Below are 72,089 nucleotides of genomic sequence, written 5' to 3'. Positions count from 1 at the left end.
CAAATACCCCAGTTTTAGCTCATCCTAATTATCAGAAACATTTTGTTATTCATTTCTATGCTAGTGAGCATATCATGTTTGCCATTCTATTGCAGAATGACACAAAAGATGTTGAAGTCCCAATTTCTTTTATGAGTGTGTTGTTAAAGAAGCATGAGTTGAAGTATTCTCTCATGGAGAAACAAGCCTTTTTAGTAGTAAAAGTAGTGAAGCACTTTTGATATTACATATTGCATTCTCATTCTACAGTCTTTGTTCTAAATATAGTTGTGAAAAGTATCCTTACTCAGCTGTGAACAATAGAGCAACTTGGGTGTCAAAGGTTCAAGAGTTTGATTTGGAGATCAGATCAACAAAGCTAGTGAAAGGACAAGGCTTGTGTAAACTAATGGTGGAGAATAAAGAAGTTGTTGAAACATAATCATTGGCACTACTAGTGGGTCTGAAGGACAACTGATTTTCACATATCACCTATTACCTTACGTATGAAGAGTGCCCTCAATATCTCACTAGTAAAGCATGAAGGAAGTTAAAGTTAAAATCAGCCAAATATGTGATCGCTGATGATGTTCTATAACAGAGGTTTGGATGACATGTTTCTAAGGTTTATAAATAAGGATCAACAAGAAAAAATCCTCCACTTTTTTTTCACGATAAGGCCTGTGGTGGGCACTTTTCATCTACAGTCACAACTTTTAAAATATTGAGAAATGGGTATTCTTGGCCTGGCATGTTATTAGATGGTTATAAGTGGGTTGGTAGGATTGAAAAGTGCACGTTATTTTTTGGTAAACCTAAGTTAGTAACTCTTCCATTAAGGCCTGTAATTGTTAAAGAACCTTTCAAACAATGGGGCCTAGACTTCATAGGACCCCTCAACCCAACCTCTAGTGTGGGTCATACCCACATCTTGGCCGCCACTGACTATTTTACTAAATGGGTTGAAGTGACACCTGTAAAGAAAACTAGTTCTGAGGTGGTAAGCAAGCTTTTGATGGACAATATCTTAGTTAGGTTCGGGGTACCAAAAAAGATGATAACAGATAATGCTCAGAGTTTTTCTTCAAGAGAATTGCAACTTTTCTGTTATGACAATGGAATCTGTCTCTCCCATTCGTCCAATAACTTTCCACAAGGAAATGGTCAAGGTGAGTCTTCAAATAAGAATTTGGTCTCTATTATGAAAAAGCTGGTGAGTGAAAATGCAAAGGACTGGTTCAAAAGGCTTTTTGAAGCATTATGGGTAGACCGAACAACTCCTAAAAGGGTAATTGAAATGAGTCCTTTTGAGCAAGTGTATGGCATCAAGTCTCAGTTATCCATTCCTCTTGAACTAGCAGCTACCAAATTCCAAAAATTTATTGAGGATGGAGTTTGCCAAAATGCTTTACAAAAGCATATTTGTTACCTGATGAAGATAGAAGAGGAAAGAGAAAGGGCAGTAGATCAAATAACCACTTACAAAGCATGAGTTTAGATGATCTTTGATGGTAAGGGGAGACCTTGAAAGTTCATGGAAGATGATAAGGTGTTATTATGGAACAAAAGGAGAGAACCTAAAGGAGCACACGGGAACTTCAAATCACTCTGGAAGGGCCCTTTTGAGATCAGCAAAGTGCTTGGAGCTAATTCTTTCAAACTAAGGTATTTGGATGGAACCGAAAGACTTGTCTTACAATGGATAGGATTTGAAGCTTTATCAATTATGATTGTTTTCCAAGTTGGGTTTTGTTGTGTCTTAGCTTAGTCTTTTCCTTTTTGTTTTTTCTCAGCTCATTTTTTAGTCTAGTCTGTTAACTACATTTAGCCAAATGATACGATTAGGTTTGAAAATATGGCCTGATATACAACTCTGATGATTAAAATAAACCTCAATGAGTGGAGCTAAAATTGTGAATGCAGGCTGGGATCAAGCTATCTCCTTGAGTCTAACGCCTGTGATCAAATTTGAATTGTTAAGAAGTGGCCCCTCTAATTTGAAATTGAGGTCTTTAGAAAAGGTTGATATCAGACCTGCAATCAGATTTAATTTACTGGTGAAGGCCTCACTGTAATCTAAAATCAGAATTTGACAATGGTGTTAGTCTGAAGTCAAAGCCTATTTAATTTTAATTGATTTGGGATATAATCTTCTTGACAGTACCAGCTTGAGGATGGATTATCATGATTGATATAGGCACCAGAATAGTCTTAATTTGCAAACGTAGGTCATAATGATGGATCAGACCTCTACTACTCTCAATAGTCTCAGTAAAATGAAACAACTTTATTCAAATCTGCCTCTGAAAGTTTGAAATTTTTGCCCTTGTCTTGCAATTGCAATCAAGAGATCTTCAAAATAGAGCCCTGCTGCCCTGCCTTCATAGAAAATGTCTTGGTATATGGGGCAATTATTAGTGCAACTTAATCTTAAATGCTTGCAAATTTTCATTAAATGAAGATTGCCTTGAGTTCTGAGGGTGAGAGACATGACATTTAATTCACTTCCCTTTGAAATCTAAAATTCAAGATTGTGCATAGGGTAGAACCTGATAAAAGATATTAAATTTAATGCCTCGATTCACAAAGGTTAAGGTAAGACAGTGATAGCAAGGGCTGCCATTGACTTTTGGGCCTAGATCTGCATGTATTTAATTCAATTAATCCTCCATACCCCTACTCGGGTTTTATGTCCAAGATCCAGTTGTTTGGATTGAACTAGGGCCTAAGCGACTTAAATTTAAATCCTTAAGGCCAGATGCTACATCTTTAGGGCCTAATTTAGCCAACTGATGTTACATTCTGGGCATAAGGGTTCATTTCATTGGTCTTTGAGCATAGATTTGGGCTTAATTCACCCTAAATTAGCTATAGGGCAGACCCCATTTCAAATTACAAACACATTTTGATGCTCTCAGCCCATACATTTTATCTAGGATAGGGCTTAGCTGATTGAACTCTCTAATCTAATCATAATTTGGGCCTATATTAGGCCACACATCTTATACATGGGTCTTAATTAAAAGCCTTACATCCACACACCTCAAATAGGGGTAAGTTTCAATTCATTTCAAGTATAACCCCACTGTCTTAGGGCTCGATCCACCTTGAAATTGGGCCTAGATAGGTGAGGCTATTCAATCCAAATGATAGGGCTCCATTGTTTCTTTCTTCTTGGCTAAGCGAGTGACGAGTGGCATGAAAAATGCTCCTAGGGATGAGATGCACTAATGCTAATGGATGCAAAAGGGGGAAGGCTTCTCTATGCAAATAATTTTCTAGGTTAAGGCAAAGCTATATGACAAAATGTAAGGAGGATTGGGTTGGAGATTCTAACTTCAAAGATATGTTGCCAAAGCATGAAAGGTCTGCTTTCCTATGTGCAAGCTTGGTGGTGATTGTGTCAACTTAAGGATAGACTGATGATCCTTTAGGAAGAACATGAGATTGACCACTTATAGATCCCAAACTTTAGCTCAAGGTGATGAGGGATAACAAGTGACAAATCTGGATTACCCTAGACAAACCTTTGTCAAAGGGATAACCTTGGTGAGATTGATGGATTTGGAAGATTTTAGGAGTGGCAAACTTTTGGCAAAAGTGACAACAATTTTGAAGGCTTGGATGTGAGATTTTGATTGCTAGCTAGATGGTTTGATTCTAAATGAGATGGATGAGCTAATAATGCTTAAGGGGATAACCTAAGATGGCTGGCTTTTCTACAAAGATGACTCTAAAGTGAAGCTTATCCAAGAAGATGTGGAGAAACAAGGGTGTCTAATCATAGAAATCATGCCTAGTTGGTAAGGCATAAGTAGGATTAACTTCTGGATGTTGGCTAAATTTGATGTTGCGCTCTAACCAAGCCTCTTGAAGTGCTTCGTTGATAGCTTTGTCCTCTGCTTTGTGGAGTTTGGCAATTCATGGGCTTGGTGTTATTTCTTTTCTCTTGGCTGAAAGTTCTTGGTATGCTAGAGATGGTTTGAGTTTAACTTTGTGGAACTTCTATTTGGGTTTGGGTTGCTCTGACATCAATTCTTGAATCTGCTTGGCTTTGAGAGATCTTGGTTGTTTTGCTTCAACTCGTTCAACTTTTGGAATAGGTAGTGACTATGCTAAGTATGCCCTAAGCTAGGATTGACCAAGTTTGGCAAACATTCATTCAACAAATAAAAGATCAAGCAATAGATAGAAACAACCAGATAGAAGTTTTTGATTCTCAGAAAGTGATACTTGTGCCAAGGAGTGTGTATGTTCTACAAATGTTTCGATCAGTCACCTCAAACACATTAACATCCTAGATGGTTGTCTACAAGGCTGACAGTTGGTTTAGCTAAGGAGTCCTCGATATACCCAAGGTACGTGAGGCCCAAATCCGTAGATGAGACCAAAAAGATGTCACACAGCCGAGAGGAGCGGTAACCCACTTCTCCTCTTTCACTTCTCAAGGGTATAAATTTCCTTGAGGCTTAGCCCGAGTGACAAAATCTTGATCCCAAGAGAGGTGTCTTTCGATTCACCTCCCGATTCTTATACTCCGCCAGAACACTGGAGTTGAGGTTGTCCAAGGGGTGATGAAATCCCCAAGAAGGCCTCCTAAAAAGAAACAAGGTTTTGGATCCTAATCTTATGCACCCAAGATGGCCTCGAAAGACGACAAGGGGAGAGAAGACTTGGATGACCTTGGCCTAAAAAACACACTTGTTCTTTTACCAACTGACTCTTATGTGTGCTAATCTAGACTTTGCAAGCACTCATGTTTAAGAGACAATGTTCAATTCCAACTTGAAGCGCCAATAAAAGTAAATCGATCGAAGAATGCAAACAATAAGAAGAGTTAGGGTCAACAAAAGCAAACTTGCGCACCCAGAGGCCCTCCACGTCAAGTATCGATTAATTTTCTTTAAGGCATTCAAGATTGAGTGTGAGTTTGTTTTAAGCCCAAAACAAAAGTGTGTGAGATTCGATTTCAAGCGCGTGCCCGGAGGCTCTCCACGTCAGTTGTTGTTCAATTTTATTGCCCAAACTTGAAGTGTGATCGATTTAATCTAGAGTTTTGATCATTTAAGAATTTTGATAAAGTTAAAGCACACATTCAAAGACCAAGTGAGTGAGTTAGATTGTGGAACATTTAACACCTTTTTCAAGTAGACCCATCCCCATAAATGGCGCTGAGATTGCAACCAATGGTTAATATTTGATGGGTGATTAGAAAAGAGGTGAGTCCAAGGAACTACTCAAATTGATTTTTTCAAATTTGTATTTTAACTTAACAAAGTTTCTTAAATGTCCAAAAATCAAACTTTACCTAGATTGCATGTCGAAAAGAGATTTGTTTTGTTCAATTTTTAGAAGCTCCAAATGAAGTGTTTGATATTGCAATGGTTAATTCATCCTTGGCATTCAAGATTGGATTTGTTGTTTTAATCATGCATTCAAGGAAAAATTGATTTTAATCCATGGCATTCAAGAGTGATTTTAGCAACATGCATTCAAAGACAAGTGGTTAAACATTCAAGTTTTTTCCTTTGAGCATTCAAGATTGAGATTTTGTGTGTTGTTTTAAGAACTTTGAAGTGCTTTGTTTTAACCTTAGATCATTCAAGATTGTTTTGGACTCAAAAGTGAAAATGACTCTTTGGACTTTGGTTTTCATTCAAGATTTTGTGTTATAGTTTGCATGTTTTAAGCCCCAAAAATGATATTCCTAGATTGTTTTGATGCATGAAAAACCTAAGAAACATTCAAGATTTTGCAACAAGACATTTGTTTGGAACAAATAACAAAGCTTTTTAGGACAATTTTGGAAACCATTTAGGACTCTTAGTTTTCATGAGATTTTTAAAAAAACTTTAAAATATTTGCAAATGAGGTTCATTTTATCCTTGATTGATGCTTTGAGTTTGATTTAGATTTTAGTGTGCACTTAGTGTTGATTTTGAACTTTTTGAAATGGAAACTTGAAGTTCTTTTTAAATTCCCAAAAATGAAGTGTTCCTAACTTTGCATGAATGCATCTAAAACCTTGATGTTGCAAGGATGCAAATGATTGGATTGGTTTAGTTTCACTTCTTAAAAGATTTTTTTTTTTGGCAAATTTTTAGTTTTTAATGGATTTAAGTATGATTTGGGGGTTCATTTTAAGTACTAAAAAGAAGTGTGTATGATTTTGCTTCCTTAAAAATAATGGCCAAGATCTCCCACAAGAAGAAGAAGAAGAAGTAGATGGAATAAGAAGAATATAGACAAGAAGAGCAAGAAGAATTCCAAGTTCTTTGTCCACCTATAAGCTTGAAAAATCTGCAAACACTATGAAATATACTATGAGTTCCTTTGTCTTCTTCATGCTCATGTGGACCTACAAAACCAATCCTACCAATCACAAAAATAAGCAAAATCAGCCAAAATCAGCAAATGACATACAAAACTTGACTAAAAAAGCTAATGAAGATGACCCATGCGGGGTCCCACCGGGCGTGCCAAAATGTATATGAGCAATGTTAGTATGCTAATAGAAACCAAATTTAAATAAAGCTTCTACAAACTAAACAAAATTCATAAACTTCAAGATAGACTAAGATGAGCTCTCAATTGAGAATATGAGCCATTAATGGACTCTCTCAATAAGAAGCTCTCTTGTTGAGTAGCTTTGTCTAAATAGATAGGATGTATGCTCAAGCTTATGCTTCAAAAAGGGCTTCAAATGGAGTTGGAATTTGGGTGTGAGTGTATGGTTTTGATGTAAAATGGCTTCTCAAAATGGAATTATGACTTTACTTCATGGATTGTGTTATTTTGCAAAGGGGAAAGATCCAATTTATAGGCAAGAGGCTTGAGGAATTGAGGGCTAAGATGCAAGGATGGGAAAAAGCTCATGGAGGGCTCAGATTGCATGAGAGGAGAGCACATGGATTGTGCTTTCTTACAGCCAATCAAGGAGTGACACATGTCACATGGTGAGAGGATGAAGGAAAGGGGAAGGATGACTCAACAAAGGAGGCTCAAGGGATAAAATCTTCATAAAGACCCTCATAATGACTTGTAAGAGCAATAAAAGGGCTTGGAAGAGTCATTTATGGCCTAGTGGGCTTCATAAAGTTTTATGGTTGAGATATTTTGAGGGTGATGAGAGCAATTTCGACTTGGACTTGATTAGGAGGGTTTTAAGCTTGCTTAGGCTTGTGCAAACGATTAGAAGATGGATTAGGATGGTTTAGGATTCACTTAGGGATAGGCAAGTGGATGGCATTTAATGAGGGTGGGTGAAGGAGGAGATATTTGTTAACTTTGGCTTGGGTTAGTGATTCTTAACCCATGTTTAGGGAATGTGACAAGGTTAGGAGAGGATTAGGATTAGGTTTAAAGACATCTTCTAGAAGAGTCTAGACTTTGGATGAGGATAAAGACTTTCTAGAATAGTCTAGAATTTTCTAGGATGAGGATGAAGACTTTCTAGAAGAGTCTAGAACTTCTTAGGATGAGGATAAATTAGATTTTTAGGAAATAAATAAAATTTTATTTATTTCAAGGGTTTGGGTTGAGGGGATATTTATTAAAACTTTTTTAATAAACATGAGGATTAATATTTAATTTTAATTAAATATTTTGAGTTGGGATTAGGGGTAGGAAATGATGGGATTAGCCTTTAATTAAAATTAAAGAAGGATTAGAAGATTTTGGAAGAGGTTAGTGGTCTTAAGGAAATTGGCCAAGTTTTGGGCAAAAAATTTTTTATTTATTTATTTTGGGTTTTTTGGTCAATTTATTAATTAAATAATTAATAAATAAGAAAATAATGTTTAAATAAGATTTAAACATTTTTGGGAGGGATTCCTTAATTAAATATTTTTAATTAATATAAAGGGATTTAATGGCATAAAAATTAATTAATTAATTAATTAATTAATTAGTTAATAAATGATGATGTCATCAGGACTTTTTCAAAAAATAAAAATACTTTATTTTCTAAAGGTTTTTAGGTGTCTATAGCAACCACCGTCCTTTAATGGGCAAAATTATGATACATGGGCAAAGAAAATGAAGACCATTATGGTAGCAAAAGATTTGTTGGAGTTTGTAGTTAATAGGTTCAATGATGTGACAGACCCAACTTAGTATGCTACTCTCACAAATGCACAAAAGACTCATTTGAAAGAGTCAAGGAGGAAAGATGCTAAGGCATTAAGTTTGATTAAAGCAGTAATGACAGAGACTATATTCCCTAAGATTGCAGCGACAAATTAAGCAAAGGAAGCATGGGATATCCTTGAGACAAACTTCAAGGGGACTGATAAAGTTTGTACTGTAAAGCTACAGAACATCAGGAGGGAATTTGAGAACCTTAAGATGAAGTAAAATGAATCAGTTGCAGACTTCAGTTCAAGGACCTCCAATGTAATTAATCAATTGAAGTCAAATGGAGAAGACTATCAAGAGAAGAGGATAGTGAAAAAGATATTGAGGAGTTTACCTCATAAATATGACCATTTGATCATGACAATAGAAGAGGCAAAAGACCTCACTGTTTTGACAATGGATGAGTTGATGGGTTCTCTTCAAACCCATAAGCATAGGATCAATAGATCTTCATCTTCTACTTTCCAAGAGAAAGCATTCAAGGCTCAATCAAATCCAAGAAGAAGGGGGCAAGGAAGAAATGGCTCAGGTAGGAACTCCAGAGGTAGAGGCTAAAGAAATGGAGGACAAAGAAATGTTGCAGCAGAAAGCTTAGGAAGAGCAGATGGAGCAAGTAGCTCACAAAATACTTCAAGAGGAGGTAAGAAAAAATACAACTCAAATAAGAGTAATGTAGAATGCTACTACTATCATAAATATGAGCATTATGCAAATGAATGCTGGAAGAAGCAGAATGATCAGTCAAGACAAGCAAATGTGGTTGATGTGAACATGGGAAGTGGACCCAATGTTGCTGCCTTTATCATGTGTAATGTTGGTGAAGAAGGAAGCTCTGAGGTTTGGTACCTCGATAGTGGATGTAGCAACCACATGAGTGGTAATGAAACCTTGTTTTCATTCATTGACAAGAGTTTCAAATCTGAAATTAAAATGGGTAACAATGGAACCCTACCAGTTGTGGGAAAAGGATCTATTATGGTCCGCACCAAGAAAGGTGAGAAAAAGGAAATACAAAATGTGTATTTCACCCCTGGTATGAAGCACAATTTTATGATCATTGGTTAGCTCATTCAAAATGGATACAAAGTGCTGATAGAGAATGGCATGTGTGTCATTCATGAAAAGGATGGGAGCAAGAACTTACTTGCAATAGTTCAAATTAAAAAGAACAAAATGTTTCCCTTGAAGATAGAGACATGTTTCTCATCTCAAGTTTGTGTTGCACCTCACACACAATCAACTCTAAGGAGTGTGATTGAAGACCCCTCATGGCTATGGCACCTCAGGTATGGTCATCTTGACTATGCTAGTTTAAATTTATTGTCAAATAAAAGAATGGTAGAAGGTTTGCCATGTGTAGGAAATTCTTGTGACAAGTGTGAGGCTTGTATTTTGGGTAAGCAACATCGGCTTCCCTTTAATTTTGGAAATTCTAGGAGGGCTAGATATCCATTAGAGTTAGTGCATACCAACCTAGTTGGTCCTATGAAAGTTGCTTCCATTGGGGGGAGTACTTATTTCATGACATTCGTTGATGATTTTAGTCATAGGACATGGGTGTATTTCTTAAAGAATAAATCTGAAGCATTTGATAAATTTGTAGAATTTAAAGCCCAAGTTGAAAGAGAATGTGGACACTATATCAAGGTCCTAAGGTTAGATAGAGGAGGGGAGTATACTTCCAATTCTTTTGTAAACTTTTGCAGGAAACATGGCATAAAGAAAGAGCTCATAGCCAGCTATACACCATAGTAGAATGGAGTGGCTGAAAGAAAGAATAGGACCATTTTTGAAATGGCAAGGAGCATGATGAAAGAGAAAGGTCTCTCAACTGAATTTTGGGGAGAGGCTGTGGCAACAACATATTACTCTATTAATAGGTGTCCTACAAAGACAGTCCGTAACAGAACTCCAATGGAAGCATGTTCACAAAGAAGATGGATAGTTGAACACCTAAGGGTGTTTGGATGTGTTGCATATGCACATGTGCCTAAAGAAAAAATGGAGAAATTGGATGACAAAGGTGTGAAGTGCATCTTCACAAGGTACAGCTCAGAATCAAAGGCATACAGATTGTATGACCCATTGAACAACAAGATGACTCTTTCAAGAGATGTGAAATTTCTTGAAAATCAGTCTTGGTATGGACCGATTGATGAGTCACCAAGAACTTCTAGTAAAGTGCCAATTATGAGTAAAGAGGATGTTGATGAACGTCAAGAAGAAGGAGCAGATAGAAGAAAAGGCAAGCGGATTTAGACATTGCCAAGCTCCTCTAGGCATGATCAAGTGTCAGTGCTGAGTATCAATGAAGACCGAGCTGGTCAGCAAAGCAATAGCAGTGAAGATTCTAATCACACACTCTCCTCCCTATTACCAAGAAAGACCAAGAGTCTTAGGGAGATATACCAAGATGAAAGGTATGAAGATTATGATGAGAGTGTTAACTTTGCATTATTTTTTCATAGTGATCCAATATATTTTGAAGAAGCAATCAAGGAGAAGAAATGGTGTAATGCCATTGATGAGGAAACAGATGCCATAGAAAGGAATGAGACATGGGAGCTAACTGATTTGCCTCTAAAGAAGAAAATGATTGGAGTGAAATGGGTCTATAAGACCAAATGCAATGCTGAAGGCAAGATTGATAGGCATAAGGCAAGGCTAGTAGTCAAGGGCTACAAATAGTAGTATGGTAGAGATTATGATGAGACATATGCCCCGGTTGCAAGAATGGAAACCGTGCGTGCTATCATAAAAATTGTAGCTCAGCACAAATGGAAGGTATATCAAATGGATGTGAAGTTCACCTTCCTAAATGGTGTATTGAAGGAAGAAGTATATGTGGAGCAGCCACCTGATTATGAAGTTGAAGTTGAAGAGAACAAAGTATATAGATTGAAGAGAGCTATTTATGGGCTCAAGCAAGCATAAAGGGCATGGTACAGTAGGATTGACTCATATTTGATGAGTAATGGCTTTAGCAAAAACAATCGTGAGCCCACTCTTTACATCAATTCAATAGATGGTAATGTATTGATTGTTGTCTTGTATGTAGATGATTTGATTTTTACTAGTAATGATAAGGCTCTAATTGGTGAGTTCAAAGAGGTCATGAAAAGTGAATTCGAATTGATAGACCTAGGTCTCTTAAAATACTTTCTAGGCATAGAAGTAAAACAAATGCATGATGGCATCTTCATCTCTCAAGAAAAGTATGCAGGGCAGATCTTGGAGAGATTTAAAATGTAGAACAGTAAGGTAGCCCCCACACCAACAGCAGTAGGTCTGAAGATGATCAAGGAAGACTCTAGCAAGAGAGTAGATCCAACATTATACAAGAGTATGGTTGAAAGATTAATGTATTTGACTGCAACTCGACTAGACCTAATGTATGCAGTAAGTCTGATTTCTAGATTTATGGAAACACCAAAGGATTCCCATTGGCAAGCAGAAAAAAGGATCCTAAGGTATGTGAAAGGTACCAAGGGATTTGAGATTTTGTATACTACAAATGATGATTTTAAGTTGGTTGTTTACACTGATAGTGATTGGGCTAGAATATTAGATGATAGGAAGAGCACTTCCGGATACATGTTTCATATGGGATTGGGTGCAATTTCATGGGCATCCAAGAAGCAACCTATTGTTTCTCAATCTATAGCAGAGGCTAAATACATTGCAGCACATGCAGCAACATGTCAAGCAATTTGGTTAAGGAGGATCTTGAAAGATTTGAATGAAAGACAAGAAGATGGAACCACAATTTATTGTGACAATATCTCATCAATTGCATTGTCCAAGAATACAGTCTTCCATGGGAGAAGCAAGAGCAAGCATATTGAGATCAGATATCACTTCATCAAAGAGTTGGTGGAGAATGGGGATATCAAAATAAATTTTTGCAAGTCTGAGTAGTAGTTAGCAGACATTTTTACAAAGCCATTAGGCATTGGATCTTTTGTACACCTAAGAGAGAGTCTTGGTGTAGTTGATTTGGATCAATTGTGATCCTTGCTTGTTTGGCTCAAGACAAAGGGGGAGTGTTGGAAATTTAAACGTCAAACACCTGCAGGTTGTCCTCAAGCCCCATGCCCATCTACCCTGTCAATTTGCTTCCTACAGGCATCCATGGTTGGAGACATTTATTTTTGGTAGGTAAGTTTTGAAATTTGAACATTGAGAGGGAAAGGAAGGATGTGAAAAAAAAGGAATGTTTCTACATTCATTCAAGAGAGTTTGCAGATCAAGCAAATCAGAGTTTCAATTCAGCAGAGCATAGAAGGAAGAAGGAAAGAAGTTTGTGCTTGCAGTTGCACATGTTTCCCTTGCTCACTCAGTAAGTTTGTTGTTGTTTGGATTTGTCCTATTGAAGCAGTGATTTCTCTAGGCACCATTGTATGCAGCTATTAGAGTTGCAGGTTTAAAAGTTTATTGAAGTTTGATGTATTATCAATTTAGGGTTATTTTAGAGTTTTGTGGTTGAAGCCGAATGCTCCCAGATTTTGTAATAGTTTAAATCTCAGTTGAATAGAAAAGAAAGTAGGCATACTTGAATCTATTGTTCTTCCTCTTCTATTCATTGTATTTGAGAAACTTGGTTGAAAGGTTAAAGCTCGGCTCTCTGGTTCTAATCGTGAAAGCATTCGCGTTAGATTTTTCTAAGTTATAATTTTTTATTAGTTGGAGCTGACCTTACTCGACATCCATTGTCTTCTTTGAGTGTCGAGCTAACTCAGCATCTAGTACTTTTTCCTTCGTGTGCCAAGCTCACTCAGCACCTGTTGCCTGTCACTCGGTACCATCAAGTGTTGAGCAAGTGCCAAGAATACCTAGCACTTGGTACCTTCGTGTGCCAAGCACTTTTTCAAGTGTCGAGTAAAGATTTTAGTTTCAGGGTTGTGAGTATTTGTGTATTAAATTAAATTTTAATTGATATTTCTCACAATAAGACTTTTTGTTTTAGAACTTCAATCATATCGCCATACACACCGTGCTCCTCGTGCTAGTTAAGCCAATAGCGACATAACTGGGTTGTAGCTTCCATGGCTTCCTTATTTAAATATTAGTAGAATGAAACAGAAGTAGTTTTGTAGATTTTTCCAAATCCCAAGAAAGGATTAGGACCAGGTGAATGTTGTTGGTCAAAAGATTCTTCTTTATCAATGTCCTTCCAATTTGATGTGTCACGCAGGGGAGCAGGACTAAAAGTGTAGGCACCTAGAAATCATCGAGTCAGCCTTGAAGAATTGGAGATCGATACAAATCATCATTGTGTAAATGATTTTGCAAAATACCTACGACTGTCTTGAAATGTGGTTGGGAAACCATTGTTGGAGTTTCCTCTATGCTTTTGCATGTTAGGCTAAGAATAACACAGTGTAGGGCAGAAACTCAAGCAACACATTCCTTAGAACTCACTGTTCAACATGTTCCTTGTCGAAGCATTCTGACAATATCTTCAATGTTGAAGAAACTCATGAATCATAACCCACAACCTTGACTAAGTGGATTTTATCTATAGTAATCCCTATAAAATGCCTGAAATATGATGCATCTACATCTCTTTGATAAGGATGAGCATTGTCATGCATTTCACCTTCTCTTTCTAGCTGAGGCACCCATGTAGACCGCCATTTCCTTGCATTGGTTATCTCTTCCAATCGAGAAGGCCCATTACCTTGAGTAGTATTAATCTATCTATCATATTGCATTTGAGGCCACTCAATTTCATTATTATCATCATTGGACATGGCCACTCTTAAACATCAATACTAAGAGAAGAGCTAAGCTTGGCAGCCTCCTAATTGCCCAAAGTTATTCCATTGTTGCCTTTAAAATTTTCATTTCCAGGAGAATTGACACAGTCTTGTGCCAGGTCTGTTGACCTACAATTGTTCCCAATTTCAGTGATTTGTGGCTGCAGCTATTCAATGCAATTTTGTGAATGAATGGTTTTGTCTGATTGTGAAAATTGAGATGAGGTAGTAGACATATCAAGTAGATGGAAGTAGTCATGAGGAAAATACCCTCCATCAATGCCGACCTGATACCATCATCAGTCACAGTTGTGATATGACTGAATTCCATGCTGGTACCCATGTAGTTCATACATTTGCAAGTTCTCTGCAGAATCCTTGTCTACCAGTCCATCATTTTGACTAGAAGTCGATGTCATAAAAGATTGCAACTCTATCACCTTTGATCAGTGTCCTATCTGCATCTTCATCTCCAAGTTGAGCAACATTAACTTTGGCAACATACAAGTCTTTTCTTTCAACCATATCTTCTATCATGTCAGACACATCTTTTTCACCTTCTCCTTTGCATTCAAATTCTTCTTTCCTATGAGACCTTTCATCTTCTTCTACTCAAAACATTACATGCTCTTCAAAGTATTCTAATTGGAGCATCCTATGAGCTCTGAATGTAAATTTAATTGTATTTTGAGGTCGAAACCAGAAATAAGAGAAGTAATTTTATAAAATGACATACTTGTTTGCTTCTACAATTCTTTTATGATGACTTTCTTTTGTGCACTTGTATGTTTAAGAATTGCATTAAGCTCAATTTAAGATATTTTAAATCTTTTAGTTCAGCCTCAAGCTTATATTCCAAGGCATCCCACTAGTGCACACAGCATATTTCAGGCAAATATTGTCTAATATATAATTATATATAAAAATATAATCAAATATAGAAATACATAAAATTGAATCAAAATAACAAAATAAAAATATAAGAATTTTACTAAGACAAAATTTAAAATTACATTTGATAATGGGAAAAAATTACTGAGCCATTCAGAATGGATTGAACATAACCAAATCTTCTACATAATAATAAGATAATATTTACCAATAAAGTATATAAAAAGTTTCAACACAATAAAAGCAGAAATTAAATGTACCAATTTCATCATGACAATGTTCCATCCAATAACTTGCAGATATCTTGAAATGCTTGAAATTCGGTGGCTGCTGATAAATTCTCCAGTAATCATATACGAATGCCAATCTTTATTTTTCCATATGATAAAAAACAACAAGAAATGATTTCAAAAACCAGTCAACGAGTGACTGAAACAGAATGGCCTCGGTCCAAGAGCTTCTTTAGCGCAGAAATAGAATTAGGGAAATGTAGGAATCAACAAATACATAATGTATTTGCACCACTTCATTTAAAGCAGACATTCTGTTTCAGATATACACCTGCACCAACACAAGAGGACCAAAATTGATTTACAGGATATTTGTTTATGGAAATTAAATTCTAATATTGTTATTAGAATTCAATTGTATAATTTTTTTGATTCAAATTCATATATCTATATTTCATTAGTAATATTTTAAAAGAACTAATTTCTTATTGAAAATACTGAAACACTTTGTACTCATTGTATTTAGGTGATATTTACAAGATTCAGAATAGAGACCTACTTTTGGATTACTCAACTCACTAATACTTAACTTAGAGAATGTTTAATAATGGAATTCTCTCCCTGGTTATCTTTACTCTGCTTACAACCTCAGTCATAAAACCTTCAAGAAGTATTGTACCTTCTAAACTATCAGTTAAAAAGCCCCTTAACTCATCAGTCTATAGTAAGTCAAATTGTGATGCGACTCTTATGGTTCAACTGATTGATTTTTTGAAACAAACTCATTGACCCATATTTCTTGAATAGTACCTCAAAATAACCAATCTTTAATGAGAATGAATAGAACACTTAATACTCATTTCATATAGATGATTTTCAGATAGAACACCTGAAATAAATCAGTAGTTACCCATCCTTTTACCACTCCAACTCAAATAAAATTAGTTAAAAACTCTCCCATAAATTAACGATGCTTAAAAATACAAAATTCTCAACTAAGTATGACTCTATTTGATCAGTTAAGTGTTGCACCAAGAAACTTCTAGACGATGCAGGTAGCACACCTGAAATAAATCAGTAATTACCTATCCCTTTACTACTCCAACTAAAACACATTTAATTAAGAAGTCTCCCTCCCATAAGTCGACTATAGTTGACAAACAAAATTCTCAACTATATAAGACTCTACTTTGTCTAATCATCACTGCATTCCAGTCTTACCATCCTTAATACATGTAAGACTTACCAAGTGATATTCACCGCGGTGTTCTAATTTCTTCAAGATGAATCTGTGTTGATCCTCAGGGACTCCCTGGCCAGAGGAGTTAAGCAGAACCGCCTTCTCACCAAACATGGTCTTCAGGTTTAGAGGCCAAATGGAGGCATCAAATGCAATGCTGTTGATGAATATAGTAAATGGAGGAGTATTCTAATTACTATCACCATATTCTACATGCAATGTTTCAAAAGCATAAGGAGTAACATCCTTTAATAAGAGAAATAGTAAGATATCTCTGTTTGTTACCCTATAGTCACATTTCACTCTAGAGATAACTTAACCCTAAAACTTAATCTGAAATAGTGCATACCAGTATGAACTGTAGAGCTGTCATTTGGGATTGCTGCCACTGCTACCAAGGCGTTATGGCAGCGAGCACAATACATTGTATTTATATGTTGGAGTAAAGGCATTGAAGGTGCAGAAACTTCTCCACTGTTGGGCTTGGAATTACATTGAGAATCTTGCTTCTGTTTTCTCCTTTCTCTCGTTCGTCTATTCTGAAACCAATAGAATATACTGGGTTCTTCAACATGTCCATATGCTTGGAGCATTGTGGCTATCCTCCCCATCTCCTCTTTATTTGGACTTTCCACTCCTGATTTGAAAAGTTCTTCCAATATCTCCTTTTTTTCTTCAACGGGATACCATCTTCACTTCACTTGGTTATTTTCTTGCGTTGCTCGAGGAGGCGATGTTCCTAACAAAAATACAAGTGTAAAAATATATTAGGTTAACATGTTGGATAAAACTAGCCATGGGGTCTGAAAAAGAATACTTCTGCGTCCGAGTAGAGTGAGAGAAGGATTCATAACCTTCACCAGCAGATGCCTTTTGGGTAGGTTTTGTTGAAGGTGAAGGATTCACTTTGAATAGACTAGGCCAATTGCTCCTGGAACCCATTTTAATCTCAAATCGTACAAACCGGAAAAACAAAGAAAGTAAGAGATAGAACCTCACGATAAACTGCGCCTTCTTCAAAAAAGAGAAAACACAACACTAGAGAGGCTTTCAAATGGTCAGAGATGAAAGCAGTAGGATCATGATATGCTAAATTACGTTATTATATAAAGATAAATAGAACAGACTAGAAAAAATTAGGGTTAATTCGTTAAAGGAGTGAGTGGGCTTATTGTGAGAAATATATTAAAATTTAATTTAATACTCACAATCCTAAATCTAAAATTTTACTTGGCACTTAAAAATTGCTCGGCACATGAAGGTGTCTAGTGCCAATTTTACTCGACACTTGAAGATGCCGTGTCACAGATAGCTCGGCACTTGATGGTGCTGACTGGCAGGTTGCTCAGCACTTGAAGGTGCTGAGTGACAGGGAACAGATGCCAAGTGAGCTTGGCACATAATAGAAAATGCACAACAATAAATGCTCGGCACCAATGGATGCCGAGTGAGCTCGGCTCACAAAGGAAATGCTCGCCACCCACAACAAAGTGAAGAGGATGCCGAGTGTTCTATTCCAAACTGAAAAATTTATAACTTAGAAAAATTCAACATGAATGCTTTCACCATTAAAACTAGAAAGCCAAAGCTTTAACCTTTCAAACAAACTTGTGAAATGCAATGAATAGAAGAGGAAGATATATTCAAGTATGTTTGCTTGCTTTCCATTCAATCTTTCATTAAACTATTACAAAATCTGGGAGCATTCGGCTTCAACTAGAAAACTCTTAAAAAACTCTAAACTGGTAAAACTTCAAACAACTTTAAAACTTTAAAAACTTTAAGCTTGCAACTCTAATGGCTGCATACAAAGGTGCCTAGAGTAATCACTGCTTCAACAGGACAAAACCAAACAACAATAAACTCACAGAGTGAATAGGGGAAGTACGTGCAACTACAGGCACAAACTTGTATCATTCTTCCTTCTCTGCTCTAGTTTGCAACTACTGATCTACTAAATATGCTTTAACTCTACTGAAAAAATGAAAATGTTTTACATTATTTTTGTCAAATCTTTCCCCCTCAACATCCAAATTCAAAATCTCACCTACCAAAAATAAATGTTTGTCGTTCATGGATGCCTGTCAGGGTAAATGGTTGTGAGGCTCGAGGACAACCTATTGGCTCTTCAACATTTAAGTTTTCCAACACTCCCCCTCTGTCCCGAGCCAAACAAACAAGGATCACTACTGATCCAAATCAACTACACGAAGACTCTCTCTTAAGTATACAAAAGTTCCAATGCCTAATGGCTTAGTGAAAATGTCTGCTAGCTGCTGCTCAGACTTGCAAAATTTTATCTTGATATCCCCATTCTCCACCAACTCTCTGATGAAGTGATATCTGATCTCAATATGCTTGCTTCTCCCATGGAAGACTGTATTCTTGGACAATGCAATTGATGAGATGTTGTCACAATAAATTATGGTTCTATCCTCTTGCCTTTCATTCAAATTTGTCAAGATCCTCCTTAGTGAAATTGTTTGACATGCTACTACATTTGTTGCAATGTATTCAGCCTCTGCTGTAGATTGAGCAACAATAGCTTGCTTCTTGGATGCCCATGAAATTGCACCTAATCCCATATGAAACATGTATCCGAAAGTATTCTTTCTATCATTTGAACTTCTAACCCAATCACTATCAGTGTAACCAACCAACTTGAAATCATCATTTGTAGTATATAAAATCTCAAATCCCTTGGTACCTTTCAGAAACCTTAGGATCCTCTTTCCCGCTTGCCAATGGGAATCTTTTGGTGTTTTCATAAATCTGAAAATTAGACTTACTGCATGCATTAGGTCTGGCCAAGTTGTAGTCAAATACATTAGACTTCCAACCATACTCTTGTATAGTGTTGGATCCACTCTCTTGCTAGAGTCTTCCTTGCTCAACTTTAGACCTATTATTGTTGGTGTGGGGGCTACCTTATTATTCTGCATTTTAAATCTCTCCAAGATCTACCCTGCATACTTTTCTTGAGAGATGAATATGTCATTATGCATATGTTTTACTTCTATGCCTAGAAAGTACTTCAAGAGACCTAAGTCTGTCATTTCAAATTCACTTTTCATGGCCTCTTTAAACTCATCAATTAGAGACTTATCATTACCAGTAAAAATCAAGTCATCTACATACAAGACAACAATCAATACATTACCATTTGCTGCCTTGATGTAAAGAGTGGGCTCACCATTGCTTTTGCTAAAGCCATTGCTCATCAAATATGAGTCAATCCTACTGTTCCATGCCCTTGGAGTTTGTTTGAACCTGTAAAGAGCTCTCTTCAATCTATATACTTTGTTCTCTTCACCTGCAACCTCATAACCAGGTGGGTACTCCACATATACTTCTTCTTTCAATACACCATTAAGGAAGGCGGACTTCACATCCATTTGAGATACTTTCCATTTGAGCTGAGTTGCAATTTCTATAATAGCATGCACGGTTTCCATTCTTGCAACAGGGGCATATGTCTCATCATAGTCTCTTCCATACTACTATTTGTAGCTCTTGACTACCAACCTTTCCTTATGCCTATCAATCTTGCCTTCAGCATTGCATTTGGTCTTGTAGACCCATTTTACTCAAATCACATGCTTCTCGGGAGGAAAATTAGTTAGCTCCCATGTCTCATTCCTTTCTATAGCATCTATATCCTCATCCATGGCTTTACACCATTTCTTCTCTTTGATTGCTTCTTCAAAATAGATTAGATCACTATGAGAAAATAATGCAAAATTAACACTCTCATCATAATCTTCATACCTTTCATCTTGGTATATCTCCCTAAGACTCTTGGTCTTTCTTGGTAATAGGGAGGAGATTGTGGGATCAGAATCTTCACTATTGTTGCTTTGCCGACTAACTCAGTCTTCACTGGTACTCGGCACTAACACTCAGTCATGCCTAGAGGAGCTCGGCAATGTCTAAATCTGCTTGCATTTTCTTCTATTTACTCATACTGCTTGCTGCTCATCAGTGTCTTCTTCACTCATAATTGGCACTTTACTTGAAGTGCTTGGTGACTCATCAGTTTGACCATACCAAGACTTATTTTCAAGAAATTCCACATCTCTTAAAAGAGTCATCTCGCTATTCAATGGGTCATACAATCTGTATGCTTTTGATTCTGAGTTGTACCCTGTGAAGATGCACTTCACACCTTTGTCATCCAATTTTTGCATTTTCTCTTTAGGCACATGTGCATATGCAACACATCCAAACACCCTTAGGTGTTCAACTGTCCATCTTCCTCGTGACCATGCTTCCATTGAAATTTTATCATGAATTATCATTGTAGGACACCTATTAATTAGGTAAACTGTTGTTGCCATAGCCTCTATCCAAAATTCAATTGGGAGACCTTTCTCTTTTATCATGCTCCTTGCCATTTCAATAATGGTCCTATTCTTTCTTTGAGCCACTCCATTCTGCAGTGGTGTATAGCTGGCTTTGAGCTCTTTCTTTATGCCATGTTTCTTGCAAAAGTTTACAAAAGAATTGGAGGTATACTCCCCTCCTCTATCTGATCTTAGGACCTTGATATAGTGTCCACATTCTCTTTCAGCCTAAACTTTAAATTCTAAAAATTTATCAAATGCTTCAGATTTATTTTTTAGGAAATACACCCATGTCCTACGACTGAAATCATCAATGAATGTCATGAAATAAGTAATCCCCCTAATGGAAGTAACTTGCATAGGACCAACTAGGTTAGTATGCACTAATTCTAATGGATATCTAGCCCTCCTAAAATTTTCAGAATTAAAGGGAAGCGCATGTTGCTTACCCAAAATACAAGCCTCACACTTGTCACATGAATTTTCTATACATGGCAAACCATCTACCATTCTTTTATTTGATAACAAATTTAAACTAGCATAGCCAAGATGACCATACCTGAGGTGCCATAGCCGTGAGGGGTCTTCAATCACACTCTTTAGAGCTGATTGTGTGGGAGGTGCAGCACTAACTTGAGATGAAAAACATGTCTCAATCCTCAAGGGAAACATTCTATTCTTTGTCATTTGAATTATTACAAGTAAGTTCTTGCTCCCATCCTTTTCATGAATGACACACGTGTCATTCTCCATTAGCACTTTGTATCCATTTTGAATGAGCTAACCAATGCTCATCAAATTATGCTTTATACCAAGGGCGAAATACACATTTTGTATTTTCTTCTTCTCACCTTTCTTGGTGTGGACCATAATAGATCCTTTTCCCACAACTGGTAGGGTTCAATTGTTACCCATCTTAATTTTTTATTTGAAACTCTTGTCAATGAATGAAAAAAAGGTTTAATTACCACTCATATGGTTGCTACATCCATTGTTGAGGTACCAAACCTTAGGGCTTCCTTCTTCACCAATATTACACATGATGAAGACAGTGTTTTCACTTCCCATATTCACGTTAGCCACATTTTCTTGTCCTGACTGATCTTTCTGCTTCTTCCAACATTCATTTGCATAATGCCCATATTTATGACAATAGTAGCATTCTACATTACTTTTATTTAAGTTGTAATTTTTCTTACGTCCTCTTGAGGTATTTTGTGAGCTACTTGCTCTATTTGCTCTTCCTGAGCTTTCTACTACAACATTTCTTTGTCCTCCATTCCCTCGGCCTCTACCTCTGGAGTTTCTACCTGAGCCATTTCTTCCTCTCCCCCTTCCTCTTGGATTTGACTGAGCTTTGAATGCTTGCTCTTGGGAAGAAGAAGATGTAGTTCTATTGATCCTATGCTCATGGGTTTGAAGAGTACCCATCAACTCAGCCATTGTCAAAACAGTGAGGTCTTTTGCCTCTTCTATGGTCATGACCAAATTGTCATATTTATGATGTAAAATCCTTAATATCTTCTCCACTATCCTCTGCTCTTGATAGTCTTCTCCATTTGACTTCAGTTGATTAATTACATTAGAGGTCCTTGAACTGAAGTCTGCAACTGATTCATTTTCCTTCATCTGAAGGTTCTCAAATTTTCTCCTTATATTCTGTAGCTTTACTGTACAGACTTAGGATATCCCATGCTTCCTTTGCATAATTTGCTGTTACAATCTTTAGAAAAATTGTCTCTGTCATTGCTGCTTCAATAAGACTTAATGCCTTTGCATCTTTCCTCCTCGACTCTTTCAAATGAGTCTTTTGTTCATTTGTGAGGGCAGCATACTGAGTTAAGTTTGTTACATCATTGAACCCATTAAGTACAAACTCCCACAAATCATTTGCAACCATTATGGTCTTCATCTTCTTTGCCCATGTATCATAATTTTGCCCATTAAAGGGTGGTGGTTGCTGCCATATTTTTCCTGCATCTCTTGCCATGTCAAATATCCCAAGAAAAACAAATGCCCTAACTCACTGTGGATGTGGGGCCTCAAAGCTCTGATACCATGTGAGAAATATATTAAAATTTAATTTAATAGTCACAACCCTAAACCTAAAATTTTACTTGGCACTTAAAAACTACTCGGCGCATGAAGGTGTCGAGTGCCAGTTTTACTTAGCGCTTGAAGATGCTGAGTCACAAATTGCTCGGCACTTGATGGTGCCGACTGGTAGGTTACTTAGTACTTGAAGGTGCCGAGTGATAGGCAATAGATGCCAAGTGAGCTCGGCACACAATAGAAAATGCACAGCAACAAATGCCCAACACCAATGGATGCTGAGTGAGCTCGGCTCATAAAGGAAATGCTTGGCACCCACAACAAAGTGAAGAGGATGCCGAGTGTTCTGTTCCAAACTGAAAAATTTATAACTTAGAGAAATTCAACGTGAATGCTTTCACCATTAAAATCAGAAAGCCAAAGCTTTAACCTTTCAAAAAAATTTGTCAAATGCAATGAATAGAAGAGGAAGATAGATTCAAGTATGCTTGCTTGCTTTCCATTCAATCTTTCATTAAACTATTACAAAATTTGGGAGCATTTGGCTTCAACTAGAAAACCCTAAAATAACCCTAAATTGGTAAAACTTCAAAAAACTTTAAAACTTTAAAAACTTTAAGCCTGAAACTCTAATGGCTACATACAAAGGTGCCTAGAGAAATCACTACTTCAACAGGACAAAACCAAACAACAATAAACTCACAGAGTGAACAGGGGAAGTACGTGCAATTGCAGGCACAAACTTGTATCCTTCTTCCTTCTCTCCTCTGCTCTGCAACTACTGATCTGCTGAATATGATTTAACTCTACTAAAAAAATGAAAATGTTTTACATTCCTTTTGTCATATCTTTCCCCCTCAACATACAAATTCAAAATCTCACCTACCAAAAATAAATGTCTATTGTTCATGGATGCCTGCGGTGACTTGACAAGGTAAATGGTTGTGGGGCTCGAGGACAACCTGCTGGCTCTTCAACGTTTAAGTTTTTCAACACTTATCAAGCGCGAGTAGTGAACATATGGTATTCTAATTTCATTGAAAATCAATTTTTTTACCGTCCCAGCTTATTTTGTGGACTAATGGTATGTAGCTATGGATTTTCTGAGTTATATGAATGGAATGTTTAGCAATTTTTTTAATGGTAAAACTTGTAAAGGGTAGTATATAGAAAATAAAATTTGTGACTAGATTGCCACACCTATTTCGTGTGGGTTGTTATCTCTTTTGTCAATTTGTTTGATCTAGTTATTCATGATGGCCGTTAGTAAGTATGAAATTTGAAAGAGGGATGAAGGCGATCTATTAAAAAGTAGTTCAAAAAATCTTTATTTTTATAACCAGTTTTTCTACTAAAATCATGTACACAACATAGTGACAATATTACAAAAGAAATTTTGAAATTTGAAAAAGTGGATAGAAATAATCTAATAGAAATTTATAAAATACATATGCCCTTTCTTATAAATTATTTTTCAAATAAAAGGTCATTGCAAATAGGATAATTATAAAATCAAAAGTTTCAAAGTGCAAAGTTAAAATTGGAGGAGTCCAGAAATACTACACTGCTGGCAAAAGATAGAACTTTGTAATTTCCAACATCTTAAAACCAATGGCTGAAACCAAAACTCAAAAGAAAAACACAAAAAGCACATAAAGACCTTGGACTAAGCTAATTCCTTGAGGAGCTTGGCTCCTATATCTTAGCAACCTTAGGGTCCTCCTCCATATTCTTTCTTGCAACAATCACTTTCGTGTTCAACATTCAACTTGTTCTTTTGCCCTTTTCCTCTCCAATCATGTCCACCTTGAGCTTGAAATACCATCAGGAAGGAATTTTTCTTCATGGACTTTTTCTTGATCAATGATGAATTTCTAAACCGGCCCTTGAATTTTGGAATCACTATCCCCAATTACTTAGGGATACCGTCTTCCAACATTCTCCTGGCTTCAACCTCTTGTTGCAATTCTTTATCTATTTTACCCACCACCTCTTTAATGGATTTAATTTCCTTTATAACCCAACTATCAAAAGAAATGGAAACCTTTGCTTTCTCCTTAACCCTACCTATATTTTTAGGGGCTTCCTGGTTAGGGATGAAAGCAATGTCTTGCTCTTCCTTCACATTATCATCTGTACGATCATCTTCAAAATTTGACAGAAAGTACCCAACGATATTCTAGATAGGAGAATCCATCCTCTCCATACTTTTATCTTTAGCAATGTCCCATTCTCATTGCTCTCATATTTTGAGGTTTTCTTGTCAATGGGAGAAACATAAGCATTTTTAATTCTCTTGGTGAGAGGGTAATCTTCACATTCTTCCCTTGTTTCCATTCCTTCACCTTCTTCACTAAATCATTCTTCAAATACACTATCCTCTTCAGTGTCCATAGACTCATCCTCATCACCCATTTTCTTTGTTGAATCATTGCTCTCCACAATTTTTTCCTTCTTGTTGGTAGAGGATGTGTTTTTACTCCCCGACCCACTTTCAAATTTCATTCTAGGGCTTGTGGCAAGGGTTTTCGCTTTACAATACTTAATTAAAAGAAGAATGCAACCCTCATGAAGGATAGCTGGGGAAGCTTTCTTCTTGTGACTTGCAATGCTCCTGTTCAGGGAATGCATAATGTAATAGGGAAACAAAATTCTATCTCCATACCAAAAATGCCTCACAAACACAAAGATAAAATAATGCACCCACTTTTTCCTACCATCTAGGCTGAAGTAATCCTTCACACAACTCAGCACACATTGCCACAATCATTTGGTTTTAGTGTTAGAAAAGGAACTACCCACCTTAACTAGAGTTTTTTTCTCCATTTTATCCTTTGGGAATTTCCTCAGCACCTCATCTTTTTCTTTTCTTTCATTATAAAATTTATTTCCATCATTTGACAGTCTCATGGTTTTATAGGAAAATTTGATGTTGAGAGCCAAAGACACCCCATACATTGTAATATTGTATTATTCCACCATTTAAAAAAACCCCATAGTTGCCTCTAGCTGAAAGTAATTGACACATTCTAGGTATGGACTCACTCCACCATTTAATAATTGCTCTAAAACTTGTGGGCCATCCCTTTATTTTTCATAGCTACTAAACTCCTTCCTTTTTGGCTAACCACCCATGCTATTATAAGTAGTTGTGAGGCCTTCGCAATCCAAATGACTTTGTCACCTATCATGGATAAGGAAAAGAAAAACCAAAACAACCTAGAAAGTGTGTCTATAATCACTTCATTTACTACTCTATTTGCAACAATAAACTATAATTACTATCATTCAGATTTAACGTATACATCATTCTTGTTTAAATTTTGATGATGCAATTTATGTTGTCCTCATATATCTTTAATTTTAAAATGTAATATTTTATTGGATTATCTTGCCATTATATCTTTATTTAGTCTCTACTCCCAAGTTGCCAATGTGATTTGCGTAATAGCTTCTCTCTATTCATAAGAAATAATTACTTTCATAAATGTATTTAAAATTGATCTAGCCTCTTTAATAATTTCTATAATTGTCCATGTGGGTTGAGTTTTCCCATTGAGATAATTAATTATCTTTTTCGAGTCACCTTGGATCCAAAGATGATGAGATCCCCACTAGCCTCAACCACATGGCTAGTTCGTGTGCAAGTAGACAAGCTAATTGCAATTACCATTTGAGTCCCTTGTTATTCCCACCAACTACCTCCCAACAAATAGGATAATTATTAAACAATATAACAAAGGGTAGTTTGAATTTTGATATAGAGGAAGGAAATAGCCTATTAGAAAGTTGTTAAAAAATAATGTTATATTTAATTTTTAAAAATTAAATATTTTATAGATTTTGTATCTCCATGTGTATATATTTTTAATTATATTAAAATTATTCTTTAATAATATTAGTGGATATAAATTATATACATAATGAGGTACTAGCATCTATCTAAAATAAGAAAAATTCATAAAGCATCCTTGGAGAGATGCACAACTATGCAACTTGTGAAGGAGGAACACTCAAAGTGTCATATACATCATGGGACGAGTGAGAAAAATTATGCTCCATTATAGGAGTAATCTAACAAGAAAATAAGTGAGTATCATAATGAGTTCTAGGAAGAAAAGAGGAATAGGGATCAGTGGAGCCCATGAGTCTAAAGGTTCTCCTAATAGGAATGCTATAGGTTGGACTTCATTTAATTAAGCTTACAAAAGGGGAGATCACAAAAGGAAAATCTATTGAGATTGAACCACTTAAATTAAATAAAGACCATAAAAGAGATATATAGCCACATACAAGATAGTCAAATTAAACTCTAAAGAGAAAAAGGGGTTCACCAAAAAGAAGGAAAACACCTAAAATAATAAAGAAGGATCTAACTCCAAAACTAAAGGGGCACAAATTGGGTTCACCAAAATATTTAGGGGGAAAAGGGAGACAATATAAATAGGGTTATAGGTCTCCACTTATCAAGGCTAGTAAGCCATTCAAATATGTATGTGAGGGAAAGAGGATAATTTCCAAATATTATTCCACTTATAATCCAGATTAGATTAGCTAGAACTCATAGGAAGAAGGGTGCTAATACCAAATTAAAATTATAAATGGCAATGAAATAAAATAAATGTACTATTTTCCCTTTATAGAGTAACGTGTATGTAAAAATAAACCAATTATTTTAAACAATGTAAATCTAAATGATTTGTGTATATAATTAGACTAATTAGGATATCAATATAGGGTAAAGATATGAAAGAAAATAAAATATTAAAGACTTGCCTCAAAATACATACAGGAAGATGTATTTTAGTTCATAAAGCTGAAAATTTTGCATAGTTTTGAATAGCCAAACATGGGTCATGGATTGAAATGATGAAAGGAATAAAACCAAAAAATACTTAGGAAAGAAGTCAAGAAGGACTAGGTCAACCTATTAAAAGGATGTCTTACAAAATAGTGGAAGTAGTCCAAAGAGACTCCAACAAAATTCTCTAGAAATATCTTGTACAGTAGGCTTTAGATGTGAGAACTCCAAACCGATATCCTATTTCTACACACAAGCAAAAAAATGAGTTTTTTATGGTTGGGTTGGATGAGGGCTTTCCTTCATCAAGCCCGATGTTAAGAAATTAACCATAAATGAGAAATTTAAATGTAAATGAATGAAGAACAAGATAAATGTTAGGATTCAACTTGTATGAAACCCTTGTCAATAAGGATTTTGTATGTAATATATTGTAGACCTTTAATTAGGAATGTATGGTATCTCCATAATTCTCAAAGGATCTACCATAATCCCATCATGGTTCCATGGATGCAAGTGTACATAAATGAAGAAGATAATGAATTCTTCAATGTGGATCTCCTCCCTTGATGACAAAAAAATAAGCTAGATTTTGAAGAGAAAATTTTCACAAAGGATCCTTTAATGCTTGATAGAAATCTCCTTTCTAGAATGACTTGAAAATTCTTGATTTTCTTGAAATACTTGAGCTCCTTGAGTGAAAAAGGAAAAAATCTTGACTTGAGAGTAACATCTTGAGAGTATGATCTTATGTTATGAATATAAAATCTCCAAGTCTCCTTGTATATGAGTTTTCAAGTGGGAAAAATATAAAAGTTGACAGAGACTATAATACAAATAATTAAACCCCTGAGGAATTTTGGGACTTGAACCCCAAAATAATTAGGGACTAGGTCAACCTAGAGTCCTAGACTAGGTGAACTTGAGGTTGACCTTAGTGCACCTGGTCCAAAAGATCAAGTTCCAAATACCACAAAAAGAAGAGACATATAACATAAAAAATAGGGTGGAAAGTGGAGGAAGATAGGAGAAATTTTTTTCAAGAATGGGTGCATCCATGATCCAAAGAAGGCATTATGAAAGGGCACTAAAAGGTCTTAAGATGTAAGTATGTCCATTTTAAGATGGTACGCTAGTTCCTTGAAATATTTGAAAAAGATTATCTTGGTTTTTCTTATTTTCTGAAAGCTAGACCAAAATGGATCCCCTTGTTTCTTTAAATAGTCATTTGGGTCTCTCAGACTTGAGTTGTATCAAGTTCATAATTTTCATTAATAAAATTTATGAAAATATTATCTATTAGTTAATAGGGAAATACTTATTTTGAGGAAAATATTTATGGGTATATTTATATTCAGTATTAAATTTACATTTGAACTACAATGTGTTTTGTCTTCATTCGTATTGATAGATTTTGAGTCAATGACAATAACTAAGGTTAATGAATAATGATTTGGTTGTCCTTTACGAGCAGAAGAATCTATTTGCTCAAAGTGTGTCTTTTTTGGAGAAGTCATTCAGTATGTTTTATGGTTTCAAATATATTTAGAATAAAGGGTTGGCTATTTTATTCTGTTAAATTGTAATCTAAGAGTCAACCTATGATCTTTTTGGCTAGTATTAACATAGGTATTTTTACCTCTAGAGGTAATTTTCTAGTCATTAGTAGGGAAGAATTCTTGTTAGAGGCCTTTCTTTTGGAAGGAGTGGTATATAATTTAAGGTTTAATCAAAAGACAAAAAGGTAGATGGGTTTTCCTTAGCCATATATTAGAGGCTTTTGGTAACATTTTTTAATTTGGGACTCTTCTTTGAGCTCTTAAAGAGACTTTCACTAGTCAACAATAGAATTTTTACAACATTAGAAGGACCTTTTTTATCTTGAGGGAAAATGAGGAACCTATGAGTTCACATACTATTAGAAGACATACATTAACCCTTGGTGTAACAAAGCAGACTCATGGGTTCCAATACTATTAGTGAGAGAAGAAAAAATGCACATTGAATTTCTTTATTAGGATTGATGAACACTAGGGTGGGTATGATTCTATGCTCTAACATTTTCAAATACATTAGGATGATTTCATAATCATGAGATAATATAATTAACAAATAAACTATCAAAGGACTAAGTGAACATGTAGGAAATAATGACACAAATATTTCATTGTGGAAACTAGGTTAAGGGAAAAACCATGATGGGGACAAAATGCACAAATATAAATCTACAAAAGTAATTAATTGTGTTAATGTTTGTATTAAAAAAAGTGTGAAAGAATAAGCATTTAGGATTACAATTTCAAGACACTAATCAATTACAATTACAAAATGAGTGAGATAAACCCCTATGATTTAATAAATAGGGTTAATAACTAAACTAGATAATAACATCACCTTGTGTATAAATAACTCATTGTAAATAAAATATGATAAACATGACCATATAGTTTTTCCATTTTGTACATTAAATTTGTCACAAATGTATTACCAAGTTTACATATAACATTGTTTCTCATCACTTTCCAAATAAATCAAAACTTGATATTGTATAATTGAACATAAGCCTTAAATTTTACATCAATAAACTCTAATAAGTAGTGTGCAAATTGTGGAACATAGAATAATGAATTCCCGACACTAACATATTCTTAAGGTAAATATGATAATATATTGTTGGCTCTATCACTCACAGCCATCAAACAAATTGGATGATAGATTTGATAAGATTGTTGATAAATTTAATACATCTAACTCTCCATAAGACAGTTCTATGTCTATTGATAGACAATTTTTTTTTTTTTATCAAACTATATCACAAAAACCAATGATTATCCACTAACGATCTCCATAGAATCATATCCTATTATTTAAATGCATGACTCTTCAGCACCTATTTGTACAGATCTAAAGTATCTCCCTTTAAATTGTCTTGTATAGCTATACTTATTCATTTATTTAGGTCTACAACTAGTAACTAAGAAAATCAATAGGTAACCAAGAGAATGATGTGTAATTGTTGTCAATGATAATGTTTTCAAGTCTTTAAAGATTTTTATTTGGCTAACAGTCTCTCCCTTCAACACTAATAGTAACACTTAGAAAAAAATGAGTAAGTTTTAGTCAAATGAAAATCTCTAAAAGTTATATCAAAAATAAATGCCCATAAGTTTAGAAGCCTTTTATTACTCAAAATGCTCTAACTTTCATGTCAATGGAAATATTTATTAAGTAATAATAATTATAAAAATAATAATTGATCGTTGAAGATTTCTTTTTTACAAGGATTACATTAAATATCTTAAATAAAAAGAAATATTATTTATTAATTTGAAAAAAGTCTTAACCACTAGTAGAGTTTTGGCAAATAAATTACTTGGTGACTAAAACGTTTAGTCGCGAATCTAAAAAATTTAATCACGTGACTAAAAGTGATCAAATTCTTGTAATATTATATAATCTATAAGTATAAATGATCAAATAAATGTCTAATTTGGGATAAAGTAAAATCACAAAGTTAGAGAAAGATAAGTGATTAAATAAATGATCAAATATGACTAAATAATTGCTCACTAATAATTAGTCGCCCAAACAAATGACTAAATGAATGATCGATGAATTATTCTATCATACTACTATATTCTTTTACATTTTTAATATATTTTATTAATCACCAATAATGTTTATGTCCTGTCAATATATCATAATTAATTAACTTCCTTGAATATCCTCTGATATTGAACTAAAAATGAACTCAAAATTAGCTCAATCAACATGCTCAAACTCCTAAAAATCTATTTATAAACTTGTGAAGGGGAAAAAAACCCTTCATGCAATCATAGTAATCAATACTTATAATTTGAATTAAGATACACACGTACTAATATACTTACAATTTATATTCAATTCAATTCAATTTGTAGTTTAAATATTATACTTTTTAAATTAAAGTTTCATTATAAAGTATTATTAAGGATAAGTCAAATTTTGACCCTTAAAAAATTATTGAATATAATGATAGAGAAATTAAAATTATCATGTATAGGCAAATACGATAATTATCAAAGTATAACATGTAGCTACAAATATGCAAAATAATATTCATATATCCGTCATGAAGTACAAGTATCATATATATGTATATGTATATGTATATATATATTTTTTTCATGAGTGAATATATTTAAGATTATTGTATGAATTGGTCTATTGTTCTTATTAGTTATTGTGATATTCTTAATTTTATTTTTAAATGACATGATTGATAATTTTTCTTATCTTCATCACATTATTAATCTTAGATATATTATTATTATATATATTAAATTAATTATCTATTAACTAAAATTGTAAAAGTATTCTATTTTATAAAGTTAAATATTATTATTTCTATATTTTCATACAATATATTTATCAAAACTAGTGACTTTAATTATATGTCTTATTTATATCAATTAATGCATTAATTTAAAATTGTACAAATATACATTTCATATTGATAAAAACATAATAATCGTCCTTGCGAATTCTTTACATTGTATATTTTTTCCATCTTTTCACTATCTTTATATCTCATCTCTACTTGTAGTCCTCCCTCTCTAGTTATAGGTAGAACTTCTCTTGTTTTATATGTGACTTCTATAGGTTATTCCTAAGGTAAATGCAAACCTTAATGAATGACCGATAAAGAATCAATCTTTGAAATTGATAATTTCATGAGCTGCACCTCTTCCAGTTGCAGATGTCAAAATAACATGGTTTTTTCCATGCTTTCTCCATATGTTCACTCCTATAGATTTTGATGCATGCATATCTCCTATATGGGTCTGCTACAAGAAGCCAATAGTAGAAGACAGATTAATCCATGTCCATTTAATTTAAATAGGGGTTAAAGCATTATAAACCAAAAACCTGAGTATATATCCAAATACGGGAATTTGAAGGACACCCAATGTGTTTGACGGAATGCTTGAACGAAATATGGTGGCATGGACTATGATGATTCTGGATTTTCACAAGTACAGACAGGACGCAGTCGATTTGAATTTGTACCAGGAGATGAAACAGATTGGGATTGATTTGGATCATTTCACACTTCTAAGCATTCTAACTACTTGTGACAACATTGGAGATGTAGAAGACGGCAAGGAGGTTCATAAAGAGATTGCTAGAATGGGGTATGAGTTTAGTTTGTGTTTTGGTTGTACTCGTGTGGATATGTATGTTAAATGTGGAGAGATATACGTTGCATAGGCAAAGGCGTAGGGAAGAAGTTCTGTCATTGTTTTATAATATGCAGTGATGTGGAATTAGGCCCAGTTATTTTTCCATATGTTTTTATATCCCAGCTTGTGTCAACTTGAGAGCTATGGATCATGGCAAAGAGATTCATCGGGAGATAATTAGAGGAAGACTTCTATTTAATATCTTTATAGGGAGTGCCCTTGTAGACATGTATCTAAAATGTGGTAATTTGGAGGAGGCACAAAATGTATTCGTCACAATGCCTGAACGGAATGTGGTCTCACAGAACACTATAATTGGGCCGCTGGGTATGCACAAAATGGACTTTTTCACGAGGTCATAAACTTCTTTAATAAGATGCCTGAGCGAGACGTGTTCTCATGGACTTGCATGGTTGCAGGCTCTGCACAGAATGGTAATGCTGAAAATGCTTTTAAATTATTTCACTGAATGCCTGAGCATACTCAACTATTGTAGGATATGAATAGAGCCAATGCTTTGATAAGAGCCTAAAGCTATTTGGCCAAATGCTTTTATCTGGACAGAAGCCGAAAACCTATAGATTTGCCATGGTTCTCTTAGTTTGTGATGCAGAGAGCACAACTAAGAAGCTTCAAATGGGCTTCCCACTCTTGCAATCAATCAACTGGCTATCAACTTTTCAACCTTCTTACAAGGTTTCAGCACACTTCAATCTTCCAATGGATCAAAGAAACTGTAATGGGCACCCCTGGATGTCCCAAAAAACTAAACCAAATTGCTGAAAGGAATTATGTCAAACAGTTTGCATTCAACTTCTTATTTCTCCGTTTAATGTTTTAAACCCCTTATAATTCCGGAAATCAAACATTTATTGTTTGTTGTGTTTCGTGCATGGAATTGGTATCATACAACATAAACAAGAGAGCAACTACAATGATATGCAAAGTGGAAATGAACTGCTGCTAATAAAATGTTATTTTCAGAATTCATAAAATCAAATACATAGCAGATTTATCAACTCACTAATTACTTCAGCAATATTGTCATAATACTCCAGCCCATGCTTACGAACTTGCTGCTACAATACTTTGTCCTCCAATCAGTCCACTACCTTCATAATACCATTCCCTCCAAGCGGCATAAGCGTCGGACAAGTAGTGAAGAAGATATGAGCAAAATATCAAATCTGCCTGTAGCCAGAAATGCAACTAAACTGCCTGATAATGAAGCCAATAAGAAAGAATTCCAAAGGCCAAACCCCAAGGGAATGACGTTTAGAATGTTACAAGAGAGGATAGACGTCCTCAAATGCCGAAAACAAAACTGCAACTCACACACCAATTTCTTCTCATATTCAACCTATCTAATGAAGCCACAAATGCTTCCTTTTATTCTATTCCCACGGGTCCCCTCAACTCATATGGGCAATGTGGGCTAAAAGATGTGTAATATAAAACATATATTAAAATACCCCTTATGTCTCCTTTGGGTACACATCACCATAAAATATATATTAAAGTAACACTTTAATATTTTACAATTAAATTAGACGTTACTTTAATAAAACTTCAGGCATTAAAATGTATTAGCAGTCGGACTCCGAATAATGCGAGTGATAGCTCATCGGAAAGCTCTCACCGAGGAGTATCGAGTCCAATCACCAAAATTGACCTGCACTGTGTCCTGCCGACTTACTAAAAATAGTAAGTATGCCTGAAACTAAGTAAATCAACTTCGTTTTGGCCCAAACTAGAAATGACTAGGCCAAAACACTCCAAGATCCCATTAAACCCTTCGTTAGCCCTCGGGACCATGTAGAACAAGGCTAACGCGCACACACTTGGTCAACTGCTAAAATGGGGACATTACAGTCCGCCCCCCTTGAAATTGCTTGTCCTCAAGCAACCTCAGTCCAGCCTGCTGAATAACCTACTCACTCTCCCATGTAGAATCTTCCTCCGGCAGGTCTTTCCATTTGACCAAATACTCCTTCACTATCCTGTTTCTAAACTTCCTCTCTCCGGTATCCACAATAGCCTCAGGTACTAACACAAGCTTCCCCTCCTCATCCAAAGGGGGTAAATCTGCAGAAGGCACTACACTCTGACCAATGGCTTTCTTAAGCCTAGACACATGAAACACATTGTGCACTCGATTGCCCTCTGGAAGCTCAAGCTCATAGGTGACTTTGCCCACTTTGCGAATCACCCTGTAGGGACCATAAAATCTAGGTTTCAACTTTTCAGCTCCGCTCTTCTTGAGCGATGACTATCTATATGGTTGTAGCCTCAAGTAAACCATATCCCCTACCTCGAAGCTACGCTCTATTCGGTGCTGATCAGCATACAATTTCTATTGATTCTGGGCCTGTTGTATATTCTCTTTGAGCACTTTCAGGATGTCCTGACTATCCTGCAATAAGTTTTTGGCTTTGGGCACTCTACTGTCCCCCAAAACTAAATGCATGAAGCTAGGTGCTTCATAACCATAGAGTGCCATGAAAGGAGTCATCTTGATGGACATATGATAAGTGGTGTTATAACAATACTCTCCCATATGCAACCATCTGATCCAAGCCTTTTGTCGTGTAGTTACATAGTTCCTCAAATATCCTTCCGCCCATTTATTCACAATCTCTATTTGCCCATCTGTTTGCAGATGATAACTAGTGCTAGGTGTAAGATCTGTACCACACAATCTAAACAACTCTTGCCAAAAAACACTCATAAACTTACTATCTCGGTCGCTGACAATGAATCTGGGCAGCCCATGTAACCTGAATATCTCTTTAAAGAAAAGATCTGCCACCTGTGCTGCTGTGTAAGTGGACGAAATAGCAAAGAAGTGAGCAAACTTCATCAAGTGGTCCACCACCACATAGATGCAATCCCTTCCCTGCACTCGTGGTAAACCAGTGATGAAGTCCATCGAAATACTTTCCCATTTCCTATCAGGAATGGGCAAGGGCTGTAATAAACTTGCAGGAAATGTGTGTTCTCCCTTATTCTGTTGACAAACCATACACTCCCTGACATACCTCTGAACATAATCTTTGAGCCCTTTCCATGAAAACCGCTCTCGAATCTGCCTGTAGGTCTTGAAAACCCCCGGATGTCCTGCTGTGGGTGCATCATGAAATGCCTTCAATATCGCCTCTCTCAAATGTGATGATGGAATCAAATAAACCCTGTCCTGAACTTTGATCAATCCATCTATCACCTCATAGCGATCATCCTGTATGGTACCTAAAATCAATCCAGAAGCCCAAGCATCTCCGACATACTCTGCTATAATCCGATCTCTCCAATCTCCTAAAATCTCTGCCAGAGTACGTAAGTGAGGTCTCCGAGATAAGGCATCAGCCACCATATTTTTCTTACCTTTGACAAACTCTATGTCAAAGTCATAAGCCTGCAATTTAGTCACCCATTTTTGTTGCCGGTCATTAAGATCACGCTGGCTCATGAAGTATTTAATACTGTTGTGATCAGTCTTGATCACAAAATGTCCACCTACCAAATATGATTGAAATTTGGCCAATGCATGCATTATGGCCAACATCTCCTGGTCATAGACAGAATAACTTTTCTCAACTCCTCGGAGCTTCCTACTCTCGAATGCAATGGGATGCTTCTCCTGCATCAATACTGCTCCAATCCCATCACCTGATACATCACAATGAAGCTCAAAAGGCTTTGTGAAATCTGGTAGAGCTAGAACTGGACATGAACACATTACCTGCTTGAAATGCTCAAAACACCTCTGTGCTGCCCCTGTCCACACGAAGGCTCCTTTCTTGGTAAGATCTGTCAAGGGTGTAGCAATCTGTGAGAATCCCTTAACAAACCTTCTATAAAAACCACATAAACCAAAGAATCCCTTAAGCTGTGTAAGGTTTGTGGGAGTAGGCCACTCTACAATAGCTCTAATCTTTTCGGGATCAACCCGAACGCCATCTGCACTAATGATATGCCCCAGGTAAAGGAGCTCAGTCATGCCAAACTCACATTTAGATTCCTTGGCATACAATGACTCTCTCTCCAGAATAGATAACACCTTCTCCAGATGATGTAAGTGCTCCTCCCAGGTCTTACTGAAGACCAAGATGTCATCAAAGAAGATCAAGACAAATCTCCTTAGCTGCTTCCTGAATACCTGGTTCATACAACTTTGAAATGTAGCAGGTGCATTGGTTAGACCAAATGGCATAACCATGAACTCAAAGTGGCCATAGTGACATCGGAAGGCTATTTTCTCAATGTCCTTTGCTCTCATCCTGATCTGATGGTATCCCGATCGCAAATCAATTTTGGTGAAGAAGCATGCCCCATGCAACTCATCAATCAGCTCATCAATCCTAGGAATGGGATACCTGTTTTTAATTGTTTTCTTATTCAGTGCCCTGTAATCGATGCACATGCGCATTGTCCCATCCTTCTTCTTTACCAATACTACTGCGGAAGCAAAAGGGCTCTTACTGGGCCTGATATGCCCCATCTCCAACAAATCCTTAATCGCCTTCTCTATCTCATCCTTGTGTTTCTTAGGATGATGATAGGGAGTAATCATAACTGGTTTGGCTCCCTCCTCAAGCTCAATAACATGTTCCATCCCTCTGTCAGGAGGAACCCCATGAAGAATATCGCTAAATACTTTAGCGTGTCTATCAAGTATCTTCTGGACATCTAGTGGATGACTCTTTTCTTGTGGCTCTGGTGAAGTTGGCATAATGTGGCACTCTACCGCCCACTCTATGTCATCATGACGAAAAAGTCTCTGCATTCTCCTCAAGGACACTATTCTGCAACCTCCATCTGAAAGCCCTCTAAGTACCATAGTTCTCCCCTCATGCTGGAATCTCATCTCCAATTTCGCTAGATTGAGTGTGAACTCAACTAGTGAAGCCATCCATGTCATGCCGAGGATGACATCATAATCTCCCATGTCCACAACATAGAACTCATCTTCCAACTCGTAGCCATCTCCAAACCTGATGTGAAGATTAGATATCTTCCGAGTGCATAATAACTTATCACCATTAGCCACCATGACTCTAAACCCATCATGCTCCTCTGTCTGTAACCCTCTCCTGGCTACCAACTGTGCATCTATGAAGTTATGTGTAGCCCCAGTGTCAATAAGAGATATCACTTTCTGCCCCTGGATAGTACCCCTGACCTTAAATGTGATTGCCTTTTGGGCCCCTGTCAAGCGTGCCAATGATCTATCATCCTTAGGAATGTTGCTCTCCTCTATAGTGTTACCCTCATCTAAATCGGAGTGCTGATCCTCCCCTTCTGACTCTGACTCTTCTGCTGAAAAATACTCCATTTGATTTGCCTTAGCCTTGAGAGAACATTTATGAGATAAGTCCCAAGGCTCTCTACAATGGAAGCACAGCTTCTTCTTTCGAAGTTCATTCAAGGTTTCATTGTCTAGTCCTTTTGATCCTTCTTTGAGTTTGCTATACTCTTTCTGAAATTATTTTTTGTCTTTGTCCTTGTGGTAGGAAGAATTTGTTGAATGGTTTTTTCCTTTGTATACCGAAGGGGCTAAATCTCGTGCCTTTTTAGTTGCTTCAGCTAATGTGAGTGGATCATGTCCCTTCACCCAACCTCGTAATGGATCAGCAAGACCATCACAAAATAACACCACCAATCTCCTAGGAGAGATATCAGTAACAAGTACAGACAAGCGCTGAAACTCGACAATGTAAGCATCCACAGAACCTGACTGTTTTAACTGTGCTAGCTCCTTGAAATGTAACTCGGGATCCTTAGTGTCAAATCTCCCAATCAATGTTTCGGTGAATTCCTCATAAGATGTAATCTCATTATGCCCCAAAGTCACCATGCCATGATGCCACCATTCATGTGCAACACCATCCAAGTGCATAGCCGCATACTTGATAGCCTCCTCCTCAGGCATAGGATTAAGCTGCAAGTATGTATCTACCTTCTGCACCCAAGCTCGTGCAGTCATCTTCCCTGAAGCATCATAATAAGGTAAAGAAAGTTTTCCAACTTTCTTCCTCAGCTCAAAGTTTTGATTCCTCCCTCCTGCTTTAGGCATGTGTCTCATCCTCAAGTCCATATAATCTCTAAGAGAAATATCCGCCTGAAACTCTGGTCCACTAGCCTCCCAGTCCCTCCTGAACTGATCCTGTAACTCGGTAATCTGCGGTTCGTTTACTGGATGAACCGGATCTCTGGGTGGAAAAGTGGGTAGAAGAGGTCTTGAGCTCACAGTCCGTGCTGGGCGTGCAACGTGTCTAAAGTTATCAGCCTCATTCCCATTGTTGCCGTGTCCATTATTACCATTAATGTTATTCTCAGGACCATTGTTGTTGCCTTGGCCTTCATGGTTATTGTTTCCCCCGTTGTTATTGTTTCCCTCGTTGTTATTGTTTCTGTTTTTGGCATCACCTGGATTAATATTGACACCCATCTGTCTAGCCATGAGCTGCAAAATCATGTCCATTCGCCTATTCTGCTCCTGCTGCATACGCTGCCCCTGCTCTAATGTATCCAGTAACTGTCGGAACAGTACCTCCCCTTGATCTGGACCAGCATTTCTGCCTCCGCCTAATCCTGTATTCATGTCATCTCGATCACCCATATTATTGTCCTGATTACAGAATATCTCCTCTGTGTCTGTATGGTTGAATTCAATGTCCCCCTGCACGGATGTACTAGACTGTTTGCTTTGCAAGTCTGAAATCCTATTTTGTCTTGCTCTGGTATCGCGGAAATTATAAGACCCCTGTCGCATGCTCAAACATAAATGCTTAGCCTGTGTTTTTTTTACTTACTTTTTCCCTCTATCCGGCTGTTCCAAATTCCCTATAAGACCTCCACAGGATGGCAGGACTTATAGCTCTGATACCACTGTAATGGGCACCCCTGGATGTCCCAAAAAACTAAACCAAATTGCTGAAAGGAATTATGTCAAACAGTTTGCATTCAACTTCTTATTTCTCCGTTTAATGTTTTAAACCCCTTATAATTTCGGAAATCAAACATTTATTGTTTGTTGTGTTTCGTGCATGGAATTGGTATCATACAACATAAACAAGAAAGCAACTACAATGATATGCAAAGTGGAAATGAACTGCTGCTAATAAAATGTTATTTTCAGAATTCATAAAATCAAATACATAGCAGATTTATCAACTCACTAATTACTTTAGCAATATTGTCATAATACTCCAGCCCATGCTTACGAACTTGCTGCTACAATACTTTGTCCTCCAATCAGTCCACTACCTTCATAATACCATTCCCTCCAAGCGGCATAAGCGTCGGACAAGTAGTGAAGAAGATATGAGCAAAATATCAAATCTGCGTGTAGCCGAAAATGCAACTAAACTGCCTGATAATGAAGCCAATAAGAAAGAATTCCAAAGGCCAAACCCCAAGGGAATGACGTCTAGAATGTTACAAGAGAGGATGGACGTCCTCAAATGCCGAAAACAAAGCTGCAACTCACACACCAATTTCTTCTCATATTCAACCTATCTAATGAAGCCACAAATGCTTCCTTTTATTCTATTCCCACGGGTCCCCTCAACTCATATGGGCAATGTGGGATAAAAGATGTGTAATATAAAACATATATTAAAATACCCCTTATGTCTCCCTTGGGTACACATCACCATAAAATATATATTAAAGTAACACTTTAATATTTTACAATTAAATTAGACGTTACTTTAATAAAACTTCAGGCATTAAAATGTATTAGCAGTCGGACTTCGAATAATGCGAGTGATAGCTCATCGGAAAGCTCTCACCGAGGAGTATCGAGTCCAATCACCAAAATTGACCTGCACAGTGTCCTGCCGACTTACTAAAAATAGTAAGTATTCCTGAAACTAAGTAAATCAACTTCGTTTTGGCCCAAACTGGAAATGACTAGGCCAAAACACTCCAAGATCCCATTAAACCCTTCGTTAGCCCTCGGGACCATGTAGAACAAGGCTAACGCGCACACACTTGGTCAACTGCTAAAATGGGGACATTACAGAAACACACTTGCCAACTTCACCAAGAATCCAAGTACAAAGAACCAATCTTGCCCACTTTATGGGTTTTGCAACAATCTCCCAAAACTAGGTCAATACTAGAAAAACACCCTAGAAGTTTGTCCCAAGGGTTCTAATATACTAAATTATCTTAGGGAACTTATTTACCATAGACTACACCACGTGTTTGAATCATATGCTTGCACAAAGCCTCAAACCCCAATTTGGCCTAGTCACCTTTGGAGTCCCTTTTAGCTCTCCTAAAATGGCTTTTTGGATCTAACTTCACAAAGTTTCAAACAAGAGTCAAAACAAATTAGGTTTTTTAATACCCTTTTGAGTATTTAGTTCATTTCCATGACCCCATTCTCTCTCCTTCACAAAGCAACATAGACTCATTTCCATGACCCCATCAAGTGCTATCAAATCCACTTTTAGTCCTAGTCAACCCCATAAAAATGTCCGTGCTGATGGAGTCCCATGGCTTAGTGGGTGTTGGTAAAGGAGTATACAGTCCAGCATTTGCTGATCTCCCTTTGGCCTTTTGACAAAGCATCCAGCATTCTACCAACTTCCTAATATCTGCCTGCATCTTTGGCTAGTAAAAAAATATCCTAACCTACTCTAAAGTCTTATCAATGCTAAAGTGTCCTACAAGACTCCCACAAAGTTTATCTTTGACAATGTTCTTCCTAACTAATCCTTTAGGTACACAAATCTAATTACCTTTAAATAATAATCCATCTTGCAATATAAACTTAGAAAAATCAGTATGATACCTTTCATTCATGGCTTGACAAACCTCATATGCCTCCTTGAAGTCTTCATCTATTGCATACATGTTCTTCACAGCTTTAATACCAACATACTCAATTGAATTTCTTTTACTATCAAATTCCTCTTGCTAAGGGCATCTACAACTTTGTTTGTTGTTCCCTTCTTGTGTAGAAAGTGTAAGCTTGGATGAATTCCATCCACTTCATATGCCTATGGTTCAGCTTTTCCTACCTATTCAAGAAGCTAAGAGCTTGATTGTCAGTAAAAATAATAAATTCTTTGGGCAAGAGATAATGCTTCAACTTTCTCAAGGACTGAACCAAAGCATACATTTCTAAATCATAAGTTGAATACTTTTGTTTAGCTTCATTTAGCTATTCACTTAAGAAGGCTATAGGCCTCCCTTCTTGGCTTAATATTCCTCCTATTGCCTTGTTACTAGCATCACATTCCACTGTGAACACCTTATGGAAATGAGGTAATGCTAAGATTGGTTGCTTTGCAACTCTCCTCTTAAGATACCCAAATGACTTATCTGCCTCATTATTCCATACAAATTTACATTTTCTTCCCTCTTTTATAATATCAATCATAGGGGCACAAACACAACTAAAGTTCAGAAATTCTCTATAAAGAATTGCAAGACCATGAAAACATTTTACCTCAGTTATTGTCCTAGGTGTAGGCCGATTCAAAATTTCTTCTACCTGGGATGGATCCATCTTTAACTAATTTTTGGAAATGATGAACCCAAGGAACACCAACTCTTCCTGCAAAAATGAACACTTCTCCAAATTTATCTTCAATTTCTCCTTATGTAACCTTTCAGGGACTAACTCCAAATGATTTTGGTGCTCCTACCTGCTCCTACTGAAAACAAGATGTGATCTAGATAATAAAAAACAAAAAAATTGTTAGTAAAAGGCTTTAAGACTTCATTCATAAGTCTCATAAATGTGCTAGGTGCATTGGATAAGCCAAATGGCATCACAAGCCATTCATAAAGTTCCTCATTTGTCTTGAAGGCTATTTTCAATTCATCACCTTCCCTTATCCTAATTTGATGGTAACCACTCTTTAAGTCCATCTTTGAATTGTGACTTGCATTTGCTAGACAATCTAAAAGATCTTCAATTTTTGGCATGGGGAACCTATATCTAATAGTTATCTTGTTAATGGCTCTAGAATCTATACATAGCCTCCATGTACCTTCCTTTTTAGGAGTAGTACGATGGGTAGAACACAAGGAATAACATTCTTCCTTATAAAGCCTTTGGTGAAAAATTCTTCAATTTGCCTTGCTAATTCTAGAGTTTGTTCAGGGGTAAGCTTGTAGGCTATGTTTTTAGGTAATGTATCACTAGGTATCAAGTCTATGTAATGGCTTATCTCTCTCTATGGTGGCAAACATTCTAGTTCCCTGCCTGTAACAACACTCTTATATTGTTCCAACAACTCCCTTACAAGTCTAGGTCCTACTTGATGTTCAATATTCTTGGCTTGGGGCATAACTTTGACTTCCTTCTTAAGTTTGACTATGATGGAAAAACATGGTGTTTTCTCCTCCATTATGGTTTGCAAAAATTCTTTACCTGCTACCATCATGACACTAGTCACCCTATGGCTTCCATCATCAGGGAGTGGCCTCATAGTGTAGGTTTCTCCACCCTCGGTTATGCTATAAATGTTTTGTTTCCCATCATACTTAGCATCTACATTATACTACCAAGATCTCCCTAAAAGTAAATGTAAAGCATCCATTTCAGTCACATCACATAGAATTTTATCTTTATACACCCCAATCTAAAACTCTACCCATACTTGTTCACTAATCAAGGCATGCTACTCCTTGTTCAACCATGACACTCTACAGGGGTAAATATGAGGTCTTGTTTGCAATCCTATCATGTGTACAATCTCCTTAGAAGCCAAATTATCAGTTGAACTAGAATCAACAATAACTTTACAAACTTTACCACCTACCTCGCATGTGGTTCTAAATAATGATCTTCGTTGTGGTGGCTCCTTATCAGTAGGTACCTTCAAGAGAGTTCTTTTCAGCATGAGGTACTCTCCATTCTCTAGATCTATTGTCTTGGCATGAGAACCTATACTTTGTACATCCTCATCTTGTAATAAATTCATTCTTCATTCACTTGGGCTGCTCATTGATCATTGCTTCTCTCGACACCTAAAATATTGGTGACCCACTTGATTGCAATTCTAACACCTTCCTGTGAAAACACTTGTTCCCCTTCCACCAAATCTGCCTCTTTTATTAGGTTTGCTTCCACTAAAGGAATCTCTGCTGCTGCTATCATTCTCAGCCCCTTGACTACTACTAGCTTTCCCTCTATTTCTTGGATAGTTTCCTCTTCCTTGAAATCTACCTCTTCCTCTGAAAGAGTTCCCTCTTCCTCTACTACTTTAATCACCTTTATTTTTTTGTTTCTCCTCAATCCTAAGGGCAAGCTGATAACATTTATGGACTGATTCTACTATCACCAAGGTTAGTTCATCTTTTATATTATATCTAAACCCACCAATATACCTTGCAAGCTTCTACTTTTTGTTTTCATACAATTTATCCCTAAGAGTCAAAGTATGAAATTCTTGGGTATAAGCACTTGCATCCATGTCCTTTGGCTTGAGGTTATGCAGCCTTTTGTGGAGCATCACTTCATAGTCCTCTGGATCCATGTGGTGATGGGCTACTTTTCTTCTTCTACCCTTTCATTTTGGAGAAATTTTCACCAACTTAGGGCTGGTCCCTTCAATTTGGTTTTTGCCACTTTTACCTTCTGATTTGCAAGTATCTCCTCTACTTCAAAATGGTTTTCAAGAGCCTCCAACCTTTCTATGCATGCCTCGAGTTCCAGCTTTTCATCAAACATAGGTAAATGCCCATTGTCTTTTCTTCCTACCCTCTATAGGGATGCTATCATGATCCTCTAATCTTCAAGCATGTTATGCAAGTTATCTCATTCATCTTCTTATTCTTCTTCTTCAGACTCCTTATGATCTCCTCTCTATACTTTCCCTTTCAACATATCAATCTCTCTCTTCATTCCTCAATTTTTTTCTTTGACTGCCCTGCTCTTAGCCGTTTTTACTTTCACTATCTTTGCCAACTCAAGTTTGGTTACCCTCAAAGGGATATCTTCCCCTTCTACCATCTTCTCTTTCCCAAAATATACTTAGTGGCTCTGATACCACCTGATGCAAAGGGCACAACTAGGAAGCTTCAAATGGTCTTCTCACTCTTGCAATCAACCAACTGGCTATCAACTCTTCAACCTTCTTACAAGGTTTTAGAAAACTTCAATCCTTCAATCCATGTCCATATAATTTAGATTATGGATTTATTATACCAAATTCTATATGGGATTATTATGCATAGATGAAGTTCCTTAGCCAACATTTTTTCAACAATGATTATTGTTTGGATTAAGGGTATACTAAATTCTTGATCACCACCATAGAGTAAAGTTGGTATACTAGCCTTTAAGAATGTCCAACAGAATTGGTATGATGTGATCAATATATCTCTAGAATCATAAGTCACAACCCGCAAACATGTGAGCCAAGTAACCTACCACTTATATTTGTATGAAGCACCTTCGACACATCTTCCCTATTGAAATATGTAAATACTTCATTGTCAATAAATGCATCAACACCTTGTTTTAGCTGAAAAAACTTTGAGACAACAATGAATTTTATTTTTCTCAAACTTGATAGTTTACACTGTAATGTCCTTGCATATAATTGAATGTTTAATAGATGATTATTTGAGATAACATCATTATATTTACCAAACCCATATCCACATTAACTATTCCTTCTACTTTTGCACAATCCTCTAATATCCGAACAATATATTGTATGTAGGGGCCGCTTGAGAATTCGTAGGGGGCCGCTGCCCATAGAATTTATAGGGTCCGCTGAACAATAATATGAAGATGCAGGGGGCTGGTGCAACATTGGCAGGTCACTTCACCAGTCTGCATACAGAGCCAAACAAATGATCGACGTTAGGGGCAGGTTAGGAGGGGGAATTGATATGGGTCGAAGATAATGAAACCTCTGCTGGTACCGGCCCAAGAAATATAGCTGGGGGGCTTCATGTGCGTGCAGGGGGCCAGAACTAATCTTTTAGGGGCATAGTAGGTTCTCAATTCTTTATACTAAACTCAATATCCAGAAAAGGATTCCCTAGAGAGATTCTTTTCAGATATATAGGCTTTTTAGTAATCTTTTTGTTCGATTGCAGAACAAGAGTTGTAAGTAGAGGAACGTAGTGCCCTACATAGCTCTCCCATGTGATGTAAACATATATATCTTTGAACTCTGGGAATTTCTTATATCAATTCAAAATGAAATCCATATTGTCTGTGACAACATCGGTACCATTAAATTTTTCACAGTCCTTAGTGTTATTCAAATATGAGGAACCCACTCCAATTGGGCTCTCAACATAAAACTACATTTGTTTATTTATTCCAAGAGTACTTATTGTCCTCCAAAATGCAACACTTAAGTTTGAAATGATCATGCTACACAAATGCTCAATACGTAGTGATGAACATCCAGACCCTCTAGTTAGCCATAAGGCTAATGGCCTTGATGTGGGTGTAGCATTATCAACTTCCACAAAATAATAAAATAGGACTTTTTCTACAATAATGGTGACATATCCATCATTTCGTTTGAAACATACATAAGTTTTTCTTGGCAACCTCTTCACAAGATTAAATTCTAGAGCTCCCATCGCACCTGAACCAATCAACAGAATAATATCCAATTGAAAAAATAAAAGATTTCTGCCATTTTTAAACTTGGAATTCATCTCAAAAAGCCTACCCAACTTATTTGAGTGATTAATTTATAATTATTTATTTTTATGTATAGTAGCCTATTAGAATATTGAAATTTCAAAATTCCATCTACTAATATCAAATCAGTATGCATTCTTTGACATTTTTGTATTTAATATTAAAATTAATTGTTCTTCTTGTTTCAGAAATCTTCAAATGAACTCATGGGAATGTCTTTAGTACTTCAACTCAATGGAAACATGTATAAAAAGTTACATGGCTTCATAGGTAGTTTCCTCAAATCCCCACAGTTAAAGAATTGATAACTGTGGAGATAGAGAAGTATGTGCTAGATTTCATGAGACGTTGGAATGATGGACAAGTTGTTTACATTGAAGATGAAACCAAAAAGGTAAGAAATGAATATAATACAAATACATAGAAACAAATACATTCATATTTGTTATAACATTTTTGATTTTCGCAATTAACATTGATTTTGGAATAGATAGCTTTTCAAGTGTTCTTAAAGGCCCTAATGAGTCTTAAACCTAGAAAAGATTTGGAATATCTAAAATAGGAATATGTTTATCATCCCCGTGCTTCACCTCTGTAAACATCACTTAGATTCAATGAGTTCTAAGCATTCCATTTATTCTCCTAAGAGATGAAACACACTAGCCAACTTCACCAAGAATCTAAGGACAAAGAACCAATCTTGCCCACTTTATATAGAAGGAAGATTAATCCATGCCCATATAACTCATACTATGGATTCATTATACCAAATTCTATATGGGATTATTATGCATAGATGGAGTTCCTTAGCAAACATTTTTTCAACAATGATTTTTGTTTGGATTGAGGGCATACCAGATTCTTGATCACCGCCATAGACTAAAGTTGGTATACCGGCCTTTAAGAATGTCCAATAGAATTGGTATGATGTGATCAATATATCTCTAGAATCATAGATGGAGTTCCTTGGCAAACATTTTTTCAACAATGATTATATTTTGGATTGAGGGCATACCAGATTCTTGATCACCACCATAGACTAAAGTTGGTATACCGGCCTTTAAGAATGTTGAACATAATTGGTATGATGTGATCAATATATCTCTAGAATCATAAGTCACAACCTGCAAACATGTGAGCCAAGTAATCTACCACTTATATTTGTATGAAGTGCCTTCGACACATCTTCCCTATTGAAGTATGTAAATACTTCATTGTCAATAAATGCATCAACATCTTGTTTTGGTTGAAAAAACTTTGAGGCAACAATGAATTTTATTTTTCTAAAACTTGGTAGCTTTACTCTATAATGTCCTTTCTTGTAATTGAATGTTTAATAGATGATTATTTGAGATAACATCATAATATTTACTAAACCCATATCCACATTAAGTATTCCTTCTACTTTTGCACAATCCTCTAATAAAGTGCTACTACCATATCATTAAACCCACTATGTAGAGGTGTTGCAAACTTTTTGACTCCATCTATAAGTTTTATCTGAGATTTTCCCATTTGACCACAAAAAGGGTCTATTCTTTATACTAAACTCAATATCCAAAAAAGGATTCCCTAGAGAGATTCTTTTTAGATATATCGGCTTTTAGTAATCTTTTTGTTCGATTGCAGAACAAGAGTTGTAAGTAGAGGAACATAGTGCCCTACACAACTCTCCCATGTGATGTAAAAATCTACATCTTTGAACTCTGGGAATTTCTTATACCAATTCAAAATGAAATCCGTATTGTCTGTGACAACATCGGTACCATTAAAATTTTCATAGTCCTTTGTGTTATTTGAATATGAGAAACCCACTCCAATTGGGCTCTCAACATAAAACAAAATTTGTTTATTTATTCCAAGAGTACTTATTGTCCTCCAAAATGCAACACTTAGGTTTGAAATGGTCATGCTCCAGAAATGCTCAATACCTAGTGATGAACATCCAGACCCTCTAATTAGCCATAAGGCTAATGGCCGTGACGTGGGTGCAGAATTATCAGCTTCCAAAAAATAATAAAATAGGACTTTGTCTACACTGATGATGACATATCCATCATTCTGTTTGAACCTTACATAAGTTTTCCCTAGCAACCTCTTCACAAGATCAGATTTTGGAGCTCTCATTGCACCTGAACCAATCAACAGAATATCTAGTTGAAAGAATAAAAGACTTTTGCCATTTTAAAGCCTGGAATCCATCTCAAAAAGCCTACCCAACTTAATTGGAGTGATTAATTTATAATTATTTACTTTTATGTATATTAGCCTATTACGATATTGAAATTTCAGAATTCCATCTACTAATATTAAATCAGTATGCATTCTTTGACATTTTTCTATTTAATATTAAAATTAATTGTTCTTCTTGTTTCAGAAATCTTCAAATGAACTCATGGGAATGTCTTTAGTACTTCAACTCAACAGAAACGTGCAGAAAAAAGTTACATGGCCTCATAGGTAGTTTCGTCAAATCCCCATACTAAAAGAATAGATAACTGTGGAGATAGAGAAGTATGTGCTAGATTCCATGAGACACTGGAATGATGGACAAGTTGTTTACATAGAAGATGAAACCAAAAAGGTAAGCGATGAATATGATACAAATGCATAGGAACAAATACATTTGTATGTGCTATAAAGTTTTTGGTTTTGACAATTAACATTGATTTTGGAATAGATAGCTTTTCAGGTGTTCTTAAAGGCTCTAATAAGTCTTAAACCTGGAAAAGATTTGGAATATCTAAAATAGGAATATGTTTATTGTCTTCATGCTTCACCTCTATAAGCATCACTTAGATCCAACGAGTTCTAAGAATTACATTTATTCTCCTGAGAGATGAATTCATGTTGAACCACTACTCATGAAACATGGTTCAATGAATTTGACTTAAAATCACACAGTTAAATTCTGATAGCAATATCACAATTTGACTTGCTGTGAAAATTATTTCCTACAATAAATAACTTTTTAGATCCTGTCAAAAGCCTCAACGATTCTTAATCCTCGTGATAAATTTGAATGAGCAGATTTGATGACTGTCTCAATTATTTCATTGTGTTTTGTTTCATTATGATTCTAATTTCCCAATCATTCATATTCTGTAACGCTAAATATATAACCTAATACTAATATTTTATCAAATTATCTTTCGTATTTGCAATTGGAGTAATATTATTCGTCAAAAACCGATCAAAGCGAATATGATCAAGAAAGCCCAAACCTTGCATTTATGATAAATTTCCAGTAGAAAACTTGGGCATGATGGGTACTTTGTCGATAATAAAGGGGTTGGGGAAAATGTTCAAAATGAGGGCTTCCTCACATGCGCTAATAATGGAGTTATTATGATGTTTGAAAGACTTGAGCGTAATCTGGTAATAGCTGATGGTTGGAGATATAATTTCCTAATGCTCATATGAAAATGGCTAAGGGTTGACACTATAGGGCTTTAGTTGCGAAGAGAGCATTAAAGTGAGATATCTTTGTCATTGCATAGAATGAGATGAAGGTATGCAGGAAAATAATAAAGCAGATCATACAAAATAGAGCATAAAACCCAACATACAGGAAAAAAATAGTGTATACTATAAAGGATTGCTGCACCAATTACTATGGTATTAAACTTAATACATACTACAAATACAGACTGACACAGAGCTCTGCAGGAACTTGTTGATCTGTTCAGATACGATGAATCAATTATTACAATAGCCTCTATTTTATAGTAATTGAAGGTGGTTCATAAACTCGTAGTGCACAGCAAGTCAAAAATCAAATTGGCTGCAATAATTACGAGATATCTAACACATAGCTACTGAAAAGAATATTACCAATTTTTTGCATAAATAAATAATTTAGGTATGTAGGTAGACAAATATGTCCTAATTATGATTTGTGGCAGACAATATCTCCTACTTATCAATTGATTAGCTTAAGGGGTTGTGTACTGAACAGTTCATGTAAGTTACAATACTTTCTAAAGGTTTTATAAATGAGGTTTCAAGCAGTACGGGCTTAATTATGGAGGAAAACCCATAGTTAATTGTGCTCAACATAGAGTAGTACTTGGATGACTGACCTCCAAGGAATTTCCTGTGCTTCACCTCTGCAAGCATCACGTACGTGCAATGAGTGCTAAGTTCTCCATTCATTCTCATGAGAGATGGGTTCTTGTGAACCAAAACTCATGAATCATGGATTGATAAGTTTGACTCAAAAAGCTACACGGTTGAATCCATACCACATTTATCAGTGTTTTATATGCATGCTATCATGTAGGCACAATGATGGGGCAAATATTTTATCAGTATGAATCAAGATTATCATGACTGACCTTCCAAAGAGTTATTACATGTTTGACATTTTTGTAGGGTTTACTACCACCCAAACTTATTCATGAACCCTACTCAATCTCTCTGTAGAAAATTATAAAACTAACATGAGAAATGGACTATGTACCAACATGGAGCAATCTTAACAAAATACCCCTGAACATTGAAAATAGGCACTTAGTTTGGTTCACAGTAAAAGAAAATGTCATTAGGGACCATGTCTATATGAACCATTGTTGTCCAGTTTAAAGGATCATATTCAAAGTAAGAATCTAATGCCTGAATAAGAGTTGCAAGGATAGCTGTAACCTCTTTTATATAGAGGTCATTATGTCCACCTTGATTTCATTTCTAATGCACCTTCTATTTAAACTATTTTGATTTTTTCAAGGTTAAAACAAAGTTCTCTAAAAATCCATTTCTTGAGCGTTCTCTTCAACATTTTTTAGGTAATTGTATTTTGATATATTATTCAATGCAGTAGTGCATCTTTGAATACCCTATAGATGATTTGAAATACTTAAGGTGGCATTCTCTATTATCCATGCCATCTCTTTCTTACTATTTAATCAAAAATTTTGAAAAAAGTAAATTTGAAGGAGAAAATTTGTCTTAATGACAATATTCGAATTTTCAATCAACTAGTAAAATACTGTTAAATATGCGTCCGGAGTGCTGCATTGGTAAATTGGTTAATTACAACGTATATCTAGTGTTCATTTCCTACTATGATACTCAAAATCACCCGATCCCATCAACTTCACGATTCTTCTTCCCTCACTACTTTTGAGGGATTTAAAGGTTTATGGAACACTTGACTGTTCATCAATATTGCCCACCATGACAAAATAGGTGGTTTGTTGTTTCTAATATTAGTTTTCATCCTTTCAAATTATCAAATATAATATGAAAAATGCAGAAATGTTCTTCAATGTCGTGTTTCTCTTGGTGTGATTTTTTTTTTCACTTACATGCCCTTGCATCTGGCCTGCCAATTACATTTACTTTGAAAACCTGATCAACAAATCCATTTTTTTGCATCTATATCAAATAGCCAACATTGGTTATATACTCTTCCTCATTTTGCATGTATATCACCCAAAGCATTTACAACTGTAATTTTTGAAAATGTTTCTTCCATTTCGCTTTGGATGAATAACTATACATTGTTCTACATTTACTTTGAAAACCTGATCAACAAATCCATTTTTTGGCATCTATATCAAATAGCCCACATTGGTTATATACTCTTCCTCATTTTGCATGTATATCACCCAAAGCATTTCCAACTGTAATTTTTGAAAATGTTTCTTCCATTTCGCTTTGGATGAATAACTATACATTGTTCTAAAGCCTCCCTTTTTGTGAGAAATTATAAAATTAAATTAAAACTCACAACCCTAACCCTAAAGATCTGCTCGACAAAAACTATTACCTGAGTGATAGTATTTTCTCGGTAGCTAAAGAAACCAAGTGGCAGGAGAGTGAGGGGTAGCTAAAGAATCAACTCGGTAAATGAAGAACTCGGTAGACACTGTAGGGTGTGATTACCGAGTGAACTCAGTAAACAATGTGATTACCGAGTGAGCTCAGTAGCCACTAGAGAGTGGAGCTCAGTAGATGAAGATACCAAGTGAACTCAGTAGAGACAACAGAGATAAGATCTTTTAACAAGACTTCACCAAGTGATGATTTATAATGTGAACAACTTTCACCATTAAAACTAGAAATCCAGAACTTGAAGCTTCCAAATAAAACTTTTCAAATGCAATGAATAGAAGGAGACAAATGGATTCAAGTATGCCTGCTTGCTTTCTATTCAACTTGGATTAAATCATTACAAAAAAAATTTGGGAGCATGTGGCTTCAACCAGAAAACCCTAAAATAACCCTAAAACTTTAAACTGGAAAAACTTCAAACTTACAGCTCTAATGGCTGCATACTACAATGCCTGGAGCAATCACTACTTCAACAGGTCGAATCAAAATAACAGACTATGAACTTACAGGATGACACGAAGAGGCACATGCTACTGTAGTCACGAAATAAACTCCTTCTGTCCCTGCAACAAACTGGATCTGCTGATCACTTTCTCTACAACTTCTCTCTGCTCTAAAACTTCAACTTCTTCTTCTTCTTCTTCTTCTTCTTCTGTCTGGTCGAATGAATCTGAGACATTCCTTTTGTCATATTTTCCCCCTCTTTCTAGATTTCAAAATTTCACCTACCGCATTCATGTTTATGACTGTTCTGCAATCCATCAGGGGTGGTAGGTGGGCGTTTGGCTCTAGGGAGAAATGACCAACTGCAATTAAAATTCCAACACTCCCCCTTTATTCTGAGCCAAACAAACAAAGATCACTATTGATCCAAATCAACTACACCAAGACACTCTCTTAGGTGTACAAAAGTCCCAATGCCTAATGACTTGGTAAAAATGTCTGCTAGCTACTACTCAGACTTACAAAATTCCATCTTGATTTCCCTATTCTCCACCAACTCTCTAATGAAGTGATATTTGATCTCTATATGTTTGCTTCTCCCATGGAAGACTAGATTCTTGGACAATGCAATAGCTGAGATGTTGTCACAATAAATTGTGGTTCCATCCTCTTGCCTTTCATTCAAATCTATCAAGATCCTCCTTAACCAAATAGCTTGACATGCTGCTGCATTTGCTGCTATATACTCAACCTCTACTGTAGATTGAGCAATAATAGGTTGCTTCTTGGATGCCCATGAAATTGTACCCCAATCCCATATGAAACATATATTTGGAAGTGCTCTTCCTATCATCTAAACTTCTAGCCCAATCACTATTCGTGTAACCAACCAACTTGAATCCATCATTTGCAGTATACAAAATCCCACATCGTACCTTTCACATACCTTAGGATCCTTTTTCCCACTTGCCAATGGGAATCGTTTTGTGTTTCCATAAATCTGGAAATCAAACTTATTGCATGCATTAGGTCTGGTCGATTTGCAGTCAAATACATTAAACTTCCAACCATACTCTCGTATAGTGTTGGATCCACTCTTTTGCTGTTGTCTTCTTTGCTCAAATTCAGACCTACTGCTATTGGTGTGGGGGTTGCCTTACTGTTCTGCATTTTAAATCTCTCCAAGATCTACAGTGCATATTTTTCTTGAGGGATAAAGATGCCATCATGCATTTGTTTTACTTCTATGCCTAGAAAATATTTTAGGAGACCTAGGTCTATCATTTCAAACTCATTTTTCATGGTCTCTTTGAACTCACCAATTAGAGTCTTGTCATTACTAGTAAAAATTAAATCATCTACATACAAGACAACAATCAATACATTACCATCTGCTGCCTTGATGTAAAGAGTAGGCTCACCATTTCTTTTGCTAAGGCCATTGCTCAACAAATATGAGTTAATCCTACTGTACCATGCCCTTGGAGCTTGCTTGAGCCCATAAAGAGCTCTCTTCAATCTGTATACTTTATTCTCTTCACCTGCAACTTCATAATCAGGTGGCTACTCCACATAGACTTCTTCTTTCAATATACCATTTAGGAAGGTGGACTTCACATCCATTTGGAATACCTTCCACTTGTGTTGACCTGCAATTGCTATGACAGCACACATGGTTTCCATTCTTGCAACTGGGGCATAGGTATCATCATAGTCTCTTCCATACTATTGTTTGTAGCCCTTGACTACCAGCCTTGCCATATGCCTATCAATCTTGCTTTCAGCATTGCATTTGGTCTTATAGACCCACTTCACTCCAATATCATACTTCTTGGGAGGCAATTCAGTTAGCTCCCATGTCTCATTTCTTTCTATAGCATCTATTTCCTCATCCATGGCCTTACACCATTTCTTCTCCTTAATAGCTTCTTCAAAATAAATTGGATCACTATGAAAAAATAATGCAAAATTAACACTCTCATCATAATCTTCATACCTTTCATCTTGGTATATCTCCCTAAGACTCTTGGTCTTTCTTGGTAATAGGGAGGAGAGTGTGGGATCAAAATCTTCACTACTGCTACTTAGCATTGACACTCGGTCATGCCTAGAGGAGCTTGGTAATGATTGAGGCTGCTTGCCTTTTCTTCTATCTGCTCCTTCTTCTTGTTGTTCATCAGCATCTTCTTCACTCATAAATGGCACTTTACTTGAAGTGCTTGGTGACTCATTAATTGAACCAGACCAAGACTGATTTTCAAAAAATTTGACATCTTTTGAAAGAGTCATCTTGTTGTTCAGTGGATCATACAATCTGTATGCCTTTGATTCTGAGTTATACCCTGTGAAGATGCACTTCACACCTTTATCATCAAATTTTTGCCTTTGCTCTTTAGGCACATGTGCATATGCTACACATCCAAACACCCTCAGGTGTTCAACTATCCATCTTCTTCGTGACCATGCTTCCATTGGAATTTTTTCATGGACTGGCTTTGTAGGACACCTATTGATTAGGTAAACTACTGTAGCCACAGCCTCTCCCCAAAATTCAGTTGGGAGACCTTCCTCTTTCATCATGCTTCTTGCCATTTCTAAAATGATCCTGTTCTTTCTTTCAACCACTACATTCTGCTGTGGTGTGTAGCTAGTTGTGAGCTCTTTCTTTATGCCATATTTCTTGCAAAAATTTACAAAAGAATTGGAGGTATACTCCCCTCCTCTATCTGATCTAAGGACCTTGATATAGTGCCCACATTCTTTTTTAGCCTGGGTCTTAAATTCTACAAATTTATCAAATGCTTCAGATTTATTCTTTAAAAAATACACCCATGTCCTATGACTGAAATTATCAATGAATGTCATGAAATAAGTAATCCCCCCAATGGAAGTAACTTGCATAGGATCGACTAGGTCAATATGCACTAACTCTAATGGATATATAGGCCTCTTAGAATTTTCAGAATTAAAGGGAAGCTATGTTTCTTACCCAAAATACAAGCCTCACACTTATCACTTGAATTTTCTATTCATGGCAAACCTTCTAGCATTCTTTTATTTGACAACAAATTTAAACTAGCATAGCCAAGATGACCATACCCGAGGTGCCAGAGTCATGAAGGGTCTTCAATCACACTCCTTAGAGCTGACTATGTGTGAGGTGCAATACTAACTTGAGATGAGAAACATGTCTCTATCTTCAAGGGAAACATTATGTTCTTTGTCATTTGAACAGCTACAAGTAAATTCTTGCTCCCATCTTTTTCTTGAATGATACACTTGTCATTCTCCATCAGTACTTTGTATCCATTTTGAATAAGATGACCAATGCTCATCAAATTAGGCTTCATACCAGGGGAGAAATACACATTTTGTATTTCCTTCTTCTCACTTTTTTTGGTATGGACCATAATAGATCCTTTGCCCATAACTGGTAGGGTTCCATTATTACCCATTTTAATCTCTAATTTGAAACTCTTGTCAATGAATGAAAATAAGGTTTCATTACCACTCATGTGGTTGCTACATCCACTATTGAGGTACCAAACCTCAGGGCTTCTTTCTTCACCAACATTACACATGATGAAGGTAGTGACATTGTTTCCACTTTCCATGTTCACATTAGCCACATTTGCTTGTCCTGACTGATCATTTTTCTTCTTCCATCATTCATTTGCATAATGCCCATATTTATGATAGCAGTAGCATTCTACATTACTCTTATTTGAGTTGTAGTTTTTCTTACCTCCTCTTGAGGTATTTTGTGAGCTACTTGCTCCATCTGCTCTTGCTGAGCTTTCTACTGTAGCATTTCTTTGTCCTCCATTACCTCGACCTCTGCCTCTAGAGTTTCTGCCTGAGCCATTTCTTCCTCTCCCACTTCCTGTTGGATTTGATTGAGCCTTGAATGCTTGCTCTTGGGAAGTAGAAGATGTAAATCTACTGATCCTGTGCTCATGGGTTTGAAGTGTGCCCATTAACTCATCCATTGTCAAAACAGTGAGGTCTTTTTCCTCTTCTATGGTCATGACCAAATTGTCATATTTATGAGGTAAACTCCTCAATATCTTTTCCACTATCCTTTTCTCTTGATAGTCTTCTCCATTTGACTTCAATTGATTAATCACATTGGAGGTCCTTGAATTGAAATCTGCATCTGATTCATTTTCCTTCATCTAAAGGTTCTCAAACTCCCTCCTTATATTATGTAGCTTTACAGTACAAACTTTATTAGTCCCCTTGAAGTTTGTCTCAAGGATATCCCAAGCTTCCTTTGCATAATTTGCTGCTGCAATTTTTGGGAATACTGTCTCTGTTATTACTACTTCAATCAAACTTAATGCCTTAGCATCCTTCTTCTTTGACTCTTTCAAATGAGTCTTTTGTGCATTTGTGAGGGTAGCATACGAAGTTGGGTCTGTCATATCATTGAACCCATTAACTACAAATTCCCACAAATCATTAGCAACCATAATTGTTTTCATCTTCTTTGCCCATGTATCATAATTTTGTCCATTGAAGGGTGGTGGCTGCTACCATATCTTTCCTGCATCTCCTGCCATGATAAATATCCCAAAAAAAAAATGCCCTAACTCATTGTGGATGTGGGGCCTCAAAGCTTTGATACCATGTGAGAAATTATAAAATTAAATTAAAACTCACAACCCTAACCCTAACGATCTGCTGGGCAAAAACTATTACCGAGTGATAGTATTTGCTCAGTAGCCAAAGAAACCAAGTGCCAATTTATTGAGTGATCTTGGTAAATGAAGAACACACAACTCGGTAGAAGAAGAATCAACTTAGTAAATGAAGAAGTTGGTAGACACTGCAAGGTTTGATTACCTAGTGAACTCGATAAGAAATGCGATTACCAAGTGAGCTCGGTAGCCACTGGAGTGTGGAGCTCAGTAGATGAAGATACCAAGTGAACTTAGTAGAGACAACAGAGATAAGATCTTTTAAAAAGACTTCACTGGAGTGATGATTTATAACATGAACAACTTTCACCATTAAAACCAGAAATCCAAAACTTGAAGCTTCCAAATAAAACTTTTCAAATGCAATGAATAGAAGGAGACAAATGGATTCAAGTATGCCTGCTTGCTTTCTATTCAACTTGGATTAAATCATTACAAAAAAAATCTGGGAGCATGCGGCTTCAACCAGAAAACCCTAAAATAACCCTAAAACTTTAAATTGGAAAAACTTCAAACTTACAGCTCTAATGGCTGCATACTACAATGCCTGGAGCAATCACTACTTCAACAGGTCGAATCAAAACAATAGACTATGAACTTACAGGATGACACAAAGAGGCACGTGCTACTGTAGTCACGAAATAAACTCCTTCTGTCCCTGCAACAAACTAGATCTGCTGATCAGTTTCTCTGCAACTTCTCTCTACTCTACAACTTCAACTTCTTCTTCTTCTTCTTCCTCTATCTGGTCAAATGAATCTGAGACATTCCTTTTGTCATATTTTCCCCCTCTTTCTAGATTTCAAAATTTCACCTACCGCATTCATGTTTATGACTGTTCTGCAATCTGTCAAGGGCGGTAGGTGGACATTTGGCTCCAGGGAGAAATGACCAACTGCAATTAATATTCCAACACTTTTGGCATAGATAGGGAAGAAAAAAACAAGGTTTGAGGAAATTGGTTTTTTGTTTGTTGCATTCCGTGTGATTCCTTCTCTCAAAGGCCTGCAAAATAACTCATGCCTGGCTTGTACATATCTTTCCATGATGGCATTTCAACACACCTCTATAAACAAATATGCCAATTATCTATCCCTCTACATTTCAGATGCTTATAAAGCAATGTCTCTAGAATAATAATATCTATCAAAAATCCTATTTCATTATGTATTCATGGATATCTATATGCTACACAAAGAAAATGTTAAAAATGTGGAATTTGGCTATGCAACTACTTATCACATTTGTCCAAAGGTTCTAAGGCATTTCAACACATCATTACATAAGAGATATCAGATAGCCACAGTTTATAGACATTAGTAATTTCTTTTTATATTTCCACGTATGATTTGGTTGGCATCAACAGTCTGGTTCACAATTCATGATCTATTGTCAAGATGAAAGAGATTTAGAAGAAAATGATGATGGATGATGGAGTATGATGTAAAAAATAGATCTTACAAAATCCAATCCTAAAACAATGTTATAATATAATTTCATATGAATATTATGCTAATGAATTTTGCATAAATATCATTCTTGTGAAGCATTTTGCTAAACGGTTCAATGTCTAGTCTATCCTTTCCCATTTTGTGGACATGTCAATTAGCACAATTGTAACTACAACAAACAAGTAAAATTTTCAATGAATCATGCTATTCCTTAATGGACATGCCCAAAACTAGTTCCAAAACTCACATAAACCTTTGAGATCTAGGCATGGTAGATTCATTCTATTTTTTCCACCAAGTTTTTTCATTCACGTACTTTGCAAAAAAATTAAATTTTCACAAGTTTCCTCCTACAGGAACCCCATTGGTTTATTTTTCTTGAACATTCCAAAAGATTTTATTTCTATTGAATTTATAAACTACTTGATAAAATTTTGTAATATTTAAATCTCCAAAACAAAGAAGAAAATTTAGTCTAAAACTTTTCCATGGCATGTGTTGTGACCACCAGTCACACCACGCCCATGCCTGGGACCCCCCCCTTCTTTTTTTGGATTTTTTCCATCTTTTTCCTTTTTCTATAGAGTACAAGTAAGAAGGAGCCAGTAAATATTGTGTTAAAAATGAAATCCTTCGTTCCATCAAAATCCCACTTTCCATAAAAGCGTTTGAGCGTAGTTTTAAATTAGTGAAGGAAAAGGACAAAATCCTTCATTCCATGAAAATTTTGACCTACAAATCATGGAGCATGGAATGAAGGATAATCATGGAGCATAATCAAAAGCCCACTTTGGACTATGGAATGCATGAGGAGGATGTGGCAGTTGGATTTTCTGCTGGAGAATTTATGGACCCATAGTTGGTGCTCAAAGGTGCTAAGCACATGGCAGCAGTAGAAATCGGTTGTGAGTCAGCTGTTAAGGAATATGCCCTTACTTTGTACATGAAGAGGTAGTGGTAACTACTAAGCCTACTGCTAATGGAAATAATTCTATAGGTCCATTTCATCAGTATGCCGGGATAAAGTGGCTGAGTAACAAGCAAATAAGTAAGTTCAACGATGCATAGTGGCTTCTTATTCAGAAAGCTAGAGAAGAGAAACTTCTTTAGGTTACTATCAGTTTTTCTAAGATGACTTAGATGGCACTTTAATGAGTGAATTTGAAGCTTTCTATCTTAGTTATGGAGTGAGCAAATTAGTGCAGCTTTGGAAGGAAAAACATAAACTAATATTGAAGTGTGCCATATGCAACTACATTTTGCTTAGTATGGAGAAGGAAGCTCGGATAGTGTTGTCTATAAGAGCCAAAAATTTGGTGCTTTAGGACTACGGAATGCAGCTGTGGCAGAGAAATATTATCATTGAAGCAACAAACATAAAGTAAAAAGCGAGAAAATTGAAAATTTTGAGAAAAAATCCAAAATTTATAGGAAGAAAGTGAAATTCCTTGAGAAGTGAAAAATAAATTGGGTTAAGAGAAAAGCGAAAAAAACAATGTTCCTTCAAAAAAAGTATTTTTTGGATTTAAATTAAAAAAATTAAATATTAGTTTACTAATATTTAATTTGATTTTTTCTTTTTGAATAATAATCCAAAAAATTAAAAGAATGAGATTAGAAAAAGTTGCAAATAAATTTAATTTTTTAAAAAATTTAAAAATGGAAGTTAATTAAATATTGATTTTTTTAAATTGATATTTAATTAATAAAACTAAAAAAAATAAAAATAGAAGAATACTTAGCTTCATCATGAAGCTAAGAGCATCAAAAATAGCAACTTTTTGAATCAAACCGCAAAAAAGCGACAAGTGGCGAAAAAATGGAAACCTTAATGGTTAAGTAAAGCAATTGCCTAATTTTAGTCTGTAGCTTTAAAGGCATCTTTTTGAAGAATGATTTATATAAGATACCCTCTCATTCATTCAAGCTCACACAAAAATTTGAAGAGCAAATTGAGAATGGGAGTAAGATTCGAAGAGTTCAAGGAAGCAGATTTTTTGGAAAATCTTCTGAAATTGTTGAGGAGCTCTTTGGGAATTCACGACAGAAGATTTTGAATCCTATCATAAAGGAATTTTCTTTGCAGTGAGTTGTGAAATTTCATATTTTCGATGGAAGTGTTAAAAAGTGAATCTTGAAAGGAGTACGGAAATTTTGGCGAAAATCCAAAATCTTTGTCTTATGGACAAGTCATATCTATTGTTTTCAATACTTTCCTTGCATAATCTTATGTATGTACATTTTCTACTTTGCAGGAAAGGAAAATGGCAAAGCCTAGGGGAACAGGAGAAACATGAGGACAATTGATAAAGAATGAAAGTAGAGGATTCTATCCTGAATCCAAAATTATGTCAAAGTGGGTAGAAATTGGAGATTCAAGTCTTGGCGGCCTTGATTTGAAAGATTTTAACCAGAGAATGCTCGGATATAATGACTATCACCCAACACACCTGGCTACATAAATTGTGAGAAATGGAATTTTTGTTGCAACTAGTTTCCCTCCTTCTTTTCAGCATCTAGAGTTAATCATGGAATGTACCAAGCACTACAGTCCTAGAGACAGAACCATCCAGGATTCTGAACAAAATATTCTCGCAAATTTTTCTTCGACATCCATTTCTGAAGCATTTGGAATTCCTTCAAATCCAAAGGATGGTCACAAAAACACAAGAGCAAGCACTGAGAATCTATACATCTAGAATCAATTTTTGTGAAGAAATAATCAACAAAAGATGGTTGGAAAAGAATAGACGACATCATTCCAAGATTCCTAAAGAAATAGTATGGCTCGACTTACTGAGGGAATATAGTAATATGGTCATGATGTTGAGTCGCATTTTTGGCATGCCTTATTCTTATAGATTTGAATCTTGGATGTGGTATTTTGTTGAGCAGGTGATGGAGGAAGGCGACAGAATAGATTGGGCTGGGCTCATAAGTGATAATCTAAATGAATAGTTGATGAATCTAGAGCATACAAGAAAATTTTACATGAGCTCCTATATCATCTACATGCTAGCATGGAGAACAAATTATGATGGACTACGATGCAAAGGACCAATTGGAAGCGGAAGCCAACACCTCAAAGTCCATGAATGTTACCCGCAATTGCATTTGTATTCAAAGGATGATTACATGAGGGTTAATGATATATTTTGCATGTGCATAGTAAGAACACTACAAAAGAGGCCACATATAAGAATTTCAATGGGTGCAATGAAGTTGGTTGAAGAATATGGTGCCTAGTTCATTCAGTTTTTGACCTTTTCAAACATCTAAGTTAAAGGATTCTCCACGGAGCCATACAAACTTCCCAGGTATCCAATAGAAAAGATGGTCTTGTTAGAGCTTACTCAACAACTTATGGCCTATGAAAAGATTTAGAAAGGGAAGAAAAAGTTGGGATTGCAGTTTCCGATTTCCATAGGAGAAGGGAAAACTGAGGTATGCCCATGTCTAAAAGCTGCAGAGAAATCATCAGATGAGCTCTGCTTCTTCTGCCTTCCGCTTTATCCAAAGAGGAATGATTTTGATCCTTACAACAAGATCTCATCAGCAGGAGGATCAAAGTACCAACACAAAGTTCACCTTGAAGACTTTTGGGCAAATGCAGCAGACGAGAATGAGATTAGAAAATGATTGCATTCAAGACTACCATTGAAGATTATTAGAACATGCAACATATTCAAGGTTCCTGATTAAATGGAGGAGGACCCAAACGTGATGCGAAAGGGATTCAATCCTGAAATGATAGCTCAACCATTTGATTGGAAGAAGAAAGAAATTACAGATCTCAAAGCTCTTTCAAAACTAGTCTTAGATTTTACAAAGTGGTGGATTGAGCGTAAGCTTGAAAAATTAGTTGCACTAGCTAATGGATTCACATATAGGTTGCTTGGCCATAGACCACTTAGGGATGAAAGATCACGACAAATATCTGAAGGGACTATTGAGGAAAGAGAACCTCCATCTGAAGATGGAGGAACAAAGAAAGCAAAGGAGGTACCTAGAGGAAAGTGTCCTAGGATTGAGGAAGTTGTCCAGGAATCTCAAAATACGAAGCAGAAACATGGAGATTCTCCCTCTTCTCCGAGTCAAACTCCTAGTGTCCAAGAGATTGAAACTTTTGAAAGGCAGGATGTAGGGACAAGTATAAGGAGATTTGAGCAAGAAGAGAATTTGGATAGGCCAATTCATGATAGGTTGAGTATAAATGCTTATGAAAAATCCATGCAAGAAAGAGGGAGAGATCAAGATATGGCTACAAAGGAAAGTCTTGCTACGATCTTAGAGCGAGAAATGATTAATGATGGAGATGGTCCACTAGAGGAAGAAACTCCAGGAGTAGCAATACATCTTCCAAGAGCTGAAGCCATAGTTCCTGAGGTTATAATGGATAGTCCAAGAGGTGAAGAGGAGATTGACATTCGAGCAGTCCAAAGGAAAGAACAATTGGTAATTTTGAGGGACCAAAGTATACCCATTCAAGAATGGTTGAGGCAACGAATTCAATTGCGTCAAGAAAGGGAGGTTGATCCAGCAATTGAATTATAGGAAATTTTTGACCGATCAAACCAATCAGAAGAACAAGGGAAAGAAAAAAGATATATGAAATTCATCAGAGGAGAATCAGGATCTAGAATCTTGTAGATTGTGACTCCACAGTTGACAAAGGAAAAAATCAGATTTCTCCAGATGAATATCATGTTATAGAAGTAAATCTTGGTCGGGCCCCCTGAGAGCAAATATTGGAAGAATTTGATGACTCCACATAGGCTTTGAAGGAAAGCTTGAAGAAAGTAGAAGAAGGGTATGAAAAGCACAAAAGAAAAATTCAGGCCTCATTTTAGTACATCAATAACTTGCCTCGTCTAGTAAGAGAGGAAGGTCCATCATTTGTCCCTCCAATAGGTGTTTCCAATGAAGTGGTAGGTGATATTGACAGAATCAAGCAGATTTCTCAAGGTGCAAATATTTGGATCGAAGGAATTTAGGAGGTAGCCTTCAAGCATGTAGAAGAATTAGTGCAAGTGCACAATAGTGCATTGGCTGCAATCTCTAGGATCCAGTGCATGGAGGAATCATGGGTGGATGAGCATATTTACCAAGAAGAGGTGATTGCGGACATTCAGAGTCTAGTGGATAGCCCAAAGAAAGAATTGATTGATGGTCGAGTTATCAGTGAGGGGGATGTCTATGATTTTATTCGATGGTATAGTGCAGTGATCATGGCTAAGGAAATGTTTGAGAGCTTTACCAAGAAATCCAGTTGATGGAAAAATATTGTTGATAACATCAAGCAAGGAATATCAAATGTAGTTGCATACTTGTTATCACAAAGATTGGGGGAAGAAGAAATGACAACTGATAATCTAAAAGTCAAGTTAGAGGAATTCTTTCAGCTAAATGTATATGGAAGAGATGATTTTGAGAACTTCTCCATCTTCTCAAATACAATACACACTACTAAGGACATACTACCAAATTGGGATGAAAGCCTCAGAAAAGTAGAAAGAGCAATTGTAGTTCTAGAATTCAAGCAAGAATCTGCACCAAGCATTAGTATAGAGGAGTTGGAAATAGTGTTAGATCGATTTTGATCTTTCAAGCAAAGAAATCAAGGATAGATGCATTAAATGCATAGTGGGTTAGAATAGGGATCATTTATTACACCCCACTCCTTCTTAAATGAGCATGCATAGTGGGCATTTATTACCCACTACAGTAGTGGATTCTTTATGGCATTAATGTAGATTCCTTTCCATTGCCCTAACCCTAATTAGGGCTGATGTGGCACAATCTTGGCCATCGATTATTGTGATCATCCATGCCACCTATTGTAATTGAGGGCCTATATAAAGGCCTCATTTCTCATTTGTAAAGGGGGGATTTTTATGAGATTGTTGCTATGAGCTGCTAAGATAATAAAGTTTTCATTGGAGTTTGGTGAATACTTGACGTGTCTTAGTGCTTGCTTGTTCTCCTAAATTTCTTCAATTAGATTAAGTTTAGCATAGTCAATTTGTGGTGATTACAATGGAGAATATGATGGTGTATTGATAATTCCTTTGGTTCATACTTTTGACATTTTAGTGATTCTAATTCATTGTGTAAAGTTAGCCTTAACCCCTTTCATGCATATGCTCAACTTCTATCATTTGTATACATTTTCCTTTATGATGGTGTATGTAGTGATATGAAAATCTTTGGCTTAACCCTTGAAGATTGCACTGGTTCATGCTTAGTTGTAGTATAACTTGGTGAAGCGAAATTTGGTAAATTGAGGAATTTGTCCACTATAGTACTATTTGTTATTATCACTACCCTTAGGATTAGAATAGAATTCCTGAACCTTATCCTATTGAATTTTTGCATATTTTGTGAAAACTCCAAAAAAAAAAAAGCACTTCATTGCAAAACCTTGCGATAGCTCCCACATCCAGTATTGCTTAAAATGAATATAAATAAACACGTAAGGCCCCTTGTAATCATCAAAAAATCACATCAACCACCGATCTTATCCACAGTCAAGACCTGACATTAAAGGAACCTTGAAGTCATTTTATGATCTTCTAGCAATCTTAGCATACACAAGACTTTATTCAAGAGAGGATAAGATATTTCAATATTTTGTTCTACTATTTGGTGAGTCATAAAACATGCATCAATATAAATTGGCGCTAGAAGGAGCGCCTTGACTAAAAGATTTTATAGCAGCCTCACATACTGGAGAACATTAATTCATCCTCACCTGAGGTACATCAAAGATCCTTGAGATTCACCCCAGGAGCGCATGAATTACAAGAGTTGAGTTTTGATCCAAAGCCTAGGCGAGGAAACAAAGAAGGATCTATGAGGAAAAATTCACCGAGTGTATCTAATCTTAGAAGGATATTCCAAACTCCACCACCTCAACATCAAGCACAAGGATCAATCCAAGGAGGAGTTCCACTAGGAGCTAAAAAAATTCAACAACTATTTGTGCAAATACCTATACAAGTTGTTTCACCTACAACTATCCAACAACAAGTTCTAGCAATGGCCCGGCAATGGCATCCATAGAATGCATCACCCCTTGCAACGTTTGCTGCATACAACAACATGCCAAATAATCCTGAACACTTTTGTTCTAAATTCTTTGTGAATGATATGAACTGCACTGCTGATGAACACATTAAAATTTTTGAAGATGTCCTCCAGAATAAAACGTGCAAGATGAGGATGTTGCATGTAGACTATTCCCTTATTCATTGGGTGAGGAAGCATTTTACTTGTATATCAACTGACCTTCAAATTCAATATAGACTTGGCAACAATTGAAGGATGCATTCCTCGAGAAGTTCAGATTGCCTATCATCCCTGCAGAATTATATAGGCAGTTTATCGAGATAAGGAGACAAGAATGTGAATCAATTGGTGCTTTCAATAATCGATTTCAAAGGGCTTATTCAAGATTGTGTGATCCATATCGTATAGGAGATGATGCAGCATGAGCTATCTACTATATAGCCCTAGATCGTTTCACATCTATGTTTGTTCAAAAAACTCATCCAGTTCCTACAAGTTTGATCCAAGCATATGCTGAGGCGGAGAAAGTTAGTTTACAATCACTGGCAACTATGAATGAAGCACCTAGCTATTTTGGAAATGCAAATGCATTGAGTCAAGGAGCTTTGAATTATGCTCTGACTATCAATCTAGTTCCTACCCCTCCAAGCTAGTTGATGTTGCACCCTGGAGCACCTATGTCACAGGCAATGCCCACACAACCAATTTATGTCCAGAATATGACAAATTCTACAAAGACCCAAGAGGAAAAAAATGAGATGAAAGATTTGATTGAACCAGTGAAAAAGTTGTCGACTGAGGTCACTTACCTTAGAAATCAAAATAATAAGTTGCAAAATGCACAAAGGAATTATCATTCATATCAAGATAGCAATCGAAGTTATCAAGGGAATCCCCCTCCACATCACAATGGTAATCAAGGACACAATCAAGCATTCAATGAAGGTAATCAAGGATATCACAATAATAACCAAGGTCATCAAAGAAGATCATGGAACACTAATCCAAATAATGGGGGAATTACCGTCACCATTGGATAATCCTCCATCTGAGAATCACCCAGTTGATAACGTTTTCTTAGCAAAAGCTACACTATTTGGATGGTGTAGATTACATGAGACTAGTCAACATTCTGAATTAGGGTGTCACAAATTTCAAAGAGCAACAGATATTTTCAAGGGAGAAGTGAGGAACACTACCACATCTAAGAATCCTCCTCCTACAAGATATGAGATGGTACCCTCACCAAGATATGCCCAAGCATTGGTTTTTGATGATTATAAGTTTCCTCCTCCTGATTCTCAAGACTACATGCCAATACAAGCTAATAAAAAATTCCCACCAGCTTTAGCGAATGGTCCTATAGAGATGCCACGTTATCAAGTCCAACAAGAAAATGAACCTCCACCAATATCCTCGAATGAATCACTGCATAAGGATGGATTTTTATTCCCTCCTCTATATAATAATGTCTTGGTGGAAGGGACAAGTGAAGTGCAAGCCTTTCAACAAACATCGGGTAATACTCCAATAAAGACATATCAAAGGAATTATAAGAACCATGAGCCATTAACATCATTAGTTCCTCCATATAACTTTTCAACTCCCCTACATCCAAATGCAAACAATAATCTTGAGCCTCTCAGAGACTCCCTTGAATATTGACAACTCATAAGCTCTCAAGGAGAAAGAGACCAATCTCTCATGAAAAATTCTTCACAAAGTGATAAAGAAAAGAATAATCTTCAATCCTCTTCTCAACAAGGAGAACAAAGGCAATGTAAAATCCTGAACAAAAACAAAAAAGAAGTCCTTCTAGAGAGGAATTGAAGAGCTTGAGTTCTTATGTACTAGAGGAATTCAAGAAAATTAAAGTGAGTCTTCCACTATATGAATTGATGAAGATTTCAAAAATAAGAGATACATTATTGGAAAGTTTCAATGATGCCCCCATAAAGATTGTTTCTCAAAATGTATCGCATCCTCCAAGAGGGGTATCCAATGTCCAACAATACAATTTTGCACAAAATACCGATGTTGCAGATGATGTATCACCCTATGCATCTAAGCTTGCTCAAAATCCTTCAAGTTTCAATGGAATGGTGCAAAACTCTAAGGACGATCAGAAGGTTACATCAAATGAACAAATATCTTCAAAAAATCCACCACTAGAATTAATCAAAGATAATTCTCCTATAGTGGAGAGTTCCATGACAACTAAGAATGGGAGAAATTCTATACATAACAATGAGACATTTGATTCAAAAGGATAGAAGCCAATGGTCTTTTATCAAGGGAAGGAGGAACCTGCACCTTTCCTAGTATCTGTTAGAATTTTTGGAAAAATGTTACATAATTGTTTAATTGACTCTGGCGCATCAAGTAATGTAATGCCTTTGGACATATGTAGAAAGTTGGGATTGATTCCACTTCAAATTGATAAGAAGGTTACACAATTGGATAAAACTAAAGTCCCAGTCATGGGAGAGTTGAATAATATTCACATGCAATTAGCCTCTGATCCACGTGTTCAAAGTTGTATTGACATATCTATTGTGGATATTCCTAAAGGGTATGGCATGCTTCTTAGTAGAGATTGGGCAAGGAAATTGAATGGTTATATTGCAATGGACTTTTCACACATGTGTCTCCCATGGAAGGGAATTCGCAATCAGATAAGGATAGAGAGCACTCCAAGGCTCCGGTTGTTGATCACTAAGCATGGTGAACATAATGAGATCTTGTTTATGGAAACCACTTTGGGATCATATATTCCCAAAACTGGAGAGGTCTTAATGTTGCAAGGTTACAATCAAGGGGAATGTCCTAATGTGACTCCAACTTTCACTAAGGTACCAGTTATGGATAATTCAAAACCATCACTGAATGAAGGAATGTTTGAGAATTTTAGGAATTTTGTCCTAAAAAGCATTAAGCAGGAAGTTGAACTAGGAAAAGATGCATCCATTCAAAATCTGTTGTTACCCAACTGGTGTAGAATACATGATGCTTTTCATTCTGAGATATCATGCACCATGTGCAAAGAAGCAATTACACAAGTTTCCAAAATGGTTCCACAAGCATGCATAGCAGAAAATGTGGTCAAAATGAACTCATCTTGTATGAAAATTTTAGACCTACAATAGGAAAGAATTCGAGAAGGTAAAATAGGACAAGAAGAACATAGAAAAGAATCCAAGGATTCAAAGGTAAGATCACCCATGGAATATGTAAATGATCAAGTGTGGACCCTATCCTTTGACGGATCCAAATCAAAGAAAGGTAGTGGAGTTGGTGTTGAACTCATTAGCCTAACTGGAGAAACATATTTGGCAGCACATAGGTTGCAATTCCCTTGTACTAATGATGTGGCTGAGTATGAATCATTGGTCATTGGATTGCTCCTCGCTATCCAAAAGGGTGCCAAAATCCTACATGTATGTGGAGATTCAGACATAGTCATTGGGTAGGTACGCAAGAAATATACATGCCATGATAAAAGATTGGGTCGTTATCGTAATAGAGTTTGTGACCTAATTGAAAGCTTTGATGCTTTCAATATTAAAAGGATAAGTCGAACAAGCAATCTAGTAGCAAACTCTTTGGCTCAATCTACAAGTTCATTAGAACCATTAGCCATGGATTGTGTGAAGAAATTCACAATTGAGCTGACTTCAGTACCATTAGTTCCTGACAATATCACAAATTTTCAAGTGTTTGAAGATGATTAGCATATTCTTGATTTTCTGACAAGCTTGAGGGTATTTGAAGCACAAGTCATAGATGAAGGAGAACAACAAAAAGCTCAATTTGAAATTGATGAGATTATGAATTTAAGGATAAATGCCATTCCAAAATGAATGATTGAACTAGAGAGAATTTTTTATGCAGACAGACTGAGTTCCCTCAAGTACCAAAGTACTGAAGGAGGGGAATGTGAACAGGTGAAGTTGGGAACGAGAGAAAATGTCAAGAATGTATTTATTGGGAAAGTTTGTACCCCCATAGAAATGGAAGAAATATTGAAGCTTATGAAGGAATTCCTTGACATGATAGCTTGGGGATATGAAGATCTGAAGACATATGATACATCTCTCATTACTCATACTATTCCATTAAAGCCAAATAGTAATCCGTTTAGACAAAGACAGAGACCAATAAATCCATTGTTAGAACCACTAATACATCAATAAGTAAAGAAGTTATTGTGAGAAAGAATTATATTCCCAATTTGACACTCAACGTGGGTCGCCAACCTTGTCCATGTCAGAAAGAAGAATGGAGAGATAAGGTTGTGTGTGGATTTTATAAATCTCAACAAAGCTTCAGAGAAGGAGAATTATCCAGTACCGTCATTAGATGAAGTGCTTCAAGTTGTTAATGATTCTCAAATGATATCATTTTTAGATGGTTATTTTGGATATAACCAAGTGATGGTAGAAGAAGAAGATAGACTAAAGACGACATTCACAACTAAGTGGGATACATTTGCTTATAGAAGAATGCCTTTTGGTTTGATCAATGCAAGAGCCACTTTTCAAAGGGTCATGGATTATGCTTTTAGAGACTTGGTAAAGAAGTGCATCATCATTTACATGGATGATCTCACAGTATTCTCTTGATGCAGGAAAGATCACATTAGTGATTTGAGGAGAATCTTCCAAAGATGTAGAAGATGTGGGATTTCCTTGAATCCAAAGAAATGCATGTTTGCTGTCACTAAAGGAAAATTATTAGGACATGTAATATCAGAAAGAGGAATCTCAATTGATCGTGAGTGCATTGAGGCAATGTCAAAGATAGGATTGCCAGCTAGTCAGAAAGAACTAAAGTCATTCTTTGGTAAAATTAACTTCGTAAGGAAGTTTATAACTTGATTTGTAGAGATAGTAAGGCCATTAAATGATATGTTAAAGAAAGGAGCAAGAATAGATTGGACACCTACAGCAAAAAAGGCATTCAAAGAAATCAAGCAAGCAATCATGGATGCTCCTAGATTTTGTTGAGTCCTGACTACACCAAGCCTTTTTATACATATTCTTTTGCCTCAGAACACACTTGCACAACTATCCTCACCCAAAAGGCAGATGATCAGGATGAACATCCTATTGCATTCATGAGTTCACCCTTGAAAGATGCAGAATTGAGAAGATCGAATGTTGAAAAACAAGCTTATGGTTTGGTAAAAGCAATAAAGAAAATTTGACATTACATCCTAAGAAGCAAGGTTTATGCAATAGTTCCAGATGCAATAGTAAAGACTTTGCTAATGCATAATGAATTGGGAGAAATAAGAGGAAAGTGGATGGCAATTATTCAAGAATACGACATGGAGATACAACCAATGAAGTTGGTACAAGGACAAGCTCTAGCTCAAACCTTGTCTACAACTAGTCCTGGGTTAGTACAACAATTATATGTGTTAGAAGAATTATCCCTTGATGAATGGTATGATGATATTGTTCATTATTTTCTAAACCATAAGTCTCCATCACACTTGAATTCTATTCAAAAGCGTTCATTGAGAATGAAGAGTCAAAATTTTATGCTTCAAGGATCTGTGCTATATATATAGAAAGAATCATGATGGGGTTTATTTGAGATGTGTTGGAAAGGAAGAGGCTGGAGACATCGTTAAGAATTTTCATAGTAAATATGGAACCAATCATGGAAGTGGTTTGGCTATGGCTCATCAAATATCAAGAGTAGGGTATTATTGGCCAACCTTGTTTAAAGACACTTATGAAAACGTGAAGACTTGTCACACATGTCAGATAGATGTGACATGTGAAAGAAATCTTGCTATGCCATTACAACCTGTTATTGAAGTAAAACCATTCACAAAATGGGGGTTGGATTCCATTGATCCCATCAATCCATCATCATTAGGACACCACCAGTATATCTTGACTGCTATAGACTATTGCACTAGATGGACTAAGGCTCAATCGCTAAAAAATTGCACAACAGAGGTTGTTATCAAATTTCTTGAAGAAAATATCATTACCAGTTCGGATGTCCCCATGCATTTTTATGTGATAATGGGCCAGCATTTAGATCGTTGAAGTTCTCAAACTGGGCATTTGACTATGGGATCACACTAAACTTTTCATCAAACCGCTATCTGCAAGGGAATGGATTGGCAGAATCAACAAATAAAAATCTATTGAGTGCAATGAAGAAGTTATTAGACAATAACCCTAGAGATTGGCATACATAGCTTAGATTAGAAATTTGGTCGTATAGGATCAGAATAAAGGGTTCTTTGGGGACATCTCCATATCATTTGGTCTATGAACAAG

At 36.1% G+C, this 72,089-nt stretch overlaps 1 pseudogene; it reads right to left on the bottom strand.

Annotated features, from left to right (window-relative positions):
• Nucleotides 1–47,406: 47,406 nt before the first annotated feature.
• LOC149535481 (serine carboxypeptidase-like 45) lies at nt 47,407–48,491 on the bottom strand (annotated as a pseudogene).
• Nucleotides 48,492–72,089: the final 23,598 nt, after the last annotated feature.

The sequence above is a fragment of the Cupressus sempervirens genome, chromosome 10, assembly GCF_028749045.1.
Source record: "Cupressus sempervirens isolate cs-2001-9-10 chromosome 10, ASM2874904v1, whole genome shotgun sequence".
NCBI classification, from domain to species: domain Eukaryota; kingdom Viridiplantae; phylum Streptophyta; class Pinopsida; order Cupressales; family Cupressaceae; genus Cupressus; species Cupressus sempervirens.
The sequence above is the reverse complement of the archived record's forward strand: the minus strand, read 5'-3'. Positions and strand labels throughout refer to the sequence as shown.